This window comes from Talpa occidentalis, unplaced genomic scaffold (genome assembly GCF_014898055.3).
Source record: "Talpa occidentalis isolate TD23 unplaced genomic scaffold, MPIMG_talOcc4v2.1 talOcc4.6, whole genome shotgun sequence".
NCBI classification, from domain to species: Eukaryota; Metazoa; Chordata; class Mammalia; order Eulipotyphla; family Talpidae; genus Talpa; species Talpa occidentalis.
The window spans coordinates 20,983,604-21,055,692 of record NW_023604972.1 but is presented as its reverse complement, the minus strand read 5'-3'; positions in this window follow the sequence as shown (position 1 = coordinate 21,055,692).

Genomic DNA, 72,089 nt, shown 5'->3' with positions numbered 1-72,089 from the left:
ACCTACAGTTCAAGAAAGACTAACTGTGGTGGTCTCCAGGTGAGTATAATAAATGCCTGGAAGGAGTGTCCGCTTCAGTCACTCAATGAATGCTGCACAGATTTCCAGAAGGATTGAGTTCATGTAACTTCTTCATGAATCAGGTTATTTCTTCCAAGCGAACAAAAGTTAAATTCTGTGCGCACAGTAAGCATGGTCATGGTGGGATAAAAGTGTCTTGCCCATCTCTAAGGAAAAGAAAGTGTTTTTGCAGTAAGAGTCCCCAGAGGAAAGCTGGCAGAGAAGTAGAAGAGCATTCCCCAGGGATCTGGGGATGGAAGAGGGGATCTGGCCAGGGACTTTGTTTTGGGAATCTAATTCTTCATTAATGGGGGACAGGAAAGGAATTAAGGAGGGCAAGAGGATGACCTTGGCTAAAAAAGAGATTGAGACTAGGAATCTGGTGGGGGGCGGTGCTGTGAACAGGGTAAGGCAGGAGTTTTCAGTAATAGTTGCTCTAGAGCTCGTACATGGGTCCCCGGCAATATTAGAAGGAATTGTTAATGAAGACTACTGTTCCTATTTAGGCTCAACTTATTTAAGTGTTACATCAGCCTGACCCCCCCCCAATTATTATTACATATAAGCATGTACTATCATGACCACACTGGCATGCATTTCCTAGGGCTACTCAAACCATCGGGGGGGTTTAAACAACAGAAATATATTTTCTCACTGTCCTGGAGGCTGGAAATCCAAAAGCAAGTGATCAGCGGGGACATGGTTCCTCTGATACCTGTTATAGAATCATTCTTGGTCTCTTCCTAGCTTCTGTGGATTGCTAGAAACTCCTAGCAGTCCTACATTCCTTGGCTTGCAGATGCATCATTCCATTCTCTGCCTTTGACTTCTCACGTGTCTTCTTCTCCTTCTTCTTTTTCTTCTTTCTCTCCCCTCCCCCACCCCCCATGTATCATCTCCTCTATTATAAGGACACCATTCATATTGGTTTGAGCGGTATTAGTGCGGTATGACTTCATCTTGACTAATTACATCTACAAACACCCTTTTTCCAAATAAAAGCCTGTTCTGAGCTTCCAGGTGAATGTGATTTATGGGGTGGGGAGCACGGTGCAACTCAGAACAAAATAGAGAAGCACAAACGTACACAATTAAAACTACTACCCAATTAAATTGAATCCTCATGCTCCAATGATTTAGATTTGGAAACAAAGCTAGTGAATTGGGCCTCCCTGGTGGTGCAAGGGGTTGAGATGCAACCTGTGAAGCTCGCCACAGCCACCGCAGCACAAGTTCAATCTCTGGCCAGGGAGCTACCCACAGCTACCCACAGCAGATCTCTCCTGACTCACCCACTGCTCCCCTCAGGAATGTATTTCAGGGCCTCCCCGGTGGCGCAGCAGTTGAGCGCTGGGTTGCGAAGCTGCCCGCGGCCTCTGCGGCGCCGGTTCGATCCCCGGCTGCTCCCCGGCCACCAGAGGAGGGTTCCACATGGCGCGCAGACCTCTCCTGCCGCCCGCTGCTCCCCTCAGCAGTGTACTTCGGTCCTTCTGCCTGCTCTGCTCCCCACTCTGGCTCTGGTGAATTCTCTCGCCCTCCTGTGCTTCTGACTGTACCCAGTGCTTGTATAAATAAATAAATAAATCTTAAAAAAAAAAAAAAAAAAAAAGAAATTTCTTTAAAAAAAAAAAAAAGGAATGTATTTCAGTCAATCTGCCTGTTTTGTTCCCCACTCTGTCTCTGGTGAGTCCTCTCATGCCCTGCACCTCTGGCCTGTACCCCAGTTCTTGTGTGTATAAATAAATAAATCTTAAAAAAAACAAAAAACCAAAGCTAGTGAATTATTCTGGGGGAAGGAATTAATCTGAAATCTCCAACTTCTCTAGTCCTTTCCTAACCAGCAGACCTTACCTCAGTCAATTGTACTTTCTGCTGACCTTATTCTCCTTTCCTATACATCTTACATACACACACACACACACACACACACACACACACACCCCACTGTTAGCAGGTAAAGGGCAGTCTTGATGGTTGCTTACACTTGCCTTAGGACCTGCACTCAAAGCACTTTTCTTTCCCTTTCCCTGTTTTGGAGAAGCAGGACTCAGGCCTTATCAGTGTCCAGCATCAGAGAGAAGTTGGGTCTCTGAGATGCACATACCTCTGTATGGTCAGAAGCAGCACTGGGAGGACTATTATAGTTTAGAGGTCACTGAGCTCTTGTGGTGTGGTTCATAGGGGGATGGAAAGTGTAGGGTGTAGATAACTCTCCACCACCTTAGCTAAGGGGATCTTTTAAGAAGATCATTCTCCATGTACCAGATGTCTTCATATCTTGACCAAGTCAAAGTTTCTGCATGATTCAGGACAGATAGAGTCCAGTTTCTGACTTACCCACATTGGACTCATATGTGCAAAGAAAATGTAGTTTCTTAACTTTTCATAACTGACCCAATTTTCTTTAAGTGTTCACTGACCCCACATCACTGACTAATGAAGGGTGTGGATAGAACTGAATTTTAGTTCAAGCTGGTAACTAGGGCTATTCCAGTAAGTACTCTCTTTTGAGTGAGTCAGTTTTTTCCAATTTACATCATTTTCCCTGTTCCTTTCCAAGTTGGTATCTGGGCATATGGAAAATTCAAAGACTTTGGGCCAATGGACTAAAGGAACCAAGAGGGAGAACCCCTGAGTTGTGTTGCTTCATAGCTGTGAGATCACTGGTGTCTGCAGGCATATTTGGTCTGCCATTAACTCAAGTGGTTCATGAGAAGATCATGGCTGAAGTGTGGTCCATTCTCTCCTTCCTTCAGCCACAGCCCTGACTGGCACTCTCAGGTGTGTCAGTGAAAAAATGAATCAGAAATTAGCATTAAGGGGCCTCCCTGGTGAATCAGAAATAAACATTAAGGGGCCTTCTTGGTGGCACAAGGGGTTAAGACTCAGCACTATTAAGCTATCAGCAGCCACTGAAGCATGAGTTTGATCCCCAGCCAGGGAGCTAACCCACATGGCGCAGCAGACCTCTCCTGTCTCACCCACTGCTCCCTTCAGCAGTGTATTTCAGTGGATCTACCTATTCTGCTCCCTACTCTGTCTCTGGTGAATCCTCTTACCCCCCACCCCACCCCTTACACCTCTGGCCTATACTCCACCTCTGTATGCATAAATAAATAAAATAAATCTTTTTTTTCAAAGAAATTAGCATTAAGCTTTCAACCATTGCAAGTTGATAGAAATTTCTGCAATGATGGACATATTATGTGTCTGTACTGTGCACAATGGTAGCGACGAGTCACATGTAACTATCGAATCCTTGAAATATGGCTAGTGCTACTAAGATCTCATTAAAATAAATTCAATTTAGATTAATTTGAAGTTAATTTAAATAGTGGCTCCCATATTGAACAGTCCAACTCCGTATCCTTTTGATTCCCAAACCCCTTTGAAATTCTGGGGACCCCATGAACTTTTTCTCAGATTAGTTTTAAAAATTATCAGATTAAAATGTAAACCAATTGATTTAATATCTATATTATTACTTAATTTTTTAAATAATAATTTTAAGTAAATTTTGAATTATTTAGCTAAAGAATTTGGTGATATGGTCTATGTATATCTTTTTAATATATAAAATATCAATCTAGCACTGAATCTATTCATAATTTTGAAATAGTAATAAACATGAACAATATTTTGAAATATCTGATGCAATGTAATGTGATGTTAGTTATGGGAATGTAGTTATGAGAAGATATTTATGATTTATTGATGATGAAGTTACATCTACTACTAATACTATGATGGTTTGGATTCAATTAGAAATTACTGAAAATAAACATGCTAAATTTCCCATTCTCTCCCTCCCCCAAATTCTCTTCGAAGACTTTTTGAAGAAACATAGACCTAGGCTGAAAATTCCTGCTCTAGATTTATATAAACAAGACAGTTTGTTAGTAAGGTTAATGCATTCAAGAAACATCTATGGAATGTCTATTATATGCCAGGAACAGTTCTGGACACTTGGGTTGCAGTTGTGAATAAGATAGACAAAGATGGGGTTTTCAACAAGTTTATGTTTCAGTAGAGGAAATAAACAATGAATCAAAAATCTGATAATTTCAAATGGTAATTAATGTTATGAAGAAAATATAAGAGTGATCAGATAGAAAGTGAATTGGAGAGACAGTGGCTATTTTAGACTGGGTGATCAGCAAGAAAGGAACATTTGAGTTGAGGTTTAAATGGAAGGACCCAGCAGTGCAAAATTGGAGATAGTGTCTTCTGTACATGGGAACAGTAAATACAAAGATCTCAGCATTAAAAGGGGCTGGTGTGATCAGAATAATATAATCAAACAGGGACAGGACCAGTGGATGAACTGAGATCAGAGAAATGGGGAAGACTGAAGTCAGTGCTGGAATTTAGGAGTTGTCATCATAAATGGCAGCAGGTTTAGATTTTATCCTAAGTCCAGTGGAGTGAAAATGTGGATTATATAGCTCTGGGTAAAGAATGGGTTCAGTGGGGAAGTGGAAGCCAAGAGTTCCTACAGGAGGTTGTTGTATTCAAATGAAAGGTGATGGTGGCTGCTGACCATGCAAGTAATAATGCAGCCACAGAAAAGTGAATGAATTTAGGACAAATTTCTAAATAGAACTGATAAGATAAGGGAGCACTGAAAAAAGAAAACAGCCCATGAATGACTCAGGGCAGCATTATTTGCTGAGACGTAAGAGTGGTAGTGGAAGAAGATTTGGGAGAGAGTCAACATTTCTGCTTTCATGTCATAAATGCCTTTTATTTATTTATTGAATATTAATTTCTTTATTTTTTTACATCATTGTTCATCTTTAATGCCTTTTAGGGGTTGAAGAAGAGATGTTTGGATATATGCATTTGAAGCTCAGTGAAGTGCTGCAAATATTGGATTTACCATCAGGCATCAAGATGGTATTTACGTCATGGGATTTAATGAGAACAACCAAGAACAGTCTTTGCACAGAAAAGAGTGTTGGAAAGAAAAGAAAAAGTGTCCTGAACCTAAGGAAGCTTCTTTATTTAAGAGTAATGTTTTTGTTTATTTATTGTGGTGTGTATCCACTGTGTACTTTCAGGTTTAATATGCTTCCAAAAGCAGTAAAGACCCTCCAACCAAAAGCAATGCTTCTGTTGTCCTGGTGAATTGACTTCAGGTTAAAACGATGATCCCAAAAGATCCTCTGATAAAACGCATCATCTGCATTCCCATAACTAACATCACGGTTATGCTTCCTTGGGACATTTGCCACGTTGGGTCCAATACCTTTGAATCTCTTTCCCACATTGAAACTGTCCCCCACTTTATGTGTCTCTCCTCCCTCCATAGATTCTCCAAGGCCAGACAGGTGATTAGGTCTCTGACAGTCAGATCCCTCACCCTAGACCTTAAACAGGATGCTAGAAATGCAAAGTGGCAGACACTAAAATGAATCCTTTCTGGAGATGTATTACAGCCACATTCACTCCAGAATCAGGGGTGGCACAGGTCCTCACAACCATGTCCAGTGTCCTAAGAGTTTCAGTGGTACCCACTGTAATGCCCTTGCACGGGGGGAGCAGGGGTGGTCTATGGAGTCATCTGGAGCTTTCTTTCTTAGAACATATGCTCCACACCTGGCTTGCTGGCCATTTGCAGATTCTGTGAGCTTCTAACTATTATCCTTTAATAAGTTCCTCTTCTGCTAAACCAGTGTTGATGTTTGGGTTTCCCAAGAAACAGAGAGGACATTTTGGGTGGAGTGGCCTCAGGATCAACATCTGTGAAGGGTGAAGAATGCAGAAGAGGACAAATGAAGAACTTGAACTGTGATGTGCTTACAATATAATCCTTATCTGGCCCCATAGAGACCACTAAAGATGTGGAGCCTTTCAAAGTTGCCCTGAATTGAGTCAAGGGGCCTGGGGAATTTTTTATGTCCACACTCCCCTTTTGTACAGTCACTGGACACAGCCCCAAAGAGAAGACACAGTCTTGGCCAAAGATATTCTCAAAGTAGGAGCCATTCCAGGCCAGGGCCGCGTTGGAAATGTGTCAGCCACCAGCCTGCCCAGTCTCCACAACAAACTTTCCAATTTGCAAATCTATTATTTTCCTGGACTCAAATAATTAACCTGTTTATTTTTTTCACAGCATGAATGAGAACTGAAGCTCAGATATATTAAAAGAAATATTAAATACTGGCAGAAGAAAACTCCTACCTGTCTAAAGATTCCAAATCCTGTTTCTTTGCCTACACTAGATTAAACATTGCACAGAACAGATTCTTGAATATTGTTTCTATGTTAGGCAGCAGCTGGTCCCACTTTATTGCTCTGGGTACAATGAGTTCTAGTAAATCCAGTGTAATAGATGAATTCATATGCTCTGTCCTTTTAACAATCTTCTTAATTAGGGTGCTGTCCTTTTAAGTATTTATATAGTTATTTTATTACATTTGAATACAATGTTAGCTTCAATAGATTTAATATAATTTTATGGGTTTCAAAAACATTGCTTTGCAATGAAGGGAATTTATTTTATCATCAGTATGGAGTTGTTCCCATGGATATTTAAGAACCATTGGTATAGAGGTTTGTGAATCTCTGTTAAGAAGGAAAAATCCGGGACCTCCCTGGTGGTGCAGGTGGATGAGCGCAGCGCTGTGAAGCTGTCCACAGCCTCTGCAGTGCCGGTTCAATTCCCACTGGCCGCGGAGCAACACATGGCACCGCAGACCTCTCCTGTCTTGCCCTCTGCTCCCCTCAGCAGTGTATTTCCGTCAGTCTGCCTGTTCTGTTTCCCACTCTGTCTCTTGTGAATCCTCTCATCCCCCACACCTCTGGCCTGTACCCCAGTTCTTGTAAGCATAAATAAAATAAATCTTTAAAAAAAAAAGGAAAGATCCTAAGCATGCAGTAGGTGGTGGTAGTTCAGCTATTTATTAGCATAACTTCTGAGAATCTCAACTTTCTTATCTATAAAATGGGGTCAGTAGCTTCCTTGTCTAACTCATGGAGCAATTGTCAACACCAAATAAGGTAATATACATAAAAGGACTTTGTATTTTGAGACCGTGACCCTCCCAGCAGCAGCTCCTCACTTCACGCTCTGTGGAGGTACTTTAGTTTTAGAGGAATTAGAGTAGACCTAAACTTCCAGGATGAGTGGGTGATGGAAAGCAGAAAGAGGTTGCAATGTTTAGCAAAGATGATAGAAGATAAATAGAGCTGAGAAGTTGGGTTGAGAGTGAGGGACAAATGACAGATGTGGGGTTAATGAGGTGTTAGCTAGAGGCACCCTTTGACCTTCTGATGCCTAAGTGTGCTTCCTTTCCATTATCCCAAGTGGCTGCCCAGTTCTGCACCCATCCAACCTACCCCAAAACCTCATTCTTGCTTGTATCATGTCCAAACAAGCAATTCTTAATTTAAGGAAATGAATGTTCTGGGAAATCTTCTCTGTACCTTAGAACACTGGGATTACATTTATTAAGATCAGATTTTCTTTTTTCTTTTTTTTTTTTTTTAAAGATTTATTTATTTATTTGTTTGTTTATACAAGCACTGGGTACAGTCAGAAGCACAGGAGGGTGAGAGAATTCACCAGAGCCAGAGCAGGGAGCAGAGCAGGCAGAAGGACCGAAGTACACTGCTGAGGGGAGCAGCAGGCGGCAGGAGAGGTCTGCGTGCCATGTGGGACCCTCCTCCAGTGGCCGGGGATTGAACTGGCGCTGCAGAGGCTGAGGGCAGCTTCGCAACCCAGCGCTCAACCGCTGCGCCACCGGGGAGGCCCAAGATCAGATTTTCTAATCTCCCTTGATGTGTTGATAAAATAGAACTTGGTCAACATCAGGTTCATACACAGGAGATATATATATATATATATATATATACATAAATATACGTATTTTATATACACACGTAGAGAGACATGTATCATCAGCAGTAGCATAATTTTCAAATTTGAAAGGCTAAGATTTTTGAAAAAGTCCTACTATCTTTTGAATAATACTACATCACTAGTATTCCAATATTAATCTGATCCTAGAACCAAAGAAATATTCATCACCATCCAACTCATGGAATACAATCTCTTCTATTGTCTAGGACACGTTCAACTTAAAAATTCAATTATTTCAAGTCCAGATAATTATCTGCTTCTTTTAAACATAACAGTTTCAACGTAATCTCAAGAATATGGACGTGGAGTCAGTAGTAGCAGAGCAACAAATCATTGTGCTTGGGTCAGAAAATATAAGTTTGAATCTGATTCTAACACTTAGTAGCTGGGAAATTTGCTATGGACCTCAGTTTGCCAAGTTTTTTAAATGAGAATAATAGCATCCTCATAAGGCAAATATTCAAGGAAGTATGTGGATGAAAGAGCTTTGGATAACATTAATGTTAGGGCTTTATTTTATTGGTTATGTTTTATAACCATAAGTGGATATCTTCATTTTGAGTATCTCATTGATATTGGAAACCTCAAGTATATTCTTACCTCAAACACTGATTTGCAAGCTTCTTAGCTACAGATCAAGGAAGTTGGGAGCTTTCATTTCCTTCTTGGCTTTCTTTCCTTCCTCTCTCATTTTAATATTTAATTTAATTGTGACCATGCCCTTCTTGACTGACCTCTCAAGGAAAGATCAAAGCACAGAGTCATTGCCAATTTAAAGTCCATCTAAAGTCTGCTCTCCAAATATAGTGACTTTTATATAGCCTAATATAGCCAAAGAATATAAGGCATGGGAAAAGTTAAGGGAAATGTGGAGCAGTCTCAGAGCTCTGAGTGAATGAAAAGGAAGATGCAAGGGTTGGAGCAAAACATAAAGGACAAATGATTTTTCTGCATCACAGTCTCAGTGATTCTGATGTTGTTTGCCCATGTAAGCTTAAAACTGAATACCAAGTTATTTTTTTTTTCATTCAGTGAAGGGTGTTAGTTAATTGATAAATCTGAGAGGTAGCAATGTGAAAAAAAAATATATATATATATTCTATCAGATCAAACCTAAGAATCTGTTGGGGGTTGCAGGAAAACAATAATTAAAACCACCTTTTCTTGCCCATGAATCAGTTGAGAAATAAAATCAGAGGTTAAGCCAGGTAGCGAACCTAGAATCCTTTCTTAGTGATAATGTGAATATTGTGAGTGTGACTAATAACTGTAACTAAGTGGACTTCCTAATAATTGCTAATATTTAAGACCACATCGCTATCTATAAGCAAATGGGCTTCCTCCTGAAGGCTTCTTCCATACCTGAGAACAATGGTGACTTATGTTCTCTGGAAGTGGGCTCCATCCCAAGAGGAAGAGAAAGGTTTCAGCAATGCATGCCCAGGCTCCACTTTCAAACTCACCCTGAGGAATAATAGGGATGGGGAGCAGAGAAAGCCCAAGAATGCCGTCCTAGTGGAAGCCCCTCCCCACACACAGAAATATCAAGTCTGGGAAAGAAGCTTTTCTCTATTACAAATCAACCTTTCTTTCAGCCTAAAGTAAATTCCTGTAAGAGGAGTTCCTGTGAAATCCACAGTTTCATGCAATTGTACTTAATGATGATGACTCAGATGAAACATGCACATTTTAGGAATACTTATATATTGCAAGATATTTAGCTGTCACATGTTTCCTCTCTCTTCTTACAGTTTATTCTCCTCAAGACCATCTATCCTGCTAATTTTAAAATCATCCATCAACCTGAGTGTAGTGACAATAGTTAAGAACAGTTGGAAGTCAAGGGATTGAGCAATGGCTGGTTTCCAGATCACAGAGTCAACACTATGAAACACTTTGCAAGATGGCATACTTTTTTCCTGTCTCAGCCTGGATTCTTCTTAGTGTTCCTGATTCTCCTGGCAGAAGTCCTATTGAATTCAGAAAACCCATATGAAACCCATCCCTGGTGTTGCCAAAATAAATTGTTAATCATATCAGATGTAGCACCAAAGAGTGTTCCATCATAGTCAATTTTCTGTTTTGTAACTCTTCCCCTTGGCTTCATTCAGGATCTGCCAAGAGGAAAGGAAGTCCATACTGTGCACGTCACATCTCGTTATCTGCCGGAGGGAAGAAGACAATGGGGAATGTTTGTGGGGTCAGCGAGAGGGTACACTTAATGCTAACGAGAGATGGTTATGACAGCCCAATCTCAGATCTTCCTCTAAGGATATAAAGAGTAGGGATCCTTGACTATATCCATTATAGGTTAAGACATGAGAATTGCATGAAGGCTCAATTTTCAGAGTGGGGATGACTGATAGGATTTGTGCCTGCATGTTTCAAAAATGGCTTCTTTAGATGCAATAACTGTTTAATGTGACTCAAATTGATTCTACTGTCTGGTTCAGTGAAGTGGAACCCAGGCTTACCTAGGAACTGGTGTATTCCTCAATTATAGGAGAAAGAAATAAGCAAATGAAAACCAGAAAAATGAAGATTCAGACTTTTTTAATTGAAAGACTTTTATTTATTTTTTATTTATTTATTTATTTATTTTTATTCAAATAAAATTTTATTGACTTGCCATCAGTTTACAATACTATATAATTTTGGGGAGTATTGTTTCACATCTCCATATATGTGTATATCTTACCACACCCACCTCCAAAGTTCTAGGGTCATTCCCACTATGAAATTGATATTGTGTATATATATATATATATATATATATATATACACACATTTAAGATGTATATATACATATATTTAAGATTTATTTTATTTATTTTTGCATAGATGTACTGGGGTATAGGCCAGAAGTGTGGTGTGGTGGGGGGGGTTAGAGGATTCACCAGAGACAGAGTGTGGAGCAGAACCGGCAAGTTGACTGAAATACATTGCTGAGGGGAGTAGCAGGTGAGATAGGAAAGGTCTAGTTATCTCCCTGGTGGGCATCAAACTTAGGCTGCAGTGGTGACAGCCTGATACTGGTGAGACTTAAACCCTATGCCACCAGGGAGGCATATATATATATATATATATATATATATATATATATATATATATATATATATATTTTAATGGAACAAAAGTAGAATAGATCAACAACAACTAAGCTCTCTCCTGTGGTATGTCACATGGACGCATCTATAGTTTATTCATAATGAACTCAAAAATAGATTAAATTCATTTGAATTGATTCTGCATGCTGTTCACATTTAGACTCACTCTACAGGTGTTAAAATGAGTGTGATGCAGGGATGCATGATTCTTAAGTGTTAATCATGGCACAAGACCTTTGCATTTATAAAGGTGAGAAAATGGATGGATACAGTTAAAATAGGAAGGGAATTTTGTCCAGGATTCAGATGCTCTGATACACAAATTCATCATTCACCTTTGGGCCTCCATTCAACAAAAGTTCAACTATTTTGTAACAAAAAATACAAACATTGCTATGCTGTCATTCTAAAAGCATTCTAGTTCTGGTGACTCCGATCACACCTACTTCTATAAATTTTAATTTCAGTCTTAATAAAGCAAGTTCAATTTGCCAACCTTAATTTTTCATGACTCATTTAAACAGCAATTTATGCAAGCTGATTTGTTCCAATTTAAGCATCTCACTGTTCTTCCAAATTTGGAGATGCATGTTACCTGAGCGGAGCTCCTGTGTCCAACTGTAAAGTAGAATTGTCACAGCAGAAAATTGGTAACATGCCGTGAGGACATTCTAACTTCACAGGTATATCCAAAGGTGGGAAATAAGGCACCTGGAGATGGTTAGTCTGTTGCTTGAGGAAGAATTTAATTTAGCAAAGCCCAAAGGAAAACATATTCCAGCAAAGCAACATGGATGCCACTTTGCTGTATTTTTGCCATGAAATGTTCAAACTGAAGTTTCAATCCACCAACTCAAGTTTAGCAAGAGTGTTCTCGAATGGTGTTTGGGTGGGTTGGGGGGCTGGTAGGTGGAGAAGTTGGACATTTCCTATTAATTATTGGAAACAATAAAACGAACTAAAAGAAAAATTCCACTGTTTGTATTTCCTTTTGGTCTATTATTATTATTTATTTCATTGTATGATTATTCCTGAAAATAATTTTGTCATTGGGGAGAAGTAGTAAAAGATGACCCAGTCTTGTAACACACGCAACACATACACTCTGCATTCTATACTAGGCAAAGTGCACACAGTGTATCTACTGTGAATAACTAACAAAAGTGATCAAGGGGAAATAATGATTTATTTGTAGATGAATAAATCCTACTTCATTATACAAAGGTTCAAGGTTCAAATTTCTATAAAACTATAGAAAATATGAGTAAGTGTAGGGAGGCAGACTAAGGTAAAGAAGAGAACATATATGCATGGCATCAGTCTTCTGTGATTGCTAAAGTTAAGCCTCTACTTTGGCTTAAAGAAAACAGGCAATAGGAAACACACACCAACCAAATATGATGAATGTAATGGAAAGTGGGGAGGCAAAAGAACCCTGGCTGGAAAGAATTAGCCAGTGTGTTCCTGGAGGTACTAAAATTCATAATTTACAATAACAACTATGGATAATTATAGACTAATTAACGAATAAACACAATATGATAGGATACATGTTGCTAGTGACTATCCAGAATGGCCTCCCATCCACAGCATTTGCTAACCTGATCATGGAGCGAAAAATGGAAAAGGGCATGCAAACAAAGGGGATAACAGGTGTGCAGGTACAGAGGAAGAAAAGGGCATGCAAGTTTGAAAAGCACAAGCACTTCCGTGTGACTATACTGGAGCATATGTTTTGGGGTCAGCAAGACTTAAGAGTGGGAGGCAGCATCCAGCTTTGAAGATCAGTAATAGATATAAAGTGACTCTCAGGCCCAGTCTGGCTCCCTGTCATTTATGTGTATGTGTAAATAAAGCTTTATTGGAACACACCTGTACCCAATCATTTATGTATTGTTTAAGGTTGCTTTCTCATTCATTACTGTGGAAAAGTTGAGTAGTAGATGGAGACCACATGGCCAGCCTAAAATATTTACTCGGCGGTCCTACACAGAAAAAGTTTGCCATCTTTGATGAAGGACATTCTAAGAAGCTTGTAAACTACCCTGTAGTTTAAAGAGAAGCTGGGAAGAGTTTTTAAAAGTAAACTAACTCTTGAGGAGGAGACCAGCACCAGCACACAGCCCCGGCCGCCCGGCTGCTTGAAACTGACAGATGACTCTGGAAGAACCAGAGGGGAACAGAGAAGCCCACCCAAGATGCTGGCCAGTCCCAACAACACAGTGTCCCAACGCATACGGCAAATTAGAAAACAGACAGTAGGGAGGAGAAGAACCACACGCAACCTAGCAACTCTCCAGAGAAAAAGCACACCACAAAAAGAAAGCCAGCCCCCAGAATGCAAAGACAATAACTTGGAAGAATTTCTGAGCCTTCCAGAAAGAGAATTTAAAATTGCCGTGATTAAAAAACTGACAGAAGTCATAAAGGAAAACAATGATAAGGGAAAAATAATCAACGATCAGAAGAATGCAATTGAGTCCCTAGAGAGGGAAAACAATGGTCAGAAGAAAGAAATTGAGTCCCTAAAGAGGGAAGTAAAAGAAATGCAGGAGATCAAAGAATTAATGGAAGAACTAAAGAATTCTGGGAAAAGCAATGAAAGCAGAATAGATGAAATGGAAGAACGAATAAGTAATCTTGAAGACACAGAAATAAAAAGAACCAAAACAGAAAAGGAAAGAGAAGTACGAAGGAAAAAGAACGAAGAAAGACTTCGGGAACTATCTGACTCCATGAGGAAAAGAAATATAAGAGTTATAGGAATACCAGAAGGAGAGGAGAGAGATGTAGGAACAGAGAAAATATTCAAAGAGATAATTGAAGAGAACTTCCCAAATGTGAAGAAGGAGCTGAAAATTGATATACAAGAAGCAAGAAGAACACCAAACTTCCACGACGAAAGGAAAAATACAGCAAGACACATAATAGTAAAGCTCCCAAGAATCCAGGACAAGGAAAAAATAATGAAGCTGGCAAGAGGGAAGAAACAGATAACATTCAAAGGAAAGCCAATCAGGCTGACATCAGACTTCTCCGAAGAAACACTACGGGCAAGGAGAGAGTGGAGGGACATAGTCAACAGACTCCAAGAAAACAGATGCCAACCAAGAATACTCTATCCCGCAAAGCTCTCCTTCCTCTTTGAAGAAAGAATATGGACCTTCCCAGACAAACAGAAACTCCGAATTTCATTGCAACTAAACCCCCACTCCAAAAAATACTACAAGGAGTCCTAAAGCCAGAACCTCAGAGGGACGAATAACAATGAAAGAAGGCCAAAAAAAAAAAAAAAGTTATTAAAAGAATAAATAAATAAAATCAAAGGAAAGACAAACACAATGGCAAATACAGATGTTAACATATCAATATTAACTCTAAATGTAAATGGACTAAACTCTTCAATAAAAAGACACAGAGTGGCAGCCTGGATTAAGAAACAAAACCCAACCTTTTGCTGTCTCCAGGAAACACATTTAGCTACAAAAGATAAAATAGGCTCAAAGTTAAAGGATGGAAAACAATCCTACAAGCAAATGGACCAAAAAGAAAGCAGGAACAGCTATACTTATATCAGATAAAACAGATTTCAAACTCAAAAAGATAAAAAGAGACCCCAATGGTCACTACATTATGATCAAGGGGACAATACTTCAAGAAGAAATAACACTCATTAACATATACTCACCAAACGAAGGAGCACCAAAATATATCAGACAACTGTTGTCCTCTCTGAAAACAGACATCAGAGAAAACACATACGTAGTGGGAGACTTCAACACACCACTATCAACAATGGATAGATCAACAAGACAAAATAATAAAGAAAGAAACCAAGCTCTAAATAAGGACCTAGAGCAATTAGGCTTAACAGACATCTATAGAACACTAAACCCCAAAAAAACGGAGTACACATTTTTCTCAAGCGCACACGGATCATTCTCCAGGATCGATCACATACTGGGGCACAAGACAAACATCAACAGATACACCAAGATTGAAATCATATCAACCATCTTTTCTGACCATGAAGGCATCAAACTAGAAATAAACCATAAAAAGAAGGCAAGGAACTTTCCTACCTCATGGAGATTAAAAACCACACTACTGGAAGACCATTGGACTAATGAGGAGATCAAAGAAGAAATTAAAAATTTTTTGAATTGAACGACAAGGAGGACACTAATATCCTAAATGTATGGGATGCAGCAAAAGCAGTAATAAGAGGAAAATATAGCAATAGAAGCTCACATCAAGAAACAAGAAAGAACTCAAAGAAACAACCTCATCTCGAAGCTCAAAGATCTAGAAAAAGAACAACAAAAAAACCCCAAAACCAGTAGAAGAAAAGAAATAATAAAAACCAAAGCAGAAATAAATGAAATTGAAACTAAAAAAACAATCCAAAAGATCAATGAAACCAAGAGCTGGTTTTTTGAAAAAATCAATAAAATAGACAAACCCCTAGCCAGGCTCACAAAGGAAAAAAGGAGAAAGCACAAATAAACAGGATCATCAATGAAAGAGGAGAAATCACAACGGACACAGCAGAAATCAAAAGAATAATCAGTAACTACTATGAACAGTTATATGGAAACAAGTTTAACAATCTAGAGGAGATGGACAAATTCCTACAACTCTACAATCACCCAAAGCTAGATAAAGAAGAAATAGAACACCTAAACAGACCAATTACAAGCAGCGAAATTGAAATGGTAATAAAAAACCTCCCCAAAAACAAAAGCCCAGGACCTGATGGATTTACAAATGAATTCTACCAAACATTCAGAGACGAATTAGTGCCTATCCTTCACAAACTCTTCCAAAAAATTGAGAAGGAAGGGACAATACCAAACATGTTTTATGAAGCCAACATTACACTAATACCAAAACCGAACAAGGACAACACAAAAAAGGAAAACTACAGGCCAATCTCCCTAATGAACACTGATGCAAAAATCCTCAATAAAATTTTAGCTATCAGAATCCAACAATGTATCCATAAGATAATTCACCACGACCAAGTTGGATTCATTCCAGGGGCACAAGGATGGTTTAACATCCGAAAATCAATCAACGTTATCCAACACATCAACAAAAAGAAATATAAAAACCATATGATAATATCAATAGATGCTGAGAAAGCTTTCGACAAAGTGCAACACCCATTCATGATAAAAGCCCTTGAAATTCTGGGATACAAGGAACATACCTCAACATCATAAAGGCCATCTATGACAAGCCAACAGCCAGTATCATTCTCAATGGTGAAAAGCTGAAAGCAATTCCATTAAGATCTGGAACAAGACAAGGATGTCCACTCTCACCATTGCTTTTCAATATAATACTGGAAGTCCTAGCCAGGGCAATAAGACAAGAGAAAGACATCCAAGGAATCCAAATAAGAAAAGAAGAAGTCAAACTATCACTATTTGCAGACGATATGATATTATACATAGAGAACCCCAAAAACTCCACAGAAAAGCTAATTCAACTCATCAATCAGTTCAGTAAAGTGGCAGGATACAAAATCAACACGCAAAAGTCAGTAGCCTTCCTATACACAAACAATAAATCTGAAGAAGAAGAAATCAAAAAGACCATCCCTTTTGTTATTGAAACAAAAAAAATCAAATATTTGGGAATAAATCTAACAAAAGAGGTAAAGGACCTATACAAAGAAAACTATAAAACACTGTTAAAAGAAATAGAAGAAGACACAAAGAAATGGAGAGACGTCCCCTGCTCATGGATTGGAAGAATAAACATTGTTAAAATGGCCATCCTACCAAAAGCAATATACAGATTCAATGCTATTCCAATCAAAATTTCAATGTCATTCTTCAAAGAAATAGAACAATTATTGATGAAATTCATATGGATTCACCAAAAACCCCGAAGAGCCAAAGCTCTCCTGAAAAAAAAAGAAGGGAATGGAGGCATCAGACTCCCAGACTTCAAACTATACTACAAAGCCATAATCATCAAAACTGCATGGTATTGGAACAAGAACAGACATACAGACCAATGGAATCGAATAGAAAATCCAGAAATAAACCCACAGATTTATGGTCAACTAATCTTTGACAAAGGAGCAAAGAATATGCATTGGAGCAAAGAAAGTTTGTTCAATAAATGGTGCTGGGAAAACTGGGTCGCTACATGCAAAAGAATGAAGCTTGACCACCACCTCACACCATACACAAAAATCAACTCAAAATGGATTAAAGAACTAGACATAAGACCTGAAACCATAAAATATATAGAAGGAAATATAGGCGAAACACTATGTGATTTGCACATCAAAGAAATCTTTACAGACACATCACCCAAAGCAGTGATAGTGAAGGCAAAGATAAACAGCTGGGACTACATCAAATTAAAGAGCTTTTGCACAGCAAAAGAGACAATAACAAAAACAAAGAGAAACCCCACCAACTGGGAGAACATTTTTGCACCCAACACTAATGATAAAGGACTGATCACAAAAATCTGCAAAGAGCTGATGAGACTCAACAACAACAAAGAAAATAATCCAGTCAAAAAATGGGCAGAAGAGCTTAAAAGAAACTTCTCTGAAGAGGAAATGCAAATGGCCAACAGGCATATGAAAAAATGTTCAACATCACTTGTCATCAGGGAAATGCAAATCAAAACTACCATGAGATACCATCTTACACCAGTGAGAATGGCACATATTAAAAAAACTAGCAACAACAAATGTTGGCGAGGGTGTGGAGAAAAAGGAACTCTTCTGCACTGTTGGTGGGAGTGCAAACTGGTCCAACCACTGTGGAAAGCTGTATGGAGATTTCTGGACCTACTAAACATAGAGCTTCCATATGATCCAGCAATTCCACTCCTAGGTATTTACCCAAAGGACACAGAAACATCAATTCCAAAGAACACCTGCACCCCTATGTTTATAGCAGCACTGTTTACAATAGCTAAGCTTTGGAAACAACCCAAATGCCCAAAAATAGATGACTGGATCAAGAAGATGTGGTACATATATACCATGGAATATTACTCAGCATTCAAAAAAGATAAACACATGCAATTTGCAGCAACATGGATGGCGCTGGAAGGGATCATGCTCAGCGAAATAAGCCAAAAAGAAAAAGAAAAATACCAGATGGTCTCACTCATAGCAGGAATCTAGAAAACTTAAATAAGGGACCAGGAAAATGAATAACTATAAGAAAGTGAAAATCAAAATCAACAAAAAACTATGAACCAGAGACACTTTTAGGGGGGCGGGGGTGGGAGGGGAGGGATTGGGGTCAGAATGGGGGGGCTGCAATTGTATGGGGAATATAACAATAAAATTTATTAAAAAAAAAAAAAAAAAAAAAGTAAACTAACTCTTGCCCTTAGTAAGTTTACTTCACAAGCACTAGCCTCGTTTCTTTAAAGGGAAAGATGCTTTGACCACTCACAGAATCCATACACTTCGTGGAATATAAGTTCATGGCTGAATTTCAAATAAGAGTTAACTGTGTACTAGATCTGCTTTAGGTCATGAAAAATTTGTCCAAGCAGACAAATTTTCAAATTTCAGATGTTCCAAGGTTCTAATCTGGAGCAAATTGTTCACCAGACTCAGTTGAGAGAAGATTTGGGCAGCTGGGTAAGATGATTCCGGAGTGAAGAGAGTCACTGACACATTTTTATCTGCTTGAAAGAATCATTCTGTGAGGCAGCCCCGTGTTCATGAGGCATGGATATAGAGGTTAAGAGTATGGACCCAGTTTCCTGACTAAGCCTGGATATGGCCACTCCTCAGTCATGTGCTTGGGAGGCAAGCCTCAGTTTCCTCACCTGTTAAATAGGGCATAATAATAGGACCAAGCTGATGCTAAGGTTTTTGAAGCTGAACAAACTGCACAGTTCTGTCGTTCAGTCAGCGTTCAATAATATGTTCATTGTTCCCATTACTAGAAGTATTCATTTAACCCTGACTTTAGATATGACATTATATTCATGACTTCCCTCCTTGGCAGTAATAGAAAGAAGAAGGAAGCTACAAATCTCCTTGAGAAAGGGGGAGATGACTGTCATTTGAAAATAAATGATTAATCTTTTTTTATCTAGTATTTGTTCATTCTAGTAGTTTGCTAGGGCTACCATAAAAATTACCACAAATTGGGAAGCTAGACATTCAAAATCAAGGTGTTGGCTGGGTCCTACTCTTTCTGAGAGCCCGAGAGGAGAGTTCTTTCCTCCCTTCTGGTTTCTCCTAGCAATCCTTGGCATTCCTTGGCTTGTAGCTACATCACTCCCCATCTCTGCTTCTGTCGTGCCTTGACCTTTTGCTCTCTGTGTGGTAACTGTGTCCTCTTCACATGTTCTTCTTATAGGAACAACAGTCATTGGCTCTAGAACCCACTCTAATCTAACATGACCTCATCTTGACTTAATGAATTTCATATGCAAAGACCCTGCTTCCTGATAAGGTCATATTCTGAGGCACTTGGTGGACAAGGATTTGGGGAACACAGTCTAACCCAATGCAGTATTCCTAATCACATTTTCCTAACTAACTTCAGGTCATCACTACCTTTAATTTATTTGTCCTCTGATGTTGGCATCCTCTCAGTCCCTCTCACTCTTAACTACACCTAGAAGCATAGACACCTTTGCCAGTCTTTCATGGTTTTACTACTTCCAAAGCAAAGTAGAACAGTGCTGGATAATTCTTTGCCTCGGAACACTGTCTATTGGAAAATATTTGGGATAAAATATTGGATAATAGTTTCTGTTAGAAAATACATTTTAAGCTGTAAATATTCAATTTACAAGCTAATTTTAGGAATGCCATCAACTCAATGTTGGGGAGTGTCTGCATCGCTAATGAGACACCATGCAGGGCTTTGAGCTATCATCAGGCCCACAGCGGAATCCAGCAGTAGTGTAACTCCTCCAGAAAATGGTATCTATTTTATTTTTTAAAAAAGAGAATCATTATCAAATATAAACATTTTATTTGGGGCAAACTCATAAAATCAATCCATTTATTAGACAAAATTCTAAATTACAGGCAGGGAATTTAAATATCAGATTTCTTAGTGCAGGTTCTTCCAAAATCAAGGCCTGGGAGAAAGTTGTTGGTCCAAGGCTTTTATTTGGGAGATTCCTGGGAAGCAGGAATGAGGCCAAGAGAAGAGTCAAGGTACAGGGGGGCACTTAGAGGTCACTGCTGCATACAGCGGAAATTTGGTCCCCTGGGACTTGGGAAAAATGTACAGAACTTACCACAAATTATCTTTTTGAAAAAGTGGAGGCTGGATCATCCGCCTAGTTTGTTCTTACCATCAAATGGGGACTGTCTCTGGGACATTAACTCTCTTCTTATATCTGCTCTGTCTCTACCTGGGAGAAGGTTGTGGGGCAGAATGTGCATCAGATAGGGGCTGGAAGTACATGGTGACACATAATTCACATGTAACTGTCTACCCCAGTTGTGACTTCTGTCACAGAGTGTGGGCAATGAGAGGTGACACAGGCATCAGAAGCATCTGCTGTATTAGAATTCCTTCTTTTCATCCAGGATATGATCTTTATTGTGGTCAATGACTAAAAGTTAACTGCCCTATGAATTAGGCATAGCCCATCATATACTTCTTTTACAAGTGAAATATAAGGAAGCTATTGCTACCTGAACATAATTTACATCATGTTGTAACAGCAAGGATATGTTAGGCTGCCAGCCCAAGAAGACCCAAGTCAAGATGGTATCAAGAGAAGAATAAAGTCTGGAATGGTCACCAGTGTTGTGGGGTAATAACCTTCTTAGCCTCAGCCTACCTATTGTGGTCCTTCCTGCTCTGAGAAACCTGATCATGGGCTCCTGAGTTGGGTGGGTTTGCAGCTCCATCATGACAGACTGAGTTTAGTCAAGACATGAACTTCTCCAGTGAAGCTGCTGGAAACATTCTTGTTCCATGTGTCCAAAGAGTAGTCTAAGCTTTGAGGAGGGAGAAAAGCATAAGGCAGGTGTGCCTAGGGTCATCCAAACATTTATCTTATTATATCTATATGGCATATACATGTCACATAGATAAGTATAAATTATCTATCTATTATCTTCTGTGCATTTGTAATGGATATTACTGTTTAGTGGTAGCTAAGCTAACTGTAGGATTTCTAGCAGCACATCTAAACATTAAAACTTTGCATTGTTTTGAAATATTTGATATGAAAAAACTTTCAGTAGATGAGAAATCCATTTGCATGAATACAAGAAACTTTAGCACTAAATTGTCAATGACAGAACAATGAGCTGTTGAACTTGTCAAATATAATTTCAATTATTGTATTTTAAGCAGTTTTTAAAATGGTTTTAAAATTTTATCACCTACTTTTGCAGAATTTCTTGTCGACAGCCACATTCAAGTTATATGAAGATATTATTATCACACATTTTGATCAGTAATTTCACATTGCCTCTTCAAGCATAAATCTCTGATTAAAATAAGTGTTACATTCACAAAAGCAAGCTCAAGTTCCTCATTAAAAGTTCAATGCTTGGGCCTCCCAGGTGGCGCAGCAGTTGAGCACTGGGTTGCCAAGCTGCCCGCAGCCTCTGCAGCGTCGGTTCGATCCCCGACTGGCTGGTGAGGGTCCCACATGGCGCACAGACCTCTCCTGCCATGCCTGCTGCTCCACCTCAGCAGTGTGTTTCGTCAGTCTGCCTGTTCTGTTCCCCGCTCTGGCTCTGGGGAATTCTGTCACCCTCCAGTGCTTCTGACTGTACCCAGTGCTTATATAAATAAGTAAATAAATAGTTAAATAAATCTTTAAAAAAAAATAAAAGTTCAATGCTTAACTTGGAAATTAAATACATATTCAATATATCATCTAGTAATTTTATTTTCCATATAAACTCTCATAGAGCTCTTATACCAGTGTATCATACAAACATTATCCTTTTCAATATGTGCCATGTCATAGAAACAAGCAAGAACCACTAAAATAAGGCAATTTATTATCTCATATAAGAGTCTGGAAGAACTTCACTTCCTGGTCAACACTTATTTGAAATTCCTGGTTTGATTAAAGTAGATGCTGAATGACATCATCAAGTGCTTCCATTTTTGGCTCTGCCAGCCTCTGTGCTGTGGCTTTTTTTTTTTAAAAAAGGATCTATTTATTTATTTATATAAGAACTGGGGTACAGTTCAGAAGCATGGGAGGGTGAGAGAATTCACCAGAGACAGAGCGGGGAGCAGAACAAGCAGACACACCAAAAACACTGCTGAGGGGAGTAGTGGGTGAGGCAGGAGAGGTCTGCTGCGCCATGTGGGTATCTCCCTGGCCAGCCGGGAATGCGGACAGCTTCACAGCACTGCACTCAACCCGCTGCGCCACCGGGGAGGCCCTGTGCAATGACTTTTGTCATCAGCAGATCCCTTCATGGTTCAGGATTGCAGTAGCAACTCCAAACACCATATCCTATGAACAAGAGCCAAAGGTTACAAGAAAGAATATCTTCCATCAGGCCATCCTAGGGGCAAGGAAGTCTCTCGCAAAAGTTTCCTGGCAAACTTTCCATTACAAGGGAATCATCACTTAATATATAGGTCAGATTCAGCATCAGAGACCTCAGCTGGTTCTAGGTGATAAAATAGGAAAGAGATTTCTTTAAAAGATATTGACTGTAAGCGCTAGTCAATCTTGGCACCACTAATAGGAGGGGCAGTCAATGTGAGTCTGATTGTTAATGGGCAGAATGAGGGGTACACCAGAGCCCCAAACCTGCCCGCTCTAAATGAGTTCTGCCATCTGCCACATCAACACAAAACATCCTCTAGTGTGTAAGACCTTCACAGAAAAGACCTTTAATATGGCTAGTGTACAATAGAGACAGTATGCAATAAAGACATTGGCCTCTTACCTTTAGAGAGTTCCTTTTCTCCAACTCTCAGAAGCCCTAGAAACCTCACAAACTTAAAAAACTACTAGACTAATTGATATTTTAGCTGTTTTCTCCCCAACTCTATTATTTTATTATTCAGTGACTATCCCTTGGACTAATTTATATTTCATCCTTTGTTTTATATTAACAGAGAAGAGCTTTTTCTATGAGAAGAGTAATCTAGATTAGGAGTCACAGCATTTCTATTTCACTCTGTCCTAACGCTATTTACTGTAATGAATTATTTGTCTGTACTCAAGTTTTTCAGTCAGCTGCTCAGGTCCCCAAATTGCCAGGATATAGATCACATATCTGCTTTATTCGAGTTCTCAAATTATTGATTCCTTGAGGAAGAGGTTTGCCTTATTCCTTTTTGTGTTTGTCAGTCTTCCACAATGCTCTGTACAGAGGGTGTACCCAGGAAATTTGGCAGACTTTTTTTGTGATATACAAGTACAGTTTTAGTGTTCCTAATAGCTTGTGTCCTCATCAATTGTCAGGGAGTGGTCAGGGAGGGGATTCTTCGGGCAACAGGAGCAGAGGTGGGACCAGTGATCTGCAGAGCATTTTCAGCACTTCAGAGGTGTCAGATAAAGCTGCACCCCTTTCTATGTGCCCTGCCTCCTGGCTCCTATCCTGTTGCTTGCAACATTTATTTCTTCTACCTACTTTCCAAAAGCTTTTTTCTTTCACTCCACCCATCTTCACGGGCAATCCAATATCTGTCCAGTTAAAATCAGCGCAAATTCACATGGATGAAATTCAAGGCCAAGCTCTTCATCTCCAGTGTTGATATGGCCAACTTTTTTTAACAAGAATCAGACCCATCAGAAGACATTATGATACCATGATGTCTCTTTGATCGCTTTCCCCATCATGAAGAAAGGAGCAAAGGTTTAAAAAGAACCTACTTAACATTCTGCAACAAATGGTCCTTTCAAATACAATTAGTTTCTCACAGTATTCGTCTGTTCTTGCATTTGCTAAAAGACAGAGTGGCCTGTTAGTTCATCATGTCTCTCCTCTGCCTTTCAAATCACATTGAGTGCTTTAGCAGGAAAAGAGCTGAAGCTCACTCCCTCTTATAAATTGTATAATTGGAAAGAAATAAATTTCAGGATCTAAAAGGAATAGAATAAAGAAAGTGTCAAACAATGACTCACTCTAATTAATAACCATTTATGTCTCCCATTTGGTAAAGTGCCTTGCAAATGTAATCACCTTTTAATTTAAAGCATATTCATTTTGAGAGTAGAATATGATTTCATTTGGAAGAATGAGAATTAAATATGACCTTTAACCACTTGGAGCTACTTAGTATTAGGAGCTATTTAGCACCAGAGGAACTTTAAAAATTCTAACAATACAAGCAAGAGTTAATCTGTTATAGTAGTTCAAAAACCTAACTCTTTAAAAATTGCTAATCAGTAGGAAATTAAACTTGGACAAACATTACACACACACACACACACACACACACACAAACACTCAGAGTATTAAAACTGTTACAGTGTTAAAAGTCCCCAAATGTTAGCACTATTTTTATAAATCATGTCTTTAGTCGTGACTTGATTTTTCGTAATTCATTGTTTTAGGTAACAAGCTGCTGTAATTAGACTCAACCATACAATTATTGAGTTCCAACTATAGAAAATTTCTAAAGATATCACTAACACTAATAATTTCACATTATGCACATTGTGTTTAGTCTGTCTACCAGAGACAAATGTCATTTTCTGAAAAGATTAGTGATTTTTTTTCCCTCTAACTTTCAACTATTTGAAGAAATCTTAGAAGTGATTTTCAAATAGTCTGTGCTATGTAGGAGTTGGGGAGACATGCCAGTCTGCTGCACAGCAATGACATACGGGAAGGTCTTTACAAGCTTTGATCAGATTCTCACTACTGTGCTCTAAATGGAAGGAGAATGGTAGCCTTCCCCCAGCCAATATTTTATTGTGAAAATTTTCAGGATACAGAGAAAGTTGAAAAGAGTTTTTCAGTAAATACCTGTATACACATCTCTAGAGTTTACAATACTTTGCTATGTTTGCTTTATCACATGACTATCTGTTTATCCCTCTATACACCCATCACTCCAGCTTATTTAAATGAAAATCAAAGTAAGCCATGCAAGTTAGTATCCTCTTCTACATACTTTAGCATGTATAGAATGAGTTGGAGTTCTATATTTATTTATAGTTCTTTATGGTTTCTTTGGCGAATTTTATGTTCATTGAAATACATAAATCAATAGTATTTCTGAAAAAATGAGTTTAGCAAATGCCTGTATCTGTATATCTAAATAGTCATTTAAAAAAAATAGAACATTACACTCTAGATAGTTCCCTCTTTCCCTTTTCCGTCAACACTCACCCCTAACCCCACCCCAGGTAATCACTAGCAGGAATTTTTTCACCATTAAATTTTTTTTGCCAGTTCCAGATCTTCATATAAATAGAATCATCTGCTCCACTTTTCTGTGTAAGGCTTCTTCACTCAGCATAATGTTCTTGAGATTCACCCAGATTGCTGCTTAATAACACTTCCTTTTTATTATGGTGTAGTATTTTTTTTTTTGCATGAATCTACCAACTTAATTATCTACTCTCCTATTGATGACTATTTGATTTGTTTCCAGTTTGGAGTATTTTGGCTAAAACTGTATATACCAAGTTTTGTTGTGGGCATATACTTTCATTTTTCTTGGTCCCCTAAAACCTCCAGAAAGAAATATAGTCTTGATTTTCAATACCTTAATTTTAGTCCATGAGATCTATAGAACTCTAAGACAATAAATCTGTGTTATTTTAAGCCTCTAAGTTTGAGATGATCTGTTATAATAACCATAAGAAATGAAAATGCAGATTTTGGTGCTGGGAAGTGGGAGGATTGCTGTAACAGATACCTAAAAATATGGAAGTGGCTTTAGAATTGGGCAATGAACAAAGGCTAAATTTCTTCAAAAAGCTCAATTGATCATATAAATCATGTGGATGATATTTTGAACTTCCCATAATAGATTGAAACTTTTGGGGACCTTGATATTATATAAATGTATTTAGCATATTAGATGGATATGAATATTTGGGGACCTGGAGGTGGCTGTGGTAGACGAATAGCGGCCCCACATAGCCTAATTCCCAATACCTGTGACTGTGTTACCTTATAGTCCAGAAAAGGACTTTGCTGATGTGATTAAATAAAGGGCGTGGAGGTAGGGAGATTATCCTAGATTATCCAGGTAGATCCAATATAAAACTGGATAAGGGAGATAGAAAAACAAAAGTCAAAGAAGACATGGGAATAGAGCATAGATCTAAATTATGTGAGAAGGACCTAGTGCACCTGTACTAGTTTTGTTAGGGGGAAAGGATGTCCTGCGCAAACTCCATACAGGCTTATGGATGCCACCCCCAGTCCATCAAGACACTGGGAACTACAAATCCCATGATCCCCAAAGGGAAGCTTCAAGGACCTAAGGGTGGAGTTAAGCAGCCATTTTCTCTGTTTATGAATATAACCAGCCATGTTAGTGGGGTCTCACGCTCTCTCTCTCTCTCTCTCTCTCTCTCTCTCTCTCTCTCTCACACTCTCTCACACTCTCTCTCGGCTCGCGCTCTTGGCCAGGCAGTGTTTGGTCTTGGTGGGTCATTTGGGATTCCAGGTTGGCAGAACGGGTAGGATGCATTTAAGAATTTATCTCCCTCTTTTCTCCCTGAGTTGTACATTTCCTCATTTCCCCTTCCCTTGTAAATAAACCTTTTGTTAACCTTTTGTGTGTGCCTGCAGTTTAAGTCCCTTTTAAGCACACGGGTGAGGACCCACAGTCAGGCAACCCATTTTAAAATGGGGTTGTTCTGTATTAGTTTGAAGAAAATATCAATGGGGCCTGAAGACAAAGAATGCAGACAGCCTGAGAAAGTGGAAAATATAAGAAATGTGCATCCCCTACAGTCTCCAGAAAAAATGTAGTCCTACTGACACTAATTTTAACTTCATGAGACCTATGGTAAACTTCTGGCCACCAAAAATTGTAAGATAATACATTTATGTTGTTTAAAACATTAAATTTGAAATAATTTCATATGGTAATCATAGGAAATTAAAATACGTGGGTAAATACCTACAAGTGGAATTGCTGAGTCATAGAATAGGAATATGTTAACCTTTATAAGAAAATGGCATGCTTTTGCCAAAGAGATTGTAGAAGTTTTCATACTCACCAATTATATGTAATAATAGGCAGTTGCTAGAGATTCCTGTCAATCTCCAGTATTGTCAATCCTTTCAATCTTAGCACATCTGGTGGTTTCTGGTGGTATCTATCTCATTATGGTTCTAAATTAAATTTCTCTAATTGACAAATTACATTGAACATTTTTTTTTAGGTATTTATTGACCACTGTTAAAAACAGGAGGAAAAAAAAACAACAGGTCCATATGGAGTCCTTAATGGGAGGGGCATTGGGGAAGAACACCCAGACATAATAGTTATTGCCCTTGCAGCCTAACCAATTGATTTGGAGTATCTATTTGGAGTATCTAGACAGGATGTTGCCTGATTCATAAATCATTTAATAAAGCCAATTCAATCTCTAAAATGATTTTTTTTAATAACACCACTTATCTTCCTTTGTTAACACTCTGGTCAAATATTTTGTCTAGTAATAATTGGATTGTTTGCTCATTTTTGAGTTGAAAGAATTCTTTATGTATCTTGGATGCATGCCCTTTGTCAGATATATGTGTTATGAATATTTTCCTGGAATCTGTGCCATTTATATCCATTTTTAAATAATGTCTGTGATGATCAGAAAATTAAAAATTTTCCCCACAGAACGCAGTTGTTCTAACACAATTTATTTATTTATTTATTACTTAAGATTTACTTATTTATGCATAAAAGAGCTGGGATGTAGGCGAGAGGTATAGGGGGTGAGAGGATTCACCAGAGGCAGAGTGGGGAGCAGAACAGGCAGATCCACTGAAATACACTGCTGAGGGGAGCAGCAGGCAAGACAGGAGAGGTCTGCTGCGCCATGTGGGCTGCTCCCTGGCCAGGAATAGAACATGTGCTGCAGTGGCTGCAGACAGCTTCTTAGTGTTGAGACTTAACCTCTTGCACTGCCAGGGAGGCCCTCTAACACAATTTATTGAAAATATTTTTCTCTTCACATTGTGTTGTTTTGGCATTTTTTTTCAAAGATCAAATGACCATACTAGTGTTGATTCATTGTGAGTTTCTATTCCTTTACATAATTTATTTGTCCCACATATCACACTGTCTTGATTATGATGGCTTTAAAGATTATCTTAAGATCAGATAATTAAACTCTCCAACTCTGCTTTTTCAAAATTGCTTTGATATTTTAAATCTTGCATTTCCATGTGAATATTAGAAAGTTTATCATTTTGCAAAACTTCAGATAGGATTAAGGTTGAAATTTCACTCTAGGATCAATGTGGGGGGAAATTGAACGTGTTACAATACTGAATTTTCTAATCTGTGAATGTGGCATAATTTTCTGCTTATTTAGATCTTCCTTAATGCTCAGTTGTGTTTTTTAGTTTTTTAAACTAAAGAAACTTAAACTTAAGTTAAACTTAAGAAAAAATACTTTTGAAATTAGAAATGGAATTAAAATTTTTAAATTTTCAATTGTATGTTTTTAAATATATACAACCATGTTGGTTTTTGTGTACTGGTACAAATCCCTGTAACTTTGCTAAATTCACCTCTTAGTTCTAGTAGTTGATTTGTAGATTTCTGAGATTTTGATTATGAATGTCAAAAAGATAACATTTGCAAACATCAGATGTTATTGATTGATTTTTTTTCTTGATTCTTATACATTTTATTTCTTTTCATTGCCTTATTGCACTGCTTAAACCTCTAGTATACTATACTAATTCAAAATTGTAGGTCCAAAGGGAAAATTGATCCTACAGCTGTAGGATGAAATTGTAGGAGCAGAGGGAAAGTTTTTCTTCAACACCATGTATGGAAGAACTTACAGATTCTTTTGTGAATATCCTTCATCTGTTTGAAGAATTTCTCTTCTATTACTGATTTCTAAGAATACTATCATGAATCAACTTGAGTTTGTCAAATGATTTTTCTGCATTGATTTTTTTCCTACTTTATTCTGTTAATATGGTGAATTACATTAATTTTTAAAAGGTTAAACCAATCTTGCATTCCTGAGATAAAACCAACTGGTTACTTTATGTATTAACTTGACTGGACTAAAGGATATTCAGAGAGCTTGTAAAACAATTTCTGTGTTGGTCAGTGAAGATGTTTCTGGAAGAGATTAGTGTTTCAGTTGAAAAGTATGTAAACTAAATGGCCTTCCCTAATGTAGGTGAGCATTGTGATACTGTGTTTTAAATTTTATGCATACAAGAGCTGGGGTACATGCCAGAGGTATAGGGGGGGTCGTGAGAGAATTCACCAGAGACAGAGTGGGGAACAGAACAGGCAGACTGACTGAAATACACTGCTGAGGGGAGCAGCAGGCAAGACAGGAGAGGTCTGCTGCGCCATGTGGGTTTCTCCTTGGCTGGGGATCGAACTCATGCTGCAGAGGCTGCGGATTGCTTCATAGGTTGCATCTTAATCCCTTGTGCCATCAGAGAGGCTGATATTGTGTTTTTGGTCTTAGTCCCCTTTCCTGGCACAGATTTCCTAAAACCCTGGGAATTTCCTTAGTGAAAAGTGGTAAAGGTGTCTTTTGTTATGTTAATGAAGTAGATTTTGGGAAGCACTTAAGGAGACAGGTTGCCAGGGAGCAAAACAGAAGATTAAAGGTTTGGAACTTTCAGTCTCACCTGCAGATCTCTGGGTAGTGGAGAGAGACTAGAGGTTGAGTCAATTGCCAAGGGCCAATGATTTAATCAATCCATGTCCATGTAATACATATATGTATGTGTATCTACACATGCCTTATTGTCCCTATCTCTCTGGAGAACCCTGACTTCTTATACATGCTCATATGTATTACCTTGTTTCACATATTGCTGAATTAACTTTGTCAACATTCTGCAAAAAGTGTTCATGAGGGATTGAAGGATATTCATCAGTAATATTTTTATTTCTAATGTTTATATCAACTTTTGGTGTCAGGATATGCTGGTCTTATAAACCAAGTTTTGGAAAGAGTGTAAGGTTGATGTTATTATTATTATTATTATTTTGTATATCTGTTGTGATAAATAATTTAAAACAGAAAAAACCTGGAGTCAGGTAAGAACCACAGAGTCACAAGGCTTCAGGCCCAGGTGAACTAGGTGAACAAGCACGTTGGCTATGCCTGGGCATGCCCAGGAACATCCATCCTGAGAAATGAAACCATGACTACAAACCAAAGACCACCTATGTAAAAGAACATAAAGCAGACCTGAATGGGGACTAGTCTTGCTCTTATTCCTAGATACGCCTGCTCTCATCACTAGCTTACTTGAAGATACAGTTCATGGTTTTTTGAGAGTCTATGTCTTCTGAACTGCAATAAATATCTTCTGTGACACTGAAGCATGGTTGCTGCCTCCATCAATACATGGAATTCACCAGCAAAGTTATTTCACCCTAGGGTTTCTCTGTATAAAGATTTTAGGTACAAATTCAACTTCTCTAACAGATGTACTTTCAAATTTTTCTATTTTATCTTGTGTCAGCTTGCAAAATTTGTATCTCTAAATCATCAAATTTATCACAAAATTTTCTCTAAAATATGCCATTTATTCTTTTCATGGCTATAGGCAATCTACTGATATTCTCTTTAGTTCCTGATAGTCATAATTATGTTTTTTTCTCTTTTATTCTTGATCTATCAATGGCTTTACCAAATCATAGCGGGGCTGAGAAAACAGAGATGATACATACTTTAGAGAGCTTCAGCTTACTTTTGGGCCAAGAACTGACGTGGATTCCTTCCCAAAACATATTTGCTAGAGGCTCATATAAGGAATCACTTAATGTGTATAAAAATCAAACAACTATTTCACTATTTCACAGCAACTTTCCATAACTAATCCATAGATAATAATGCACGAACACAGGAATTGTGTGTTAAGAAACAATTGAGTTTGAGCAAAACCTATCAACATAGCATCAGGGTTAGGCAGTATATCCTAGTGCTTAACAGCTAAGCCCCTGGAAATCAAACAGACATGTATTATATTCTGGCTCTAGTGACTTCTAGTTAGGGGCTTTAAATAATTGACCAATTTTTCCAAGCATCTAATGTTGTTAGGATAAAATGTGTTTCAACATTCAAAAAATTTTAGCATTACTACTACTATTACTAGACTGGTCAGATTTAATTTTAGAAAATGGAGTTTGGCTTACATTTGTATTTTTAAAATTTCTGTTGCATTGTCTCGACAGTTTTACTTCCTGTCCTAACTTTGTAAAAACACTGCTCAGCATTATTTTACCAGTAATGTGACTATAAATTACATCCAGAGAAAGTTTTGACTTGAAATACAATGTTGTCCTTGATTGATTGAAATGATTTCTCTACCATTTTCATTGCCATAGTTCTTTGCCATCCTTTGGGGATGAAGAAGGGGTATTGCCAAGACATTTTCCATGTACTCCTTAAAAATTACCTAAGACAAAAAAATACATTAGAATATAACCCCAAGCAAACAGGAAACTGACTTTTTCTTTCGGGAACTTAGTCAAAAGCCAACTTTTTGTGGTTTCTGTGAAGGTTCCTCCCACAAAGTTTAGAAATTCATCTTGCATCCAGTCTCTTATTTCTCTCTTTTTCCAGGATACCTGCAAAGATATCACCCCTTCTTTCACCTTACAAAGCTGATTCTAGAGATACCTGCAGATTTTTTTAATGCCTGTTTTCCTCTTTAAAAAGAAAATCTTTATTTTTTTTCTTTCTGGGATGAAGACAATCTCACAGAAAACTCAGACAACTGCACTGGCTTCAGGCAACTATAAATAATTTCACCATCCGCAACCCAGTACAGGTACCTGGTATGCTGGTTATATAGCCTCTTAAACATTATTTAGTCAAGAGAAACATCAAGAAATGGACAAGCCTGGACAGAAGATATATCTTGTGGAGAGACTCTTTTGGATTATTATATAATAACCCATATTTTATAGCCATTATGTTTTAGGATCAGGCTGTTGAGCTATGTTTCAAACTCAGGGCAATTTTTTTGACTTTCACCAAGTGACACAGCTGGGCAATTTTATTTGGAGGAAGAAGAGAATTTAATGAGTATGTGCATCTGCTGGCTTTCCTCATTGCAAGTTCTTTTCCCATCTTTAAAAATAAGTTTTCTTAAATTTTACACAGCTGTAACCTGGGTGTGTATATTGTTTTGTCTTCTGTTTCTCACTTGCCACAAATTTTTATACACATTTTCATGTAATGATATAGATTGCCTATTTGTCATAATATCTAAGGAGAATTCTATCATATCAAAAAAATTAGTGTGCTTAGCTATTCTCTGATCATTGAGAAATTGGATTGTTTTTAATTTGTTGGTTTCTCAAATACATGTTGGGCAAATAAGGATTTCACTATCTAAATTATCCTCTCTCCTTTGAGAATTCTTTCCTTTGTAAATATTATGAACATTTTTATGTATCATATTAAAGCTTTCTTTGGGGGACCGATCAGAAGGAAAATTTTATTCTGAGTTAATTCTTTGTAATTAAATTTTACTTCAAATGCTCAGCAGATGTTATTATTCATAACTATGCCCTTTTTTTTTTTATTTTCAACCCGTGAGGCATTCCAGAATTATAAAGTAAAAAACAAAACAAAAAAACACACAAACTTTGAAAATAACTTATTTGACTAATCTTTATTGTACACTTACTGTATTCAAGATATTATCCAAGCCCTCTCCTCTTTCATAAATGGGGTTGGTAATAGAGATTCTGCAAGTGAAATATGAATACTTTTTGGTCTTGTGTTTGAGTATGACTTCCTGCATTTCAAAAATCTTACCTTTAAAATTATTACCTATAATTATCCTGTTATATAGTTTCAATGGTCCCATCAGATAAAAGAAGACACAGCTATTATCTTTTGTTTTAGTTTGCTTTGTTTTACAGATCATGCACAAAATTTACAGAAGTTTTCCAAAATCATATGGCTAATGCTTCATCCAGCTAAGACACAGCTCATTTTAGTGCTTCTTTTCCATGTTTCTGACCTCAAGACAATGTCAACATTCCAAAATTAGAAAGGTAGGTCAACTGATGTGTGTGGAAATGTTAACTTGTGTGCTACTTTTTATAGATAGATTACAAACTCTTAGTCTTCCCAGCATAGGATTTTATCATTTTAAAATATCAGATCATTAAAAATATTTCCTAGTAGATACATGGGCAAAGGCTATAATTCAAAAATGCATTTTTAAAAAGTATTTTTTGAGTACCTTCTATATCTCAGGCACTGGGCATTCAGCAATAAGCAATATAGACACAGTTCCTCTCTGGAATTAAAAGGTTTAATCTTGCCAATGATCAAATGTACACATGAAGAAAAATAGAAACTGCATGCTGTTTTTTAACTTCTTATGTCTATTATTTTATTATTATTATTAATCTATTCATTTCTTAACAACAACAAAAAAAATGTTCAAAGCCTGCAAGTGTATATGAAACTGATACTTCCATACTTTACAAAAGGAACTGGGATATTAAAATCCCCTCCTGGGGAAAATAATTTGTAACATATAGAGAGTCTTAGAAATGTATATACTTTTTAATTCAAAAGTCTTACTTCTGGAAAGCTTGCTGAGGAGGGAGGGACATATATGCACAAAAATGTGTTCAGAGTTCTTTATAATAGCTTGTAAAAATGGGCGGAGGATGATGATGGAAACAAAGAAAAATATGAGGTATCCATAAAATAGGATAATACATAGGCTTTCAAATATGATATGTATAGTTTTTGTCGAAAAACTATGTAAAATGCTCTATTCATTATGATGTAGGAAAAATACCAAAATGATGGATGGTTTACTTTTCTTCTTCTGTTACAATTTTTGGTACTTTCCAGATTTCTATAGCAAGATCTTATTACTTTTAATAATCATAAGAAAACTTTAGCCCTTCCCCCTCCCTCAATAATGCACTTGCTACAATTCTATTTGTCTTGTGGCTTCCCAAGCCAATGGGAAGGAAAATGAACCAGAGGATTACGTGAGCAACTGAATTTTATTTTTCTCCATTGTCATATATTTAACCCTGGTGAGTTCCTTTCCTTTGATCTGATTCATCCTGGACTCAATATTACAGGGTTCCCAAAAAGAATATAAATGTGATGTTAGATTAAAACTTCATCCTCCTGTCTCACAGTCTGGATTAGAGCCTGCCTTTGTCACATATCTACTTAAGGGATCAAGTTCAAATATCTACAGTTAACTGGATTATTCTCTCACTGTGTCCATTAGCCCACACAATCTTACATGCAAGGAGGGGAGAAATGAGTTCTGACCAAAAGCTCAAGAAAACTTGCTAGAGGTATAAGGAGACCTTTCTGACTACAGCCTTGTCTTCCTACAGCTTTTCCATGAACTGCTTGTGGGTTTATCTGGAGAGAAGGCTCTGTGCTTGCAATGGCAAGGTCATTTCAAGAGTTAAATTTGGCCAGGTCAGGAGGAAGCTGGGGAGGGAGCTGAGAAATAGCAGGGATGGGGAGAGAGGTGGCTCCGAGGGGGAACTGTGATGCTGACCAGCTGTTCTCAAGGCCTTGAGAGACTGTCAAGCTTCCTCTGCTCCAGTTGCTTCTGCTTGTCCGATGCAGCTATGCCAAATGCCATGTAGCTCATAGGACCCCAGATTCAAATGGAACAAACCTTGGCTACTGATAGAACTACCACCAAGTATCAAATTGTTGCTGGTCTAATGCTATCCTTAAAGAAAATCCTTAGTAAGCCCCTTTATATTTAATATTTTTTGTTTGTTTGTTTGTTTGTTAGTTTTTTGTGGGACCCTAGCCAGTGGCCGGGGATCGAACTGGCACTGCAGAGGCTGCGGGCAGCCTCACAACCCAGCGCTCAACCTCTGCGCCACCAGGGGAGGCTCTATTTAATATTGTTTTAATTGGAAATATTACTATGAAAGCCCAGATATGCAGGATTTAAATTATATATATACGTGTATTTCTTTTTATTAGTAGTGTATGTTTATTTATGTATATATGTTCATTAACAATTTTATTTTTAAAAAAATATGATTATACTATGCAATAGCAAGCTGTGTTATGTCACACTAAATAAAACCTTTAAGGTAAAACTAACCCAGAATGTCCAAATATTTTCCAAAAGGAAATATTTTATTTCACTTAACTTGGGACTCTGACAATGTACAAAAGCTCTGTGTCTTGCATCAAGTAAGTCCCACTGAAATGTTTTGTAGTTAATTGAAAATATGCAGGAAAGAGGAGCAGGGATTCATAGAAGGGGATAGGGGGAATGGATTCTGTCACTCTCCACCTCCAAATCTCAGTTTCAGTATCTGTAAATTGAAGACTTTAAATCAAGAGACCTCAGACTTCCCTTCCAGCTCCCCACATAGGCACTGGAGTGCTGGGCTTGCAGGAATTCATGCATCATTGGTGTGTGGTGGCTAAAGAAAGGAACATCAGGACCAGACACTGGGTGCACCCCCCCTTGCAGATCTGCAGGCATGTACTGTGATTGCAGAAGTGTTTGTGTCTGTGACTTCAGGCAAACATACACATTTTAAGGACTAATAATAGCAAAACACAAGGAAGGACAGGAACCAGAGAGAAAACAATCCTGGTGTTGTCATGAGCATAGAAGGGAGCACAGCCCTGGGAGAAGCTGTCCTAGGCCCTGAGGCAGGGTGCACAGCCTGGCCCAGGGGAGGGTTTTGACCCAGCTATCATAGGCTATTATTAACAGTCACCGATTCTTCTTTATCCCCCACAATTCTGAGGCTGGGTCAGGATCAGAACAGCCTCCAGGACTCAGAGCTGGCCCTGGAAACTGCAGGAGCAATATGTGCTGTAGCCTCATTACAGCTTATCATGATAGTTATTTAACTAGCTCCTTGCTGGACAACTTTGTATGACCAGAGAGGTGTTGGGGATGGAGGCAGGAAGAGGACTTAATCCTTGTCCCCAAGGATACCCATGCCCAGAAACAAGAGCCTTATATGTAACCATGAATTGGCTTCTCAATTCTACAGGATTTGCAGTGTGGAGTGTCATAAGACAGATGATATAGTACTTGAATCATTTTCTTACATGCATCTCTTGCCTCCTGGGTCAGTTAAGTAATTGTCTTTCAGGGTGAAGCCCACCATTCTCTACTCTGTCTTGTGATGCTGAAGCGGGGTTCCTGCAACTCCACCAGCTCCCCTCATGCTAGGCTCTCCCAGTGGACTGGCTGGGGCTTCCAGGCTGAGAGGACGGAGGGACTGGCTCCCTGAGCCCAGGAGTGTCACCCCGCAGACTTCCTCACTCCTGCAGTGGCCATTCCTTCCCACAGCAGTTTGCAGCCTTTCAAGACTCTAAGAACCTCTTCTGTGGGGTTGCCACAGCCCTGCAAGGTACTACTACCTGCCTCCTCAGAGTGGGGCACCAACGAGCTGCACCCACTCTCCAGAGGCCACATTATGTTCATGCAGAAATGTCTAAGTTTTACTCACTGAAACTTCTGCCCTTTGTTTCCTCAGTCCTTGAGGAGGGAGTAAAGGAGGGGATAGAAGCTTCTTCCTGGAGGGGCTTCCTCCAGGACACCCCGAGTTCTCTTTTTACCCTTTCAGTTACCTAGTAAACACCTCCAGGAGGTCTGGTTTCTGTCTCCTGGTAAGTCTCTGAGAAAGCTCCTTGACTAAAGGGAGGGGCAGGGTACACTCACGGAGATGGTGGAAGCTTTGGGGTCACCCAAATTTGGATCTGAATTGTGGCTTTTATAATCTGCTAGCTCTTGGACAGCTACCTAATTTCTTTTTTTTTTTTTTAAGATTTATGTTATTTATTTATGCATGCAAGAACTGGGGTGTAGGCCAGAGGTGTGGGGTGTGAGAGGATTCACCAGATTCAGAGTGGGGAGCAGAACAGACTACTGAAATACACTGCTGAGGGGAGCAGTGGGCCAGACAGGAGACGTCTGCCGTGCCATGTGGGTAGCTCCCTGGCCAGGGATTGAACTTAGGCTGCAGTGGCTGGCAATAGCTCTGAGACTTTAACCCCTGTGCCACCAGGGAAGCCCCAGCTACCTAATTTCCTCGCCTTCAAATGCTGACTTATTAGATGAGGTTCCCAGCAATTTTGAGGGGAGCTAAACTGCTTGGCCCAAATGGCCCCTTAGTGGTTAGTAGCCATGGTGATCACTAGATTATTCCCTTGTAGGTACTGCAAATCTAGGTCTAAGTCTTCTTTTCTTTCCCAGAAAGGTGTATCATAAATCCTCTTTATAAGCTATATGTTTTATGGAACATGTGTTGAATAAAAAATAAGTGCTTAAGATATTTGCTACTCAGCAACATAACTAGCTTGGACTGATCTAACATGAAACATTTTGTGGTGGTCAGATTTGGTCTTAAAGTTATGGCTTGAAATATCTTAAGCTGTTATTTTAAAGCAGGGAGCAATGAGTATACCTGGATGATAGGAAAAGAAAACCTGCTCCGTTCTTTCTTCTCCAAGCTGGCAAACCTCCTAAGAAACTGGATGGCACTGCTTCTTCCAGAAAAAGCCAAGTCTGACAGGTGAGCGACACATTTGTGACTGTGCAGCTCTACGGCAGAGACTAATTTGGCTTTTGTTTCATGGCACACTCCATGAGGAGAAAAGGCTGTGACTAGCCTTATACAATCAGTGACTTCTCTGACTGTGTCAGAGTCACTGTCACTTCAGTGACTTCTCAGGACTCTAATATAAACCGTGAAAATGAACAAGGCCCCAGAGAAGTGTCTGGGCCTTCACAAGTCAATGTAGATAAAAGCTGTTCCAACTCAGGGGAGAACAAAGCATCTATTCTCTTTCATAAAAGACACAGATAAACACCCAAGCTGGGTACCGGCTGTGTACACAAGGGGGAGGGGGGCGGGGTCAGCTCTGCTTTCTTACTTCACAGTTAGGGTTCCACAGGGCTGGGCCCGATAAAGTCATTTGTGTTGAAGACTGGAAAGTATACTGTTCAGGCCATACTCTTCAGGCCAAGGCTGTTCTAATCCAAAAGGCCTGAATGGAGATGTTGGGGAACTCAGCTCCTTCCAGAACATTTTTCTCCACACAAGTTTTGCCTAAAACTTCTGCAAAGAGGAACACAACTGTATAAGATCCTAAATCATTCATTCCTCAAACAGACCATGAATGTTACAGCTCCCCGTAGTGGGAAGGGGACAGGTGTGAGAGAACCAGAGCTCAGTCTCATGTTGAGGTGGCTTCCTTACCTTGAAGTCAGTTTATTTCTTTGTGGAAGAGCATGACTCCCTGCCAGAGGGGAAAAGACTGGCACTTGCAAGGGGAGTCAGAACTTTTGATTCCAAGAAGACTTTTCTTATCTCCATGCCTACCTGTTTGGGGGCCCAAGTGCCATGTTCTTTTCTGAATATGCTCCCTTCTCCTGATAGAGAGGTCCTGCTGGGTGTGGCATGAGACACTGAGACCCCATCTCAACTGTGTGCAGCTCCCATGTCTGCTCTCTGTTGCAACAATCACACACTCTGCATGGGGAAAAGAGAGAGGAGGGAGAAGGAGAGAGGAGAGGGAAGGAAAGCAGGGAGAGAGGGTAAAAAGAGATGGGGTAAGAGTGTAGGAAAGAGGAGGGACACACAAGGTGGGTAGAAGGGGGAGGAAGAAAGGAAGAGACAGCATCATTCAGAAACAAAGGTGCTGCTGGGCTCGGTGAGAAGAGATCTTTGCCACCACGTGGACTGGAATGGCTTTACCCTGGTTAATCGTGGTGAATCATCTCCAGGCTGGAAGTGGAGCACCTTCATCATCTCCAGCAAGCACCTGGGGAAATAAGCTGTCTGGGACACAGGAGAGGGAAGAAGACTGACTGAGTCAGTGCCCTTGGCCATGCTAATGCGCTGCAAGCTAGAGGCCCCGGACCCTGGGACAGCACTGCTGTGGTGGGGAGCCCAGGTAGATAAACAGAGGCAGGGGCCTCTGTGAGCCAGGGCCAAGGCCAGGGCATGAGATGGCAGCGAGGCAGGCCCAGATCCTGGCCCAGATCAAAGTCAAATTTCCTGGAGCTAGAAGGAACATCTTGCTGATGAATCTGCCTCAGGCCAAGTACAAGGACACCTGGTTGAAGGCCTAATGAGGCACAGAGGTCTGTGGGCCCTTTAAGTGGCGCCCACTCATCCTCTAGCTGTCCCAGACCGGCCAGTCCCAGACCTGCCAGTCTTTGGAGGGCCTTAGTTATCTCAGGACACTCAATCCTGTGCTTTTTATACTCTGCAATTTGTTACCTTGTGGTTTCTTTTTTTTTTTTTTTTTTTTTTTAATAGAGGCATGTTTTATTTATTTATTTATTTGTTTGTTCATTTGTTTTGTTTATACATGCACTGGGTACAGTCAGAAGCGCGGGAGGGTGAGAGAATTCACCAGAGCCAGAGCGGGGAGCAGAACAGGCAGAAGGACCGAAGTACACTGCTGAGGGGAGCAGCGGGTGGCAGGAGAGGTCTGCGCACCATGTGGGACCCTCCTCCGGTGGCCGGGGAGCAGCCGGGAATCGAACCGGCGCCGCAGAGGCTGCGGGCAGCTTCGCAACCCAGCGCTCTACCGCTGCGCCACCGGGGAGGCCCACCTTGTGGTTTCTTCTGCTTGGTTTCCTAGTCACCCTTGTTTTGAAAATTATTAACCCTTTCTCAGTCTATATCTTAGCTAGAAAGATTAAAGAGAAAAAAAAAAACCATCCACAGCCTAACATGAATGATGATAGACCAATTTGTCCATGTTCTGTCAGGCTGTGCATTGGTAGCTTCATTAATAGCTGTGTGACCTTAGACAAGTTAACTTCCCCGAGCCTCAATTTCCTCAACATGAAAGGGAGGGAAATAATTATACAACACACAGGATTGTATGAAAATAAGAATCAAATAAGTTAGTAGGACTGTGGGTGACAGTCTTCACGTGTATCTAAATATCCATTCCCTCTTTCTTCTCTAGTAATGAATTTTTTTAAAGTCTTTTTTTAAGATTGATTAATTAATTTATTTATTTTAAAGATTTATTTATTTGTTTGTTTGTTTGTTTATACATACAAGCACTGGGTACAGTCAGAAGCGCGGGAGGGTGAGAGAATTCACCAGAGCCAGAGCGGGGAGCAGAACAGGCAGAAGGACCAAAGCGCACTGCTGAGGGGAGCAGCGGGCGGCAGGAGAGGTCTGCGCGCCATGTGGGACCCTCGCCCAGCAGCCGGGGATCGAATCGGTGCTGCAGAGCAACCCAGCACTCAACCACTGCGCCACAGGGGAGGCCCATCTAGTAATGATTTTTTACGTGGGTGCGTGGCAGTCTGAAATAAAGTCTACATTTCTGAGAACCCCAGCAACTAGTTGTTCCACTTGACTAACTTCTGGCCAATGAGTTACCGATGGGAATGCAGTTGTCAAACTCTAGGGAAGGTCCTATTGAAAAAGAAATGCCTTCTTTTCTTTTTTTTTTGCTGGTTAAGATATGGAAGTAATGGCTGAAACTCAAGCATCCCTTTTAGAGCAGGAGGCAACATGCTAAAGATGGTAAAATGCAAAGGTGAAATAAACCTGCATTCCTGTGAAGTTTGAGGGGCTACCATATAGCCCTTAGACTGCCTATATCTATCAACGATCTCAAAAAGACAGACATAAAGCAGAAGGACCAAAGGGGTCAAAAAGGGACTAGCAGCCCCTCCCTTCTGGCCTTAGTGCCTCTCCAAGGCCGTGAGATTGACACAGGAAAGATAGGCTTTGCCAGGCAGAGACTGTGGGTCAACAGGGCAAGAAGGAAAATCCGGACCCCTGGTTTCACATTATTCTGGCTAAGCATCCCCTGCAAGTAGCAATATGATCTGGAAAAAAAGAAAAAGGTCAGTTTTGGAGATGGATAAACCTGGGTTTGCCTCCTGACTTCTCCATCTGCTTGCTCTGTGACATTTGGCTAATCATAATCCTCTCTGAGCCCGCGTCGGCTTGTGTTAAAATGGAATGAAGGATAATAGTGACGCTGCAGTGTTGTAAGATTTAAACAAGAAAATGTCGATCAAGGTCTGGATACTGTAAATCTTTGGTAAGTAAATGTTTAGAAATGGAAGCTGGACTTAATTTTTCACCACTCCCACGCCCAGTCCCAGTCTTCACCCAGACCTATTTATTAACTGTCCCCTACTGCCAGGCCTTCTACTCCCTAGGTCTCTACCTCGAGCTCCATGGGGCCTTTGTGTTTCTCCCTATGTTTGCAAATTTTCAAAGCCACTTGGGGCCTCCTTGATGGCATGGCCTGGACGACCTTATTCCTTCTCCCCTGAATAGTGGCAGCATTTGATGTTGAACCAGTCATTAACATCTACTGCCTTATATTGGTGTTTAATGATGAAGTACAAGTCTCATCCTGCCAGCATACCCTATGCTCTGCAAGGGCGTGGATCATGCCTTTTCCACCCTGTTACCCCTCAGCCTTTAACACCAGTTCAGACCATCGTGAAAATACTTGCTAAACAAGAAAGCCAAATCCAATTATCCAGAACCCTCTAACTAATTTCTTTCTCAGAATACCTTTTGAATCTACATGCCCCTTGCTTTTTCTATGTTCCTCAGAGATCAAAGAACTTTCACAATGGTGCATTCCTAGAATATCATCAGAGGCTCAGTTAACTTTGTAAAACATCAGACTTCGATCCACAACACAGATTGCTCTGCTGACCTTGGTCAGTCATTGGGCATAAGAGGGAAAGCCAAGAGAGGGCTTCATTCAGGAGAAATCCATTACCTCAACCAAGAAAAACAATCCGAAACATGCTTGATGGGTGGTAAGTTGATACTAAATATTTGGAATTTAGGAACATGTTTAATTTGTCTTTTGAAAGAGGAATATTATAATGTAAGCCTACACCATTGTTTTGAATATGAGCATGCACTTAGTTTGTCTTTTAAAACAGATATATTGGGCTTGTTTTTTTGTGCATGGGATTAATTTGCATTCTGCCTCCCAATGCTTCAAGGAAATTAACAGAACAGCAGTAGTGCTGATCTGGTAGATTCTGGAAAGGCGTTCTCCCCCAAAAGAGGGTGCATGGCCATGCAAACTGGAAGGACCCACAGGACTGGGAGATTGTCTAGCTGCACAGCGAGTCAGAAATACAAGGCAACTCTAGTGCATTCATGATCGCGTTCCAGTAGGTAATATAAGACTCACTTGGGGATGCTTATTAGAAATATAAGTTTCCTGGTTTCTAACCCCACCCCCACCCCAGTGGTTCAGTTGATCTATGAAGGAAAAAAACAACCCAGAAATCTGCATTTCTACCAAAACTTCAAGTGATTTTGATGCAGGAGGTGGCACATGGACGACACTTTGAGAAACACTGCTTTGAAGGAAAGATATGTCCTTCTTACAGGAGCCACTGCTACCTTCTCTGTTACAATCATCCTGCTGAAGATGTGGCAATAACAAAGTAATAATGTGTTAATAATCTGAATGAACATGTACGCAGAGCAATAACTGAAGTATAGCTTTGGCACAGAGTGAGTAACCGCCTCTGCTAGGAGAGCTTGCCCTAAAGGGTAGGTCAAAATACTCTTTGGGGGGTAGGAGCAGTTCTGAAAGTGTTCCCGGACCTTTGAAAGAGAGACGTGCATTGGCCACTGCTGTTCTGGAAAGGTGACTCATTAGGGTATGTGGCAGTAACCACAGCTAGGGCAAGGCTGGGGTGATGGGAGAGGTGATGGCTGTGACTGGGGAGAGCACTGAATTCCAAAGGGGAACCAGACCTCCTGCTTGGATGCCCATCTGCTCTGCCAATCCCCTTGGAGTGAGGGCAGAGGAAGAAGGAGCAGGCCAGAGGATGGTCTCAGCAAGACCACAGAGGCACCAGTCAGTCATTGGCATGGAAAGACCTGTGTTCATTATCCCTGTTCACACCCTTGCTTCCTTTTCTTCCTTGCCCCTAAATCCAACGGCTAAATCTACCTCTTCAATTTCTTCTAGGTGTCTCCTTTGCCATACCTTTGTTCACCACTGTCACATAAAACTCATTTGGGGATGCTTATTAGAGCATGCATCTCTCCAAGTCTATATACTGCCACCACCATGACCTGAGCTCAGGACCCCATTATCTCTCACTCAGACTCAGTAGGTTGCTGACCCATTGTCCTGCCCGCTGTCCCCCGACCTCCAAGTCGTCCTTCACCCGGCCTCCCACGTGTTCCCTCCAAAAATGAAATTCTGTAGAGCTCCAGTGGCACAATCAGCTAGCACGGTACTTACACAAAAATAAAAATCCAAGCAAGTCATTCCCTGATTTAAAATTCACAGCTCACCATGGTTCGTGGTTTTTCAACTTCAGCGTGTGCCAGAATCACCCGGACAGCCTGTGAGAGCACAGTGCGGGACTCTCTGGAATGCTCCTCCACATTCCTCTCCTTTTCCTGCTGAATTTCTGACCTTCCGGGTCTCTGTGAAGCCTGCGTCTGCTCTCCCTGATCCTCACTCCACCCCCACCACTACGATGCTCGCTCCCAGGGCAGCACACAGTGAGTCCTTTCCACAGTCCGTGCTGTGACGCCTCACAAAGAAACCCCATGGCCCCCAAGCCACTGCTGCTCTTGCCATGGTACAAGCATGCCTTGTTTTATCGTGTTTTGCTTTAATGCCCCTTGCAAATTTGGCACATTCATTTTTTGCCAGTGGAGGGTCTGGGGCATTCTGCACGGAGCCAGTCTGCGGTGCCATGCTCCACGACATGGGCTCACCTCATGTCTGTGTGTCCCAGTTTTTTGCCATACAGTACTTTATGTAACATAGGCATGCACATGCCTTTATTTAGCTAAGGCTTGTAAATTGTTTTTTAGACATAATACCATAGCACACTTACTAGACTACAATATAGGGAAAACGTAACTTTTACCCGAAGTGGGAAACCAAAAGGTGTGTATGACTCAATGTGTTGAGATATTTACTTTATCATGGTGCTCCGGGGTTGAACCTGAAATGTCTCTTAGGTATGTTTGTATATAGACATTGAAACTGGGGATCAAATGGTGTGAGAGAAGTGCCCAGTGGCAATACTAAAAAATGTATTTATTTTACTAGTATTTAGGTACTTATAGTGTGCCCTGCAAATACCTCATTTAACCAGGTGGAACCTTCCATCCTTCGCCCATGCTCTCAGAACACCCTCTGCCTCCTAGATATGTACACAGAGAACTGACATCTTCCTACCAGACTGAGTTACTCAAGGAGTTTTTATCTTTGCTTCCTATGCCCAGCACATAGATGGCACTCAAGCAAGAGTGATTAAATAATGAATGACTTGAGCTAGAGTATTTGCAAATGTTAATTTTCCAGTGGGGTCTTGGACCATGAGAAATGAGACATATACCAGAAAATTATTTAAGTTCCTTATAGCATACCGACTCAACACAGAGGTATTTACTTTGGGGACACACAGTTACCCCTATGAGGAAAGAGGTGAATGATACACAGCATCACTTTGTATTAGGGGAGATCCTGTAAAGAGTGGAGATTCAAAGATCTGACATCTACTTGTAGGGGGTCACTATTTTGTTCATTTCCGTAGTCTTTACCCTGATTGTATATGTGTTTTTAACTTATTCACAGTGAAGGAAGTTTTTACCTCCAGGAGAGCATGAAAGCAGAGGTGTCCATAAGGTAGTTTTACAGGAAACCTTGGTATATGTCTTTTCTACTGGTCTAGAACAACACTCCCACAAGTCAGGATTCTAAACTGAAAAAAAGAAAAAGAAAAAAACCTGGAGCAGATGCACGAGAATATAAATTTCATGTGTGTTTGGAAACAAGACCAAAACAATATTTTTATAAATAACCTCCATTAAAAAGAGAAAATCAATGCCCTTCCATAGACAAATTCAAAACGTAGGCACACATCAAATTTTGCTGCTTCTCTCTTTTACTAGGAAGGAAATTGTTACCAGCAAACCCTCAGGGTATCTCCCCTGCTGCAACTTTTCTTTCCCAGATTAAAATATTACAATTTGTGTCCAGAAAGGAAAAAATGAGAGAAAGCTACCCCCCAGAGTAAAAGTGAGCTGTCAGCACTCAGTTATTCCAGTACTAGTGCATGCTGCAAAAGCATCTCTCCAGTCTTACTCTTGGCTTAGGGTCATGTAATGCCAAAGGTATTTGTTTCTTTTCCATCTGACTTGAAGGACTTTGTCAAAACGAAGCATGAGTTTACAGTCTCTGTCAAAATGAGTGCCTCTTTAAGGTACCTGAGAGCTAGGCTGGCCACCTGCACTGTTCTGAAAGACAGTGTACATTCTAATTCTCTTGTTACCAGCTTCACATTCCTGTCCTCTAGGGCAGGTTTTGCCTGGCTGTGGCGCCATTCTTGGACCCATTGTCTAGGCCTCTGTCCCCCCCACCCCCCACCCCTATTCCCCCATCCACCCCCCAACACATCCACACACAGACAGAGCAAAGCTTCCTTCTGACCTGCAGAGGTTTAGGGGCCTGGAGTTCTTCCTGGGAGGCAACCTGGAGCCTTTTACTTCCTTTGACCCAGAGGGCACAGATGACCTCTTTCTACAGCTCCCTGAGGCTGTTTTTTTCCCCCACTCTACAAGTCAGTAAGCACAAATCTTTACAGAGAAGCCTGAAGCTTTAAGTATTCAGGGAACAAAAAAAAAAAAAAAAAAAGGCTTTTCCAACCCCAGGCCTATTAAGGACACATGGTCTCAGACATTTCCTGCCTGGGCCCAGCCGCTTCCCGCCTCTTACACACATGCTCCCCCTACTGCCTGACACTGAGGGTGCACCCCAGGGGCAGGGGAACCAGGAAAGCCCCAGCCTGACCCTGGGATAGCCATGTTGAAAGACTGCTGAGGAGCTGCCCAAAAATGAAACAGTAAATTTTTAAGACTTCTTCCATTGCACTCGTGAAGGCCCAAGCTAAGTCTTTTCTTTCCATTTCAGGAATAAACTCTGTAATGAACACTGAACAGTTTTGCAGATATATTTCGTCTTCCCCATAAGAGTTCAATCCATGAAAAGAACTTTAAATTTGCATTCAGACTCAGAGACTCCACCAGGTTTCCAGCCTTGATTTGAGGGATGACCTTGAACGCCTCAACCTTTGTCAGCCTCAGTTTCTTTATCTGTAACCTGGGCAATAAAGACTTTGCTTGCCATCTAGTGTTGTGGTAGAAAGTAAATGGATGAATGTGAATGTCTGAGAAAAGTGTTTTGTAACATGCAATTAATGTTACTATTTCTTTCCCTCCAAGTCAACACACACACACCTCCTTCCCATACATCTAAGGAGAAACAGTAGTTGAGGCAACCTAAACCCCCCCCCAAAAAAGGAAGTAGGGTAAGGAAAGCTGTCACAAACAGGAAGTAACAGAAATGCCACTAGAAAAACTGGCTCAGGCAAAAGAAAAAAAAAAAAAAAAGTCCTAGGTTAAGTTTTGAAAGATCAAGTTGGATTTAGTTAAATATTTGGGGTGTTGCCAGCCTGCCTCGACCCCCTAATTTAGGGGGTTTTCAGAGATGTTTAGGTAATTCTTTTGACCTAGATTTGACCTCACAAATGGGAATTCTCGCTGGGCAGGTCAGGATCCCTGCAGTTGGTAGGTTCCAGCCTTTTCAATGTAGGTCTCTCCTTTTCCCCTGTGGCAATAGAAGGCTCCCCCGCCCCCATCCCGGAGGCTGGGAGGAGCTGGGGCCCGCCTTGGGGAGCCGCCCCGCTGCTGCTCTCAGATTACCTCCTCCCTTCCTGACTTCACAGACTTGCCACATTGTAGGTTGGCTTCTGAGGGAATGTAAGAAAGGCACCCCAGTTGCCGGCCACACAAAGAAGTTTTACAGTCAGAGGATTATGTCCAACTTTCCTCCCAAACTTCTGTTAAGAAGAGACAGAAATCCTAGATATTTTTTCTAGGGAAAAAAAAAATGCTGAAGGGAAATATATCAACATGTCAAGACAGTGTGCTGTTTATTTTCTTGTTTTTCCTGTCTCTTCTTGAAACCACTTTCAAAAATCTTACCACCTTTCTTGCTGCTTCCTTCATTTTGCATGATTTTAAGGTTGGGAAAGGAGAGGATTAGAAGTCTAAAATTCTAAGTCACCGAGCATGCTTAAAACTTTTTTTTTTTTTTCCAGAATCTTTTCTGGTGCAGAGGAAAACTCTAGCTTCTGCCTCCGTCTACACCTTTTCTATTAAAGAACCCTTCCAACTCTAAACAAAGTGCTTTGTACAAGTGAGAATCGGAAAGTTAGAAGCCCATGCCCATCCTGTGAGTGATTCCAACCTGGAGACAGTGCCACAGAGACAAATAGAAATATTCTAAAGATTTATCATGTCTCATTTTAGGCTTTGTGTATTTTGCACAATGACCGCCAACAATCAATGTTTCTGATTGTACATGTTCAAATGAAAACTGGATGGCAATGGAGCTTTCGAAGTATTTTCACTTTTGAGTGACACACATGTCACATTTGAGATCTTAACAACCCTGGGAACCAGCAAAGAGCTGGAAGTAGGCTGGCGTTACAGGTGTGGAGGTGAGGAGCAGAGTGGCAAAGGTCTAAGGCCACCCAGTTGGATCCTTACAAAGTCCAACTCAGAAGCCAAGGTCTTCCAAATCCTATTCCAGCATTTAATGTCCATTCTGGCATTATTACCAACAGGTGCTATAGCTCTCATTCATGCCAAACAAAAAGAATATCACCTTTTTAAAATATAGGGTAACATATGCATTTAAAGGAAGGTAACCTTTTACAAATTATATAACATACATTTCATAAGCAAAACTGAAACTGAGTCCTTTTCAAGAGAAAGGTTTTCTTATTTAATTAAAAACCTATAACTTACATGATTCATTTCCTTGCACTTTGTGACTCAAGTCAGAATTCTAAAATTTAAATTCTATACCTGAAAAGTCTTGTTGCCACATTACACTTCCTCCCATGTCTTCCCTTCTTTCTCTCCTTCTTTGGTAATCATTTTTATTTTTTTTTTTTTGTAATCCCACCTGTGCTTCTTTACAGAAATACCAATAAATACAAATGCAAATTCTCATTTATTTTTCAGTCTTGTGCATTTGGACTTGGCTTCCTGGAGATGGTGGTGGACTGCTAAGCCACCCGTCTTGCCTGGGAACCTCAAAGATCCCAGGCATTGATCTGCAAACAGTTGCAGGCATGGCCGAGAATTCAAAAGTATTAAAGCAGGGCCTCCCCAGTGGCGCAGCAGTTGAGCGCTGGGTTGCGAAGCTGCCCGCAGCCTCTGCAGCGCCGGTTCGATCCCTGGCTGCTCCCCGGCCACTGGAGGAGGGTCCCACATGGCGCGCAGACCTCTCCTGCCGCCCGCTGCTCCCCTCAGCAGTGTGCTTCGGTCCTTCTGCCTGCTCTGCTCCCCGCTCTGGCTCTGATGAATTCTCTCACCCTCCGGTGCTTCTGACTGTATCCAGTGCTTGTATAAATAATAAATAAATAAATCTTTAAAAAAAAAAAAAAAAGTATTAAAGCAATAGAGGCTTCAGTTGGATAGATTTGCCCATTAAACCAGGGTCCCTCGCTAAACCAGGACCCCTTGTTAAACCAGAACTACTCCTGATCGCTACAAGTCAGGCCTGAGGTTCTTTGCAAATCACTGACAGGGGCAACTAGCCATTTCACAGGGAGAAACCTGCCCAGAAGCCCAAGTAAAATCCAAATGATACCGTAGGGGCAATGTTTTAAGCAGTAGCTGTCTGTTTCCTTGGCTTGGAGCCTGGTAACAGATAATTCCCAGGAAGTGTCCTAGTGCTATGCAGACACTCATTTTCACTGCCGTCTCCACCTAGGATTCCAGCAGCAAAGGACTCTTCACTTGCTTCCCATTGTCACCCTGTGCTGAAAGACCCAAGATTACTGGTACTTAGATGGTGGACGAGGTGTGAAAACATGTATTTGTGGACAACCTATACCTCTAAATCACATGCCATGTTGTAAACCAATGTAATCTCAATTAAAAAAAAAAAAGCTACAAAACAAAAGGTAAAACTTGTCACTGTCAGCATTAAAAAGATATATTTTACCTTTTTACATGCAAATAAGGAAAGCCAAGTTTCTCCAGTCTCTTTGTTTCTTCTTTTTTTTTTTAATTTTTGCATAGTACCGCTTACTATTTATTTGTAAAGCTTTCTGATGTTGCATATGAGAGATATGAAAAGGCATAGACTACGTTGTTTTTTTTCTCACAGTATTTACCTGGGAATCAAGAAATTTTAGGGGAGACTTTTTCCCATTTTTATTTGTTGTGGTAAAAATATATTTTACATAAAATTTGCCATCTTAGCCATTTTTAGTGGTTAACAATTGATGCTATAAAACACATTTAGTTTTTGTGCAACCATCACCACTTTCAGCTCCATAATTCTTCTTATTTTGTAAAACTGAAACTCTGTACCCATGAAACAGTAACTTCCCATTACTCCATTGGTCATCCTTGCCCCCAGCTTCTGGTAGTCACCATTTTACTTCATTTTGATATTTTGTTTTTTTAAAGATTTATTTATTTATTTATGCACGCAAGAGCTGGGGTACTGGCCAGAGATGCGGGGGGTGAGAGGATTCACTAGAGACAGAGTGGGGAACAAAACAGGCAGATTGACTGAAACACACTGCTGAGGGGAGCAGCGGGAGAGCCAGGAGAGGTCCTCTGCGCCATGTGGGTTGCTCCCTGGATGGCCGGGGATTGAACTCATGCTGCAGAGGCTGTGGATTGCTTCATAGTGCTGTGCTTAATCCCTTGCGCCACCAGGGAGGCCCTATTTTACTTCATTTTGATTTCTGTAAGTATCTCACAAAAGTAGAATCATACAGTATTTGTCTTTTCCTGTCAGACATTCACTGGGCATGATGTCCTCAAGGTTCATGCATGTTGTAGTAGTATATTGCAGAATTTCCTTCCTTTTAAAGGCTGAATAATATTCCATGGTTTGTATATATCACAGTTTATTTCTCCATTCTATCAACGGATCCTTGGATTGCTTCCATGTTTAGTTGTTTGAATAATGCCACTATAAAAAGGGATGTGCAGGTATCTCTTTGAGACCTGGTGCTTTATTCTTTTGGGTAGATACCAGAAGTGAAATTGCTAGATCATATGATGATTCTATTTTTACTTTTTTGGAGGAACCCCCATTCTGTTTTCACCACAGTAGCACATTCCCACCAATAGTGCACGAGAGTTCCAGCTTCACATCCTCTCCAACACTTGTATTTTTTTAATAGTAACACCATTTTTTTTACAGTCACCATCTTAATGGGTGTGAGGTGGCATCTCCTTGAATTTGGATTTTCATTTCCCTGAGGATTAATGATTGTCTTTTCATGTGCTTATTTTCCAATCATATATTTCTCTTGGTGAAATGCATATGCAAGTCTTTTACCCATTGTTTAAAAGGGTGGTTTGCACTATTGAGAGCTGTGTGGAGATTTCTGGACCTACTAAACATAGAGCTTCCATATGATCCAGCAATTCCACTCCTAGGTATTTACCCAAAGGACACAGAAACATCAATTCCAAAGAGCCCCTGCACCCCTATGTGTATAGCAGCACTGTTTACAATAGCTAAGCTTTGGAAACAACCCAAATGCCCAAAAATAGATGACTGGATCAAGAAGATGTGGTACATATACACCATGGAATATTACTCAGCATTCAAAAAAGATAAGCACATGCAATTTGCAGCAACATGGATGGCGCTGGAAGGGATCATGCTCAGCGAAATAAGCCAGAAAGAAAAAGAAAAATACCGGATGGTCTCACTCATAGCAGGAATCTAGAAAACCTAAATAAGGGACCAGGAAAATGAATAACTATAAGAAAGTGAAAATCAAAATCAACAAAAAACTATGAACCAGAGACACTCTATGGGGGGTGGGGGGCGGGGAGGGGAGGGATTGAGGTCAAAATAAGGGGGTTGCAAATGTATGGGGAATATAAAAATAAAATTTATTCAAAAAAATAAAATAAAAGGGTGGTTTGGTTTTGTTGTTGAGTGTTAGGAGTTCTCAATATATTCTGAATATTAATCCCTTATCAGATTCCAACACATCTATTTTTAAGGACATAGTCCAACCCAGAACATCTCTTTTCAGACCCACAGGTGCCCTTCCATTTCCAGAAGTTGGTATGGCCTCACACCCACACTCCAACATTGAGAAGAACACCATACAGAGTGGGTAGCAGTATGTTACTTGGGCATCTGATGGAAGCAGAAGGCAGTTTGAGACTCCCCTCCTTTTGAACTTGTTGCATGTATACTGTTTATATATCTATGCTAAACATAGCATAGTTCTCATTATTGAGGATTTATTTTCAACAAATCCTTTCCTTTCTCTATAAAGTCCAAGGCAGGAAAAAAAAATGCTTCCAATATTGTACTGTAAGCCAATCTCCCAACCAACCTCTCCTGCCTTGTACTCACACCTGACATAGAAGTTGAGACCCTGATGCCCAGATTGCACAGAGTTACATGCTCTTTTTACTCAGAAGTAAGATATTTCTTTACTTTGAAAGATATGTTAAGCTGGATCTCCAGAGCTGGGCTTTGGGGGTTACGATTGTTGATCATTTTATCTTTGATATATTTGCTGAAATGCTGTAACACTTTGGACCTGTAACTTGGCAAGGGGGGTGTCACTTGGCCCTCCCCTGGTCAGAGCGGTCAAGCTCAGTTCCAACATGCTTGAGGGATTCAGCACCTGGAAATCCCCGTAAAGCTAACACTGTTCCAGATCTTTCTCAACACCCAGAGGAGGGAGCAAAAGGTCTATTGTCCTTATAATCAAAGTTTCCCTGTCTGCAACTCTGTAGCCTGGGAGGTTAGGGAAGTAGGGGTGGGCTGATGGGTAGGGCTGCATATTCATTAGTGTGGGGTCTCAATCTAGAAGTAAGTGGGGACCTCCCTGGTGGCACAGGGGGTTAAGCACAGTGCTGTGAAACTATCCAAAGCCTCTGCAGCATGAGTTCAATCTCCAGCCAGCCAGGGAGCTACCCACATGGCACAGCAGACCTCTCCTGTCTCACCTGCTGCTCCCCTCAGCAGTGTATTTCAGTCAGTCTGCCTGTTCTGCTCCCCACTCTGTCTCTAGTGAATCCTCTTACTCCCTGCACTTCTGGCCTGTGCCCCAGTTCTTGTATGCATAAATAAATAAATGTTTTTTTAAAAAAGAAGTAGATGGGATGCCCAGTGGAGCCCAGGGGCAATCACTGCACCCTGCAATTCTCAGACATGATATTTAGAATGAATGCCCTCCTCTACCCCCCAGTCCATGGGTGCAAACATCAACCCCCTCCACCTGACTCAGACCAAAGCCAAGTTTCCACCAGGCTTTTGCCTCTGTGAATCTGGTTTCTTGTTATTCCCATCATCCTTATTTTCCAGCTTTGTTTCCACATTTCTTGGTCTCCATCCAATGCTGAGTAATGAGCAGGAGCTTTTTAGGAGTTAAGCTGCCACTCCAAAGAGGGGAGTAACTAAGAGCCCCAGGCACCAAGTGGTGGGCCCCTCACCTGACCCAAAGGCGCAGGCCTCCAGGGGCACACAGGTGGAGCTGGGTGCAGCCCCAGTTTAGTGATTCATTTTCTTTGGCAGGACCTGGGCGAAGTGAGGATATTCCCAGTGAACCTCCATGACTGGTCTTCCGGGGGTGGGGGGAGATCTCTTACTTCATATACAAGATGTGACACCCAAAGCCTCCCCTTCCCAACTCTTCCCTTGGCACATCCTCATCCCACCCAAATTCAGTTTTGGAAACACTTCAGTCCACATTGCCTTGGGGCAGAGGAAAGCTCTGAAATGAGGAAGGGTGTAACGCAGTGTTTTCCCTGGCGTGATCCTGGCCTGTGACACATCCCCCTGGACCCCGTGTTGGCCCCAACTCCATGGAGGCGGACCCCAGGGCTGTTGTGGTAACTCAGCGGGTCTGAAGAAAGGCCTGAAGTGAGGTGCCAGGCACACATGTGAGCTCTCAAAGTACACTGTGCAGAAGATGGCAATTATGCAGACAGTAACACAGCCAGCGTTTGCTGAGGGCCCTCTGTGTGCCAGGTGTGGTTCAGCTGATCACAGCTATCCTACAAGGGGGCACTGTGACTGTTCCTGTCTCACCAGGGAGGAAATTGTGTCACAAACAGGACCAAGGTAATATGGTTAACAGTCAGAAATTTAACCCTTGCTGTTTGGCTCTGGTACTTCCTCACCACTCTGTATTAACAAAAACATTTACACATGAGGAGACTGAGGTCCGGTGAAGCCAAGTGCCCTGGCCCATCCCCCACTGACAAAGCACTGAGACCTCTCCACCCCGACCCCGGACTGTATCCCATCATGGGTTGGGGATTGTCCTACTTGCCCTTCTCCACCCTGAGATTCTACCTTTCTCCTGAAGCTTCCAGTTCTTGTTTCAGGTGACAGGAAGCTACTAGAAAAAAGAGCCAGATAGTGAGTGAGCAGGTGAGGAAACCAGAAACCTGCACCTGCTAATCCAGGAATCAGTCCAACACTCCTTATGGGACTGACACCTGGTGCACAGGTAAACTTTCCAGATGCCCCAGGCAAAGGGAGCTGAGCAGAGAGCAAGTTAGAGCTTCCAGAAAGGTGAACATAGAGTAGCAGAAAAAATGAAGAGGGCTAGGATGTGATAAAAACAGGTGAGAATCACATACCCCTTTGGTTAGAAAGAACTAGAGTGATAAATTCATTCAAACCTTTTATTAATAATGAGAGCCAACATTGACTTGGCATTTTATGTGCCAGGCACTGTGCTAAGTGCCTCCTTGGGCCTACAACAATCTCATGGGATAGATGCTATTTTTGTCTTCATGGGGAAACTGAATCAAAAGTTAATTGGCCCAATAAGAGGTAGAAAAGAGCGGTCTCCAAAGCCCTCCTTAACTCTTTATGATGGAACATTCCAAACATACACAAAGAGGATGGCAACTAATCCCTTAGATCCATAGGCCAGTTATGATAATTATCAACATAAGACAGATCATGTTTCAAGATATCACATTGTGTCAACATCCATTCCCCAACCACTCTTTCACTACTGGATTATTTTCAAGTAAATCTCATATTACTTTTGTATATTATTCAGTTATTATCTACACATACTTTATTATATGTCTCCAAGAAAGGGTTTTCTCAACATAGCCTAATGCCAGTGTTACAACTAAAGAACAACAAAAATTTCTTAATATCATCAAATATAGAAACACTGTTCAACTATCTCAGATTGACCCATAAATACGCTTTTAAGCTGGGCTTATTTAATCAGAAATAGTTATTGCATTTGGTTGACAAACCTCAGAAATCTCTAATCTATAAAGTCCCTTCTCCCCTGCCATTCATTTATGGAAGAAACAGAGTCATTTGCCCTGTAAAGTGTCTCATATTCTGGATTTTGTGATTAATCCCTGTGGCATCATTTAAGAAGTTCCTCCATCCACTCTATTTTCTGTAAACTGGTAGGAGGGTCCAGCCGGCTTGATTGGATTCACATTTAATCTGGCAAAGATACTTCACAGACAGTACAAAGTCACCGCATTAATTTTTTTCCAGACAGGAAGGGTCTTGCCCAAGCTCACAAAGTGAATGAAAGACAGAACCAAGATGGCTAAGTCTTCTGACTCCAGACGCCTGACTTTGCTGCTCCCTTGTAAGACATCAATCTAGAATCTTCTTATTGAAATAGAAAGATGGTTTGGTTATCTTTTACTCTACTTTCCTTCACCTCCTTCTATGAGAGAAACCAAGAGAGGAACAGTGTGCAAATGCAAACCTTTCTTGGGCATATGGCAATATTTTAACTTTAAGCAGATGGTGGGAAGGAGGGGTGTCCCTAGCCTGGGTGGGGCTATGCACCTTCTGCTTTTGCCAGGAGACTGGAAACATTGAAACCAGAACTCAGGCAAAGAGCATCATTTTCCCTCCCTCCATCCCTCCCTCTCCTTTCAAATATTGAGACCTGAGCGCCCCAGAGTGAGTGCTAGCAGGAGCATTTCATCCCCTTGACTTTACTCGTTTTAATTGGAGGCAAAGTGGTGTGTGCACACCAGCAGGGCCAGATGCCTAAGGAGCCACAGCTTCCACGGGGGAAAAACAGGAAAGGAATAACTAATGAAGGAGGCAACCATTGCTTGCTTTCCTGAAGTGCTTTTTTTTTCCCATTCTTGCTACACTGAACGTGTAAATGTCGGAACCAACACTGTGCAACACATGTAAACCCAGAGATATTCCCGTCATAAAAGGAAGAAAACCCAAGGGGGTGGCCGGGAAGCTAGGGGGCAGGGGTGGCGGGTTGTCTCAAAAGCACAATAACATTGTCTGTGGACATTTCCTGAACACTTAAAATATGCCAGCACTTTTTATAGAGAATCTCATTTAAACTTCATCTCAGCCCTGCAAGGTAGAAAGTGGGTGCTTTGCTTACCCAAATCCGCAGCTGAGTGGGAAAATGAGATCACTCAGCTATGATGAGCAAAGGCAGACTTCAAATCCACATTTTTCTCTTTAGTGTGAGCGGCTTAGCCAGCAGGTTGCAAAGTTTGCTAAATTAGGATGGCTATTTGAGAGAGGAGTAATTTAGAAGGGAACTTAAGCAAGGTTTAGGAGGTGCTCTGCTAATGCACACTGGGGGCTGGGGCCAGTCCTCTCCCATTTTAACACAGATCTCTGAAATCTATTTATTGAATGTCACAGATGGAGTTGGTTCCAGGAAGAGTTGACCTGGAGTTTACAGTTAAGCACTCTCCTGCTCCCTCACTGTCAAGTGTAAGACTCCTAACTTGCAAGGATTATCAGGGTCACATCTGGCACACAAAAGCATCAATGTGAATCTGAAAGTGACACCTCTTCTCTTGGTGGTGGATGAATTGCAAAAACAGGTCCCCTGGGAGGCCCCTTCTGTAAGGCTGAGCTCTGCCGCAGGGCTCACTGCTTGGGCCTGTGGTGGGTCAGATTCCAGACCTTCATACCAGCCACAGGCAGAGAACAGCAGAGCCCTGGGAAGCACCAAGTTTGCTCCCCTGTCCAGGACACTTTGCACTTGCCTGGCACAAGTCATTCTGGCTGAGCTTACCATGATGGCTGTTTTACGCGGCTGCGGTCTCATGTCAGCTTAGAAGAGGGCAGAACCCAATTACTAGATTACTCAAAGTACTGTTTTTTTCTTTCTTTCTTTTTCACCACATTCAAGGCTGTGGCAGTCAAATTCCCCCCAACCTCTCCAATTTGACTCACAAGGCCAGGCTGACATTCCCTTACACCAGCAATCCAGAGGCTGTGACTGTGTTATTCTGTCTCTTCAACAGAGCTGATCAATTTGATTGGTTCAGAGTTGACCAGCTTTCTTTTGTCACCGGATTTTGTCAAAGAACTTGAAAAATAATTGGCCTTTTATAAACACATTTTAATCCAGACTAAAAACTCAAGGTGGATATAAATCAGTATAAACCATTAGCAAATGAATTTGGTCATAACGTAGATGTGGCCATTCCAGTTTTAGAAATTTATAGTAAGGAAATAATGCTAAACAAGAGAAAAACAAAATCTTATATTTACAAAGATGTTTGCTACTGTCATTTATAATGGGGAAAAATTGGAAATCAGCACCTCTTTAAGGAGAGCATGTACATTGGTAAACTGCAGTATGTGCCATGTAATAGTTTTATATAACCTTAGAGTTTGTGCTAGGTGGGTTATATGAGATGTCTATCTTGCTATGTTATGACAAAATATCAGGAAACAAATATGAAGTATGATCATAACTATGTCAGAAAAGTTTCAGAGAGGGCCTCCCTGGTGGCGCAGGGGTTAAAGACAGTGCTGTCAAGCTATCGCCAGCCACTGCAGCATGAGTTCGATCCCCAGCTGGCCAGAGTGCAACCCACATGGTGCATATTTATGTATGCATAAAAAAAAAACAAATCTTTAAAAAAAGTTTCAGAGAGATGATTTACGAAAAGCAATGTTATTAGACTTCATGATTATTACTAACATTTATTGAGTTTTTACTACATGCTAGGTACTGTTCTGAGAGCTATGTATGTACATGTAAGTGATACATATACTCACACACACTCAGTTTCTCTTTGTCATAATGCCTGGAGGTAAGTACAATTATTCTGACTCCCATTCAAGAGATGAAGAAACTGCAACAGAGAGAAGTTAACTAATTTGCCCAAGTCAAGTAGCAAATGAGGTAAAAGTTGGAAGAGGAATCGAGGAAGCTTTACCAACCGTGCCTCCTAGTTGTTACTCAGCTAATTGAAAAACAGAACAATATGGAGAGATAGAAGTAAAAATGGTGGCGCAAGGGGTTAAGCATAGCACTAGAAGCTATCTGCAGCCTTTGCAGCACGAGTTTGATCCCGGCCAGCCAGGGAGTTACCCACATGGCACAGCAGACCTCTCGTGGCTTGCCAGCTGCTCCCTTCAGCAGTGCATTTCAGTCAATCAGCCTGTTCTGTTCCCCCTCTCTATCTCTGGTGAATCCTCTCACCCCCCTCACCTCTGGCTTGTTCCCCAGTTCTTGTATGCATAAACAAATGCATCTTCTAAAAAAAAAATGAAATAAAAATGTACACATCAGGAGCCAGCACGACTTGTCAGGATGGAGAGCAAGGAAGCTACCAGAGAGCAGAGGAGTGGAGTTGAAAGAGTGTGGTTCCCCTCAGCTAAAGAAAACTCATCTGAGATCAATAACTGCAGTGTTTTGAAACCAGTGATATTTTAAAAACTATAGATTTAAAATTACTCAGTGGGGGGGGAGAACATTTCATTGATTTCCTTTAAAGGATGTAGCAAACAACTCATTATTTTGAAAACTGATAAGTGCAAGGAAAGAATCAAACTGTACAGAATTTAGGAGTGCTAAATCATTGACGAGGGCAAATTTCTTTTTCTGGAGATATTCCTGAACCATAAATGAGGTAGGAATTATAGACTAGCTCTGCTTTGAACCCCTGATAAAATGAGAGATTAAACAATGCATGTTACATGACAGGAAAACACAGAATGTGCTTCTTGATGAAATCCTACCTATGAAGCATTCATGCCCAAAAGCAAAACCTGAACCAGACTACACTCCCAAGTGTTAACAAATGTAGAAGAAAGAGAAACGTTCTCAACCACCCCATGGGGATGAAGTCAGTCAAATTCAGACTGTGGGGAACTTCATAGGACACAACACCTACTGTCTACATTGCATGGAGAAACAGGGGAAGAGGACTTACAGTTTAAAATAGATTAATTGCAATGATCTTATTTAGATTGTCTTTGGGGAGAGAAACAGCCCTCAAAATATTTTTGAGACAATCAGGGAAATTCAAATGCTATCTGAATTTTTGATTAAATTAAGGGATTATTGTTCATTTTTTAAAGTGTGGTGATGGTATTGTGGTTGCACATTTCAAATGAAGTTCTTATATTTTAGAGAGGGATTCTGAAATATTTTTGGGGTGAAGTATTTTAGAGTGAAAAGTCTAGGACTTGCTTTATTATGTCCCAAGAACAAGGGGGAATTGGATGGGTGATAGATGCAATAATATTGGCCATTGCTGAAGCTGAGTAATGGATAAATAGGAGCACATCATTGCTTCTCTCTGCTTTTAGTATTTCTACAGTCAATTATTTTAATGGTATAAGCATACCTTAATTTTTTTCTTACTCAAAATATTTAAATCTTTTGCTGTGAAATCATTGCTTCTATAAGGCAATGTCTGGAAGGCATGGATTGAGGATCAGACTGCCTGTGTTTGAATACTAGTTCCATCACTTAGCAGATCTAGAGTAAGGAGTAATGGTAGGGTTTCCTCATTGGTAAAATGGGGGTAACAATGCAATATAGTTGCCATTTCATTGAGTTATTATGATAATAAAATGAGTAACATTTCTCCAATGCCCACAAAAGTCCACTGCATATAATAAGCTCTATATGGATTTACTATTTTTATTGTTTCTTTGTTTTTGGACCTAAGTGTAATAAGAGTGTCTCTGCTCATTTTGCATGTTATACCAAACTGCTTAGTGGTTCACTGCTAATGCATTAGCTATAATTCTCCATTTTCTTTAAAATGCAGTAAGAACTTAAAGACGTAGTAAAATTAATATTGAGATGTATAGTTTTTTATACAAGAGAAATCCTGCCAGATTTTAAGGATTTACTATTAGTCTTTCATAGTGACTTGTCCGCACCTAATCTGACAACATTTTGGGGGTGGAGAGTGTGCCTCACCATTTTCAACTCTTTTCAAAACAACTTATATTTATTAAGACTGTTCCTTCCAGGGCCTCTCTGGCGGCGCAAGGGATTAGGTCTCAGCACTATGAAGCTACCAACAGCTAGTGCAGCGCTGCATAAGTTTGATCCCCAGTCAGGGAACTGACCCACATAACTCCTAATTACATTGCAAGTTTTCCATTGCAACATTTTAAAAAACATCTGGAAACCAACAAAATTGAGTCTTGATAAGCAGACAGCACAATTGGGGGAGGCAGTGACCAGGTGCTCTCTGAGGACACTGACGGCATGTGTTAGACCTGTTAATGGACCCAGACATCTGCTTCACAGAGAGGCAATGCCTCTATTAATGTGGCAGGCCCATTGAGTAAAGATCAGTTAGGAAAACCTGTTGTACACAAGTCAATGGTGACTGTGTTTGGGTGGAGTAACCTCTTTCCATTCCAATTTGTTTTAATGATAAACAGATATTATAACTCCTGCTGTCTTCCAAAGGAAAAAAATTCATTATTTCATATCTTTGAAGCCACTTTTTTCAGTACATTCATGCACAGGGGACTAGAATGCAAACAGAAAGAAAACATGCAATGAACATTCCCTTGTGTGCAAACGAGGATTTGGTGTATTCTGCAGAACACCAGCGTGTGCTGTCAGCAGTCACTGTTGTCACTTGTGAGTACTGCTATTACCTGGTGTGATTTCCTAAATGCCACAGCCGCCAGGCTGCATACTGAGAAAGTTCACACGCTCTAATATTCACATTCTAGTTTCATTTTGACTGTAAATTTAAACAGAAACCAAATGATCGAATCTGTGTTTCCTTCTAAATCTATATGCAAATAATGAGGCAGGGATTCCCCCCTGTTCCTGGCATTCCTTAAAAAGCAGCCTGGACAAGCTCTGGAGATGTAAACTGCCTTAGCATCCATCCAGAATCAGGCACTTCATGTGTCTGGCCATATTTCAGATACCGCTGCCGGTTGGTGCCCCTGTGACATGCCATTGTGACTTTGCTTTCTGATCAACTGTGAATTCTCACAGTCCTCCTTGAACAGGAGAGAGGAAGTGAGAGAGGTGTGTGGCTCTGCTGCATTCATGTTCATCACTTGACAGATGTGGAAGCCAAAGGTACAAGCCAGATCTGTTTTTATCATCTGCGGCATTCTGCATCTCTGCCTGGGATTTTTGACTGTGGGGGCCCCTTATGGGGTGTATTTGCATGAAAGCTATTTGAACTAAGCTCAGAGCTTTCAGTTTAAAGGGATGGGTACAGCATTGTGGCTCAAACTCCTCTTCTGTTTCTATCTCTCCATACCATCACATGCTTCTAGAAGTCTGGTCCTGTTGTTCTTGCAGAAGAGTCCCACTATTTACAGACCAAATGCAAACATCTCCCCAGGCTCCTTAAATGCCCTGGTGTCACACACAGAGAATACATTCACAACCACATTCATTGTGATTCATGTTTCATTGGGGGTATTTGGTTCCTAGTTATATGAGAGCTGCACGCAATAGCAAGGTCAAAAGAACATGAATGTATAGCAGCTTCCTTCTGAAGAAACCTCCATCTAACATTTCCTACAATTTGCCCCACCTCTTTCTATTACTCTTTTCATTGTTTGTAGATCACTCTCATAAATGAAAAAAAAAATGCTGGCATTATTCAAAACAACTCCAAACCACTGGCATTTACTAAGCATCATTCTCTTGACAATTGTTTAAGGATCACAGGTAATTAATGCAAAATGCACAAGAAGGAGGCTTAGAAAGGAAGGCCATGTTGTGCCACTGCTGAAGTCAAGGGAAAATGGTATCTGTGCAATCAGACACTTTTGAAATTAAATTAGATTATTTTCTTAGGTGTCTCTATATATTAGCACAGCGTATGTGCGCATATGTGTGGATTTCTGCAAATCAGAAATCTAATTAAAGGCAGGATAAAGTTCCAAGAGTATGGAGTATCACTGTTGCTTCTTTGGACTCTAGGGGAAAAAAAAAATGTAGCATAATCTCAAAAACAAAGTTGTTTTAAGCCAAAGTCTGGGGAAAGTGGTACATTTATTACAAACATGGCCCTCAAATGATATCTAAATTAAGCCCGTTTTTGGTTTTCAATCCATCATTTACCTTAGTCCAAAAAATAAAAATATTACAAGTATTTATTAAATGATGAGAATGAGATTATGCTGGTCATTTCTCAAGACAGCTGGAGAGAAGTGAGATGGGATACATGCTGTTTGTGATAGATTGTTTTCCAAAATGGCAGCAATCATTTTTCTTTGCTCGGTGACTGCTGCCCTTCCAATGAAGAGGTGATGCACACCCATTCTCAGAAGTCACACACTCTCCCACATCTTCTTTAGTGTGATCACACAGACTAAGCCCACTATAATATGGGAGGGAGGTCACACCAGGGCATGGCTAGCAGGAGGTAAGGATCATTGGGGTACACCTTGGGGACTGTCTATGATAGTAAAATACATATACTTATGTATTTTAATCATGATATACCATTACTGTTTTCAGTAAAGAATTATTGGATAGTTACCAAGCACACTATTCTTGGTGCTAAAATAAATATTATTTTCCAAGGTCTACAAAATATCCTACCCTCATGAATCTCTCTCCTAATGTGGGGAGAGAAACAACCAAATAAATAAACAAACTACTTGAAAGAAAATCATGGGGGGCGGGGCTTAAGCTCACAGGGGAGTAGGTGGAGAGGTTCACTTTCAATGGGATGGTCAGGGAAGTCTTCACTGAGGAGGTGACATTGTATCAAAGATCTGAAGACAGAGTGGGACTATTTGGGCAAAGAGCTTTCCAGGACCAGGAGACAGAACATGGAAAGACAGTGGGGTGGCAGTATCTTTGGGGCTTGCAAGGACAGCAGAGAAGCCTGTGGGACTGGAGCAGGTGAGTAAATAAATGTGAGAGTAGTGGTGGGAGAAAACAGCACTTTACATGCATTTGAAATTTCGGTCTCTATGCTGAGTGATTTGGAAACCACTGGACAGTTTTGAGCAAAAAAAGTGACACAATTGGATTTAAATATTAATGAGATCAATCTGATTCTGTGCTGAGAATAGACCAAGGAGGGCAAAAGACGGATAATCCACTATGTGGTCCATGGTAATAAAAAGCAGAGCATATAGGCATGGACCAGAGGTGATAAAGGTTGTGAGACTGGCAGACTAGATCCAGAGGAGGAGTCAGTGGGATTTGCTGGTGGATTTGACATGAAGTGTTAGGAAAGAACAGTCAGTTATGAGTTTGAGGTTTTGATCTGATCAAGGAGTATGATGGAGTTGCTTTTTGGTAAGGTGGGGAAAACAACAGGAGGCGTAGACTGTGAAGGGGGTTGTAAATCTAGGGTTCTGTCTTGGACAAATTTAGTTTCAGATCTCTGTTAGACATCCAAGTGAAATGTTGACTAGGTAATTGGATATATAAGTCTGGAATTTGGGGAAGCTGGAGATCAAGTCCAAAGATTAAATACCACTCACTCCAAGGCTCAGAAATTCAGCAGCAGAGGAGGAATACAAGAAGGAGACTAACAGACCACGTAGCCACCGAGGTGGGAAGAAAACCCACCTACTGGGAAGCTCTGGAAACATAATGAAGGGTGGAGTCAGTTTTGCCAAGCGCTCCAGGATGAATCAGGTAAAATGAGCATGTACCACTCTCCTTACTCCCCAAATCAATGTTCAAATGGTGTAGGGATTTTTGCATTACCATGTGTATGAATATTTTTATATTTAATTTAAATTCTACATCTACTGGAAAAGAAATGTAATTATATACATACTGACAGATCCAGACGTATAATTATTTATAAATACTTCCTTAGCCCCTTCAGTGAACCTAAACCATATGCTTCTTATTATAAGCTAAAGTGATCCTTCTCAACTGGAAACCCCAGTATACCCCATCTTCACCCAACCTTAAGCAAACAGCAATTTATAGCATTCTTCGAAAGAATAAAAACTATTAGGGCACCATGAGGAAATGAATCAGCAAGAGTGCCATCTGTAGGAAACCAAGTTAAGGATGTGGCCAAAAAAGTTAAAGGCATCTTTTTGCTGAGTTTTTGGAGTGTGACATCTCCAGTGTTAATCATACTGTGGGCGGCAATGCCGGGAACAGCAGGCACAGCAGCAAGGAGAGTTTCATGGCATCCAACCCAAAATGGGTTAATGCCTGGAGTGAATGTTATAGGATAAACATCGACTTGACTTAGCCCTTCACTTAGAACGTGAGCCATCAGACTTTTATGACTTAATAAGAAGTGTGACAAATAATTCACACTGAGTGCCTTATAATAAACAGAGTATTGATAGTCACACGAGAGAAAAATTAGATACGGTATCCAGTAGTATTAATATTTGATAACTGGCATAGCAAAGGTACCAACCAATTAAAAGAGACACTTAACCAATAGAAATGACTGGCCAACCAATTAGAACAGCAGGAGGCTGTAACCAATCTCAAGAGACATTCAATCAATAAAAATAGATACCCAGTCAATCAGAACAGCAGGAGGTTGTAAGACGCTTTTGTGCTCATTCTGGGGCAGCCTGTCTGTGATATCTACCATCATTGCCGGGAATGTTATAGAACTTTCCATCTGATGGTGCCTTAGACAGTTTTACGGTCAAGCCAGAATGTCAGTAGTGATAAGTGTTAGAGTTAGCCTAACTTTTGATTCCCAACACTAATTCCCCACTTAGCTAAATGTCAACTCACTAAAACTGGCTACAAACTTCTCTGGGGCATTTTCTAAATCCAGACAGACCTGCTGGAGGCCAGGTGAGCGGAGGCAAATCTTGGGAATCAGGTTGGGTGAGGAATGGAGTTAATCAAGATTTTCCCTAGTGAATCACGCAAGTGGAGAGATAAACCCCGTATTTCACAGAGGTGAGGACACATATCCATCACTGAGCCCAGTGAGAAAAGGAAAGCAGGTGAGGCCCTAGGATTCCTGCAACAGAAATTTCTGGAGTTTTTTCTTTAAAATGAAAGTCACATTCTATGAAGAGTGGAGCAGAATACAAGACCTCTAAGAAAAATTCAGCAATCTAAGTCATTTTTGTTTAGTTTTTTTTTTTTAAAGATTTATTTATGCATACAAGTGCTGGGGTACAGGCCAGAGATGCAGGGGTGAAAGGATTCACCAGAGACTGAGTGGGGAACAGAACAGGCAGACTGACTGAAATACACTGCTGAGGGGAGCAGCAGGCGAGCCAAGAGAGGTCTGCTGTGCCATGTGGGTTGCTCCCTGGCCTGCCAGCGATCGAACTCGTGCTGCAGAGGCTGTGAATTGCCTCATAGTGCGGTGCTTAACCCCTTGCACCACCAGGTAGGCCCGATTTTTATTTATATTTTAAAAAATAATAAACAATTTAAAAAACTGAATGACAAACAAGGTTACAGAAATGGTGTATTTTAAATACCAACAACAAAGCAATTCTTGACAGCCAGCAGAAAAAAAGGATATAACACAATTGTTTATACATAAATTATTAAGTCATTTATAAATTTAAAATTCACATATAATGCATCAAAAGTAGATGGCCTGATTGCATAGGCTTGAATATAGGCTTGAACATACAAGAAGGAAATTATAAATCTGACACTCTGTGGCTCTGACTACATCAATTTTATAACCTCATTTGGGAGTTTTAAAAAAAGCAATAAAAACATTAGAATAGATACCCCTTGCAAATGGGAGGTGTAATCCAAATACCCCAAACTTGCTTTTCATTTTTTTTAAATTTTTTAATTTATTTTTTTATTAATGAAGTATCATTGCTCTACATCTTTGTTCACATTTTATTTATTTTTTTAAAGATTTATTATTTATGCATACAAGAACTGCGGTGGAGACCAGAGGTGTGGAGGGTAAGAGGACTCACCAGAGACAGAATGGGGAACAGAACAGGCAGACTGACTGAAATACACTGCTGAGGGGAGCAGTGGGCGAGACAGGAGAGGTCTGCTGTGCCATGTGGGTAGCTCCCTGGCTGGGGATCGAACTTATGCTGCAGTGGCTGCAAACAGCTTCATAGGTTGCGTCTTAATCCCTTGCACCACCAGAGAGACCCTTTGTTCACATTATAACAATATAGGATTTCCCCTTTAGGTGTGGTCATTGTAGCTCTCCTACCACCAAAGTACCCATAGTCCTCCACTACAGTCAGTTGTGCTCTCTCCCTCTCTTCCATCTCTCCCCCAACCTTCTCATACCTCTACCTCTCCATCCTTCTCCCCCACTCTTCTTGGATGCCTCAGATCTATGGTCAGTTTTCAAGGATTGGTTTTATAGTTTGTCTTTGTTTGAAACTTTGTTTGGTGTCTCTATATTCCACATATAAGTGCTATTATCTGGTATTTATCTTTCTTCTGGCCAATTTCACTTAACCAGGCAACATGGATATGTTGCCATAAATGGCATGAATTTATCTTTTTGATGGCTGAGTAGTATTCCATTGGGTATATATACACCACATCTTGACCCATTCATCTGTTTTTTGGGTCCTTAGGTTGTTTCCTTATCTTGGCTATTGTAAATAATGCGGCAATAAACATGGGAGTGCAGATTTCTTTGCAATTAGTGTTTTTGTACTCTTTGGATAGATACCTAAGAGTGGAAATGATGGATCTCTGCAAACACATTTTTAGTATTTTGAGAAATCTCCACACTTCTTTCTGGAGGGGCTGGACCAGTTTACAGTCCCAACAAAAATGTAAGAGGGTTCTTTTTTCTCCACACCTTCACCAGCACTTGTTGTTGCTGTTTTATGTTTTATTTTTTTAATATGGGCCATTCTTAGAGGTGTGAGGTGGTATCTCATTGTGGTTTTGATATGCATTTCCCTGATGATGTGATAATGAACATTTTTTCATATGCTTGTTGTTTATCTGTATGTCTTCTTTGGAGAAATTTCTATTTAGCTCTTCTGTCCATTTTTTTGATTGGTTTGTTTTCTCTTTGTTGAATTATATGAGGTCTTTGAAGATCTTTGATATCAGCCCCTTGTCAGATATATGATGTATGAATTTTCTCTCATTCTGTTTGGTGTCTCTTTGGTTAACAGGGCCTGGTCAGAATGAGTCTTTGAACTGAACTGATTCTTGGGGCCCTAACTACAAGCGTGACCTCACACAGTTCATTGACACTGTTACATGCTCTTCCCAATCTGTAAAATGAGGGGAAATGATTGCTGAGTTTCTTCCGGCACCATGCATCTATTATACTTCCATTTATTCTACTGTTGACTACGCATTTCTGTAACACTTCACATCTCCCCTCAGAAAGGTAAGTTGCTAGAATATCCTTGATGCAAGTCCCTGTGTAAATGCTTACACCTTCCTCTTACGAAGCTTCAATTCAGTCTCTTGCTCTGGATTCTGTTGTTTGCCAGTGGTCCAGCTCTTTAGTAAACATTGCATGAGTAAACATCCTAATAATTAACAACTAGTTAACAAAAAGGCTTTGCTGCTAGGGGGTGGTGCTTTCAAAAAGAAATGAGCAGGAAAATAGCTTTGCTTTCTGTATTCACAAGGGCCTGCCTTTGTCATTGAAATATGCTAGAGATGGTGGATCCTTAATAGTGTGAACAATCTCATTAAAGATCTCTGCTGGAACAATCAATTCACTGTCAGAGGATCTTATCGGATCCTTAAGGACTGTCATTGAGTGCCAGAGTGCTTGGGAAAAATTGACAACCGGAAGTGTGCTTCAATTTGGGCTATTTCTCTGAGAAACACTTTATAATCAGGTAATATCTAAGTGGTTCTTCTGTTGCTCTTACAGCCTGAAAACATTGACCAGGAATTTCCTGAGAAGACTTTAACAGGATGCCCTTTCTAGGTACATTAGACCACCATACAAATCACCTGCCAATTACTCTGTCCCCTCCAGAAGATCCAGCGTGGCTGCTGTGGCCTCCTCACTAAAGAAAGATGCATGTGGTCATGCTCCCCTGGCCATAGATGACTGGGTCAGGGACAAATACCTGACTGAAGGAGCTCAACTCTCCAGTGACCAGTGATCCAGCCAGGCACAGGAGCCTGGCATAGCAGAGGTGCTGGACCTATGCTCCATTGAAGAACAGCTTGGGAGAGAGAGACAGATAATGACAATTAGCTGACAGTAGCAGAAGCAATGGAAATCAAAGAATGTGGTCACCACAGTGGAGGACACTAACCTGGGTAACCGCAAACCTGTGACACAGAACTAGTCTCCTGAGCTATACCGAGTCCTGAACAACAAACCTGTGCTCCCGAGAGGCCTGCTGGAGTGAGAACACACTAGGAGTGAACCTTCCCAGTCTTCATGTTAACCATGACCTTGGCATGTTTTTGCAGGTCACAACCACCACTGAGAGCGCCCAGTGCCAGGACCCCACGCCAAGGAGAACTCTGCCCTCCTGTCATTTTTTATTTTTATTTATTTATTTATTTTTATAAGGAGCAGACTTTCTTTTTATTTTAAGATTTATTTATTTATGCAAGAACTGGGGTACAGTTAGAGGCACGGGAGGGTGAGAGAATTCACGAGAGACATAGCGGGGAGCAGAACAGGTAGATGGACGGAAGATGGAAGACACTGCTGAGGGGAGCATCGGGTGACGCAGGAGAGGTCTGCCGCGCCATGTGGGTTTCTCCCTGGCTGGCTGGGAATCAATCTCGCGCTGCAGAGGCTGCAGACAGCTTCACAGCATGGCGCTCAACCCACTGCGCCACCAGGGAGGACCCTCCTGCCATTTTTTAAGATGAATGTTGTGAGTTTTGATTTTATTCTCTGTAGTAATGACACTAAAAGTATGCCCCCACCTATACACAGTGATGGACATGTTGGATTTGCATTATTTTACCATTAATGTGGAACTGTTTTGATAGAGACAAAATACGAGCTGAAGACTGAGCCATTTCAGCAGAATTGGTAGAGTGGTTAAAATGAAGAATAATGACCCAAATTTAAGAAGAGGCTTAGCATCTGGAATTGGAGACTCCTGACAGCATGGCTTTTCCTGTTTACAGGTAAACAAAGGGCAGGTGTGGACAGTTCTTCTAAGGCATGCGTGCTTACAGTGCTCGAAAGGCTGCACAAAGGGATGTAAAGAAGGATGTTGTTGGGCTCCCCAGTGGTGCAGGGGTTGAGCGCTGGGTTGTGAAGCTGCCCACAGCCTCTGCAGCACTGGTTCGATCCCGGCCACTGGCGAGGGTCCCACATGGTGCAACAGACCTCTCCTGCTACGCCTGCTGCTCCCCTCAGCAGTGTATTTCATCAGTCTGCCTGTTCTGCTCTCCCCTCTGTCTCTGGTGAATTCTCTCACCCTCCTGCGCTTCTGACTGTACCCAGTGCTTGTATAAATAAATAAATAAATCTTAAAAAAAAAAAAAAGAAGGATGTTGTCATTGTCACTATTTATACCAAAGAGTTAAAATAAAATAATCTAAATGTATGTCATGAAAGTATTTGAATAAATGGTGGTCCACACATACTAGGTTTTCCACATCAGTATTTAAAAGCGAGGCTGATCTATAGGTACTGATGTGGAATGATTAACAAACCACATCATTTAGTAAAAGAAAGCTTTTACCTTAAAGTCACTTTCAATAAAAGCAAAACAAAGCAATACATTTGTACCTTCCCCTATGAAGACAGTGTTCAGGCTGCATGTCCCGACCCCAGAGGGGTCACCACAACAAGATTAAAAACCCAGACAGAACCCCAGGCAGCATCCAGTCCAGGGAGCTGGTCCGCTCAGTCATGCCCTGAAGACAGAGTGAGTCCCCCAACACCCCCAAGGCATAGAGACACCATCCTGCAGAAGGGAGAAGCAGCGGGAAGGGGAGGGGTGGGGAGGGCTCCTCCAAATGGTTAATTACCCCAAGGGAAGGGTTTGTCCTGAAGAACTTTTTATACCACTCCCATGACACCCAGCTGAACTTAAAATACCAGCCATTTAGGCGGCTTAAATGGCAAGGCGACTGTTTAACCCAGAAGAGATTGGACTATTCCCCTCTCAGCAAGTTTGAATTTTTCTGCCTGTCCTTGGGGATGCTGCTTATGAGGAACTCAGAGCAGTTTTAAAGAAAAAAGAAGCTACTTTTTCTTTACACTTCTCAGTTGTGGTAAGAGAACCCTGTGACTCATTGTATTTATACTTTTTTTTTTAACTTAAAATTATTGCTACTCCTTGGTAGCCTTATTCATTCATTTGTTCCTCAGTCACTCATTTATTATTTTATGAATCCCCATCACAACATTTTCAAGTGAGCCAATTCTTTTATTCTTTTCAATCATCTGTTGTTTTTTTCTCTCTCTCCTCCATTTCTACCATTCTTGGAAGAGGTCATTTATCTTTACTGGAAAATTTTCTCATCCAAGAAATAGTGTGAATGCCAAATAGCACAGAGATTAAATACTATCCCAACATACTTAAAAAAAAAAGATACTATCCCAACATAATTTTAAAAAAAGAAAGTGCAAGTTTATTTGGGATTTTAGGTTGAATTTATTGTATTTTCATTTTAATTACAGTATGGCTAACTTCTGAAGGAAAAAAATTCCTCACACACACACACACATATACATACAGATTTCCGGTAAGCTTGTTGCTATAGAATTCGATCTGTAATAAAATAAATGAGTATGATAACATTGAGGTTTTAAATAGTTCTTTGAGAGAAGTATTTGGTAAAGAAATGAAAAGATAAGAGCAAATTAAATATAAGTCAAATATCCAGAAGTTAATAGACAATAGTTATTTTATGCACAGTAAAATGAATTGGTTAAAAAAAAAAAGACTTTGTGAATCTAGACTCATGAGGTGTGTTCAGATCTTCTCCATCCATCCACAGTGGGTAGCTGGAGCAATCCTTGACCTTCCTGCATTTCGATTTCCTTACTGGAAAATGGAGATCACGGCACATGATCTAGCATCTCCCAGAGTCATAATGACAGAATGAAATGCGACAGCGCGTATGGAGAACACTGTGAACGAGGCGACAGTCCCTTCACCTCTTCATCTGGACGTTGACTTAGCAGTGTGGGAAGGTGGACGGGAAAACCAGAACTTGATGCCTGTGTAACCATGTTCCCATTTTTTTTCTTTAAAATTCTGTGATTATTCTGTAACACTTAAGTTATCTCTAAACAATTTCGGAACACTGATAAGATGTTGCCAATATAGTCAGTGAATAAATTATTTGGCTAAATGGAGCCAATTTTACTGTCTTGGTTTTTTTCCTCCTACAAATTGACTCATAGCCTTTTTTTCATAGATCAACTAGGAAGAGTCAGGAGGGAGTTAACTTTTACTGAGTACTTGCTAGGGGTCAGACACTTTACATGTATCATTCCACTTGACATTCATGGTGGGAGGGGCATTGTTTCCATTTTATACGTGATTGTGAAGGTTATTTACAGTTGAAGGAGACTTAAAGAGGCTTGGTCAAGACCACAGAGGTAGTGAGTAGACACGCCACTCTTCATACCTGGAGTTGACCAAACTCTTGTGTGTTTCTCTTATTGTGTCATTGCCAAAAGCTCAGCAGCTGAGAAGTGGGCATATCTTCATTTCCAAAAGCAACAGAAGATGGGGTACAGGGATGACTGAATCTCAAGTGCACATGGGTCAGGGGTTTGACCCTCTTCTTTCAACCTTAATTAAAGTATCAAATAATAAATTGATCCTCTTTTGCTATCCCTACTGTTGAATCCTCGCCCCACCTCCCCTGAATTTTGGTGAAAGAAGCAACAGGACATGAAATGAATTGATAAAGAAAGCACAAAAAAGTCAGGGACTTTCCTCCCATCGGCTAGTAGTCCCCAAGTAATCAATCAAGGGTCGATTATGTAATTAGAGTAAAAAGACATGTAGGGCAGAATTTGTCAATACCAGAAACCCTCCAGGGCTAAAACTTTGGCTAGTTGTTTCTCCTCTGGAGTTCCAAAACACCTGGATTTCCACAAAAGAAAAGAAAGGCAAGGGGCAGTCACAAATTATTTTCAGTATTTTAACATGTCTGGCATAATTCACATATCTTATTTTTCCTTTCTGTTCTTTTCTATTTAGTATCACTAATCTAGTCTCAGGATTAAGAGAGATTCTATAAAATAATTAAACAGTCTCTTAAACTGGCTAAAGTGAATAGGTAAAACAGGCTAACATAAGTATTTAAGTATTTTGGATTTGGGTTGGAGTTCAAGCAAACTAAAACTATCATTACTTTCAACTTAATAGTAAGAACAAAAATGAAAAACCCCAACTACTTAGTGAACGACTTCTCTGAACTATTTTGCATTCACCTCATTTGACACTAAAAATACCATGATAAGGGAGAGAGAACACTGATCCTCTCTCATAGGTGAGAAACAGGTAGGGAACTCGAACACCTTGCCTAGGCTGGCAGAACTAACAAATACAAGAGCTGAGGGTCACTGCTTACAGCTGTGGTCACCTGGCCACCAGAAGCAATGTTTGGCAGATACATAAATAAAATGTGGAGGGGAAGGAGGACATTTAGTTTTGCTTAATCAAGGCATAGGAATAGTGAGAAGCAGTTCTTCATGACAAAAAAATTGGGAAGGGCTTATTTATGCCCTTCTTTGAGGCCAGCAGAACCTGAAGTGCTTGGGAACGTGAGAATTTAGTCCCATCTGTAATGGAAGGATCGGCAA